We start from the raw sequence: 51034 nt of genomic DNA on the forward strand, positions 1-51034 counted from the left end.
TCCCCCGCAACTTGCCAGGTAACGGTACCGGGGTACCTCCCGGGTACTAGAGCTTTGGGGTTGCAGGTGGGGCCGACGGAACAGTGGAGACAAGACTAGACAGCGGACGCAGTGCATTTAATGCACTGACAGGAGTCACATCGGCAGGGCTAGTCTTGCCCAACAAGTCTAGAGCGGCTACCCTATGAAAGATTTTATTTACAATCACAGTGGCCTGGGCGCTGCATGAAGCCCAGCGTGGATCTAAAGTAGAAGAAATCATGTGGCAATGACACGCGCGCCATCACCGTGTCACGCTGCATGTCTTGGCACCTGTGGCATCCCCTTGTCTATAAAAGGAGGACCAATGCCATCGGTCAAAGGGTTCGAACCCAAGTTAGTAACAAGTAGTATTGCATCCATTCGTAGCAGAATCCCTTAAAAGAACAAGTAGCCCACCCGGGAACCCCCCGGGGCAATCTGTAAGAGCACACAAACTATTCGTGAAAACAACTAAAAGTAGGACGTAGGGTGTTACACCTCCGGGTGGCCCGAACCTAGGTAAATCCGATTGTCTACACTTTGTGTCTTACGTCATGCCGGCGATCGCTGGAGCGCTCGCCTCACCTCTCGCCGAACAACAAGGGGGTGCCCAGCATCCCCGGTGCCAAAGAACCGTGCTCCGACATCTGGCGCGCCAAGTAGGGTGGCGTGCAGAGAACTTCGGGACACCGCCGGCGTCATCGGCTTCTTCACCAACGACATCGACTACGTCAACTCGCCATGCCACCCAAGAAGGCAGACGAGCCCCAGGTCGACATGCGCGACACGCTGGCCATGCGCACTCGATCCCACGATGCCGCGCACGTGTCGGGACCAGGGGTCATGACCATAGCGCGTCGCATTCGACGCCAGTGGGATCTCGGCCCTCTAACCCGAGGGCACCGGGCGACCGGGCATACGACAGCAGGTCCGACAACCGGCAGCCTCCCGCCCCGACCCCGGCGGAAGCTATCATTGCCGCGCGTGTCATGGTGCGCTACGAGCCACCGCAGGGCATGCCGACGCACGACTTGTAGAGTGCAGAGTTGGATGCGCTCCTCGTGCTCGCTGCTCAACAGCCGCAAGGTGAGAGCGGCCCGACCGGTACGGGCCGGGGACAGAACCCAGGGCGCGGAGATGCACCCCGCGCCTCGGGACATGGAGAGCGTCCTCCACCCTCAGGAGTACAAGACGACGTGGATGCCGAGGACTACTCAGACTCGTCAATGACCGTCACGCCAGGTGACGCGCGGGGCGTCCTGAACGCCCATTAGTAAGAGGATCTCGGCCAGCGCTTGCAGCACCGGAGCCGGCCCGAGATGGAGCGCCAGCGTCCAGAGGAGTAGGAAGACGCTCCCATGGGCGCCGATGACGGCTGCACCATGTGACGTGGCCCCGCAAGTTCCGAACGCCCGCGCTCGGGACATACGACGGGACCGTGATATGGACATGCTAACCTTGGATACGACCTTTGGTGCCCTCAATTCTATAATATTTGACAAGATTTATAATCAGGTGAATTCAAGTAGTAATTGTTTTCATTGTCATATGTATGAAGAGGCAGAGGTACTACTATCTTGTCTCGTTTTATTACATAGGCATCTTGTCGAGCTTTTCAAATCCAAGATCAAGATGAGATACGATGGAGGCGAACAGGAGGGCCAACAAGAATCAAGCATTCATACAGCTAGAGAAATATATCACGAATTAAAGTTGAATCCGATTCGGGTCCGAGCTGTGAGGAGACCCGAATTTGTTTTAATCACCCAGGCCGCATCCGGAGTCCAAATCAAGCAAACAAGTACTTGTTGGAAAGGTAATTACAAGACCTTTCCTCAAATTCAGTTTGTAAGGTGGACTTTCGGAACTTCCAAGTTTCTGCATTCGTTTTCCGGCGTCGCTGCAGCCCGGTGTTCTTTAGTTTTCTCCACCGTCCGACATCCGTTTTGAGTGATCTTTCCCTTGCTGGAAAGCTTGTGTCGATACGCTTCTAACCCATATTTTTCCATACTTTTCGGAATTTTTTTTACTGCAGCCTTTGCTATTCTTCGATAGACCGACATACAATTTTCCGGTCTTTCTTTTGCGTGAGTTTCTGGGTTAAAAAAAGAAGAAGAAAAGAATAAGAAGCAAAACAGAAAGCCACAAAAAAAAACTCCAAGGGATATACTTGTTGTGCCATCTTTTGATCTACCTATTCCTACCTTCTTCAGTATCTAGGCTTCGATTATTTTTGTAATTCGTTCTTATCGACTCCAGCAGCTAGGGCTAGCATTATTGAGCATATTTTCAAATTTGCATTGCTGATTTGATTATTTGCTATTCCTTGCTACTCACAAAAGCCTCGAAGCTCCACAGATTCTACACCTAGGTTGGTTTGTTACCGAGGCATCGATACATTTAATCTTCGGAGGGCTTGGTCACGCCGCTGGCCATCACCTTCCTGTTTTGCATGGTAAGAACTTGTAAGAACTTGATTTTTAGCTTGAGAGTTGAGCGACTTGTAGCCACATCCTATTAGTTGATAGGAACATATTCCTGTGTTTTGTTTCTTATCTTATACTAACCATGACAGGACTTACACAAAGGATAGAAAATAGGCCTATGCTATCAAGTGACCGACATGAGCGTTTTTCACCACATCCATCCTCCTCGTCTCTTGTTGACATTGGTAAGGCAAAGGTATATCACAATCCTTGTAATGTCAATAATTGTTTTGGACCTTTCTTTGATGGAAATAATGATGCTGAAGCTTATATTGATTGGGAAATAGCTTTAATTGAACAATTTACATGCTTCCATGTGCTAGATAGTCGTAAGGTCCAAATTGCTAGTAGTAAATTTCGTTTTGCTGCATTATCTTGGTGGAGTGAGATAGTTAGAGAAAACAAAATACCTCTCACACTTGGATTGATATGTAGAAAATCATGAGAGAAAAATATGTTCCTCCAAGTTATGCTTATGACTTGCGTTCAAAATTACGACGTTTGACACAAGATGAGAAAACTGTTGATGATTACTACCATGAGTTCTAAATTTTAACCTTGCGGGCTAGTTTAGATGAAACAGAACAAAAAAACATGGATAGGTTTTATTATGGGCTCAACTTTGATATTTCTTACATAATTGAATATGGAAAAAACGACTCTCTATTGTGTTTGCTTAATCTTGCTTGTGAAGCTGAGAGGAAGTTACAAAGAAGGTATAATACAAATGAGGCGAGCCCACAAGGTAATGTTATAGAGGTTTGTGTTGCTGAACTAAATATGACGTGCGTTGAAATAAATGAGATATCTGATGAACATGATGCCCCTTGTAAAATTGTTGATTTACTTGCTGATTTGAGCACACCGATTGATTCAAATGATAATGATTTATTTGAGGAGTTACCTGCTATGTTGGAAGAGACTTGTGACGCGATGATTAAATTTGATTTATGTTGCGTTGAATTAATTAAACATGAAGAAGTGTTTCCTATGGTTCCGCCTAATAATTCTTTGTGTTCTATTAAACTTGATGCACCCAAAATTTATATTACACTTGATAGAGCTATGTATTTATCACATGCAATAGATGAAGTTTCTAAGTTAACAATTTCAAAATCTTTTGCTAATGCTCATGGATACACTATTCAATTAATTGGAGAAAATGTAAATAATAACTTTTTGGTCCATGAGATTTACATTGTTTGTGATAACCTTCTTGATTTGAGAGAAAATAATATGTTGCATATGTTTAACCATTTTGATATGACCTCCAATATTGGTGTTGATTGTTTGTCAAATAGTTGTTTACCTGATTGTTTGAATATAAGTGCCTTCACTTGCTCTAAATTTCAGCATCTTGTAATAACTATTTCGGGTACTGTTAAATATTATTATCCACTGTTGGGATGGTATAATGGTGAGCCGTGCAAACCAAATACAACAAATTGTTTCACTTATATATGCAAACAATATTGTCAATCTATCTGCTGGAATATTATTCATGACGATTCTTTGACTAATTACTTCATGAGATTTTGTTATCAGATATTACTTGTGAAAGAAAGGAGATGTTTTAAGATGAATGACATATACATATACCATGCACACACTTTGTCTATTTTGTCAGTCTCTTTTCAGCACAAACGACGCCGAGGACGGCTTTCCTTTCAAGAAAGGGAGGATGATATGGACATGCTAACCTTGGATACGACCTTTGGTACCCTCAATTCTATAATATTTGACAAGATTTATAATCAGGTGAATTCAAGTAGTAATTGTTTTCATTGTCATATGTATGAAGAGGCGGAGCTACTACTATCTTGTCTCGTTTTATTACGTAGGCATCTTGTCGAGCTTTTCAAATCCAAGGTCAAGATCAGATACGACGGAGGCGAACGGGAGGGCCAACAAGAATCAAGAATTCATACAGCTGAGAGGGAAGGATTTCAAGTGTACTTTCCGACAAATCAAACGGCACATGATTCGGAGCTTGCTAGAGAAAGATATCACGAATTAAAGTTGAATCCGATTCGGGTCCGAGCTGTCAGGAGACCCGAATTTGTTTTAATCACCCAGGCCGCACCGGAGTCCAAATCAAGCAAACAAGTACTTGTTGGAAAGTTAATTACAAGACCTTTCCAACGGATCTGGCCCCATCAAGAGATTCGACTCGTGCTGACCGTGACGGACAAAACAAGCTGACGGATCTGTTTTTCTGTTTCCTAAAGAGTTGTAGTTTGTTAGAAAAGTTAGAGATAGAGTTGGATTTCGGCCTCCTTACTCAAGGTGGACGAAAATATCTCTCCCTCCTCCTTTATATACCCCATGAGCCCCCCCTAAGAAGCCTTGGGTTTTGATTAGATAAAGTTTAGCCATCTTTGCTACTTTCGTGTAATCGCGTGTGTCGGTTAGACCACCTGTTTTACCGTCGTCAAGACTCCAACTTATCGTCTCGTTGAGACATTTGTTTGATATAGTATATTCGCAATTTTAGATTGCATCCGCTATTTATCTTGTTCTTGCTTGTTCTTCGATTGCTTGCAGGAACAAAGACCTTCGTGGTCAGGTTGATCGTGCCCCCGCGTGATCAATAACCCTCTGGAGTTGGTGTATCGATTGCTAAGGCGCTGCCTCCTAGGCCGTAGTTGGATCGTCAACGTCACCTCCTACCCAAATCGAGAGTTACCAATCTTATCGAAAGATCGGGCCACCCCAACCCCATATCAGACCGTGAACCCAAGGACTTCCTCCTGACTTACACGTTGGGCATGCATGCTATCGGTGCCGACCACTAGGTCAGGGCCAATTGGTTCCCGATGGTCCTGAAAGGATCAGCGAGGACCTGGTTGCTCAACCTGCCCGCCGGGTCCATTGACTCCTGAGATGACCAGTTTGTGAACGCATTCCAGTGTAGCTACAAGCGCCCGGAACCATGGCGGAGCTCCCCACGGTGGTGCAGAAGCCAGGGGATACGTTGCGGGACTTCACCAACATGTTCTCCAAAATCTCCTACTCCATCCCAGAGGTGGAAGCGGCCGCCATCATACACACGTATGCCATCAACGTCCGTGACCCGAAGATGCGTGAGAAGCTAAACACGCACTGGATCCGGACTACCAGAGATCTCTACGCTCTCGCGCACAAGGGCGCGATGGCCGAGTAGGGCGCCTAGCGCCTGAAACTTGCCGCCAAGGTGGCGGTGAACCCACCCGAGGGCTCTGGGAAGAATGGCTCCCGGAAAAGCGGCGGGAAGCAAGTGCTTGCCGTGGAACCGGGGGCTCCCCAGAGGCCCACCAAGAAGGTGGTGTCGAAGGGAGCGTCGGGTAGCAAGCCTGCGGCCGCCGCGCGCTGCCCCATCCACACCCACGACGCACAGGACCGCCGCACTCTCCAGACCATCAAGGAGAAGTGCGAGCAGCGCCACGAGGAATGCCGTGCTGCTGGGGCCTGCTTCAACTGCGGGGATATCGGAAACCTTTCCCGGGACTGCCCGAACAACCCCCGCAACGGAGCAGGCCGAGGCGCGGCCAGCGGCGGCGATAAGGGAGAAGCCGTGGGCGGTCGCGGTCAAGTCCGTGGCGGCAAGGACCGGCTTCCCTAGGGACGCGACAAGCCTCGTGCCGAACAGCACGAGGACGACTGCAACGACGACGTCGACGAGCCTGGCTTCCAAGAGCTCCGCGACGTTGCCTGCATCCACGGGGGAGCATAAGCTCTCACGTCTCATGCCGCTGTGAAGCGGCTCACTCGTGAGGTCGGCGCCCTCCTCCCCGGCGTGGAGGCGCAACAGCCGTTGAGGTGGTCGCACGTGCCGATCACTTTCAATTCGGACGATCTCCCGATTCGTCCCTTGGGGTGAGGGGTACTGCCCCTCATGGTGTCACCGATCATAAACAACGTGACGGTGACTAAGGTTCTGGTGGACAACGGGACGAGCCTTAACCTTCTGTCCGCCAAGTTGGTGGAAAAGCTTCAGCTGCCTCTGGAGCAGATGAAGCCAACCGACCCATTTCGGGAGATCAACCCCGGAGTGGTGCAGCCCATGGGGTGAATTACGCTCCCGGTGACTTTCGGGTCCCGGGAAGCGTTTCGGACTGAGCACGTTGTCTTCGACGTGGCTCATACCCCGTTGCCATACAACAAGATTATTGGTTGGCTGGCGCCGATCAAGTTCATTGCGGCAACTCATAGCGCCTATGGCGTGATGAAGATGCCGTCAACATATGGTGTACTCTCCATCAAGGGCAACTTGAAGGACGCTGCTTGGTGCGTGGGCGAGGTCGTAAAGACTTCCGCAGTGGCGGATTCCGGCGCCTACGACATTGCCCCGTGGGAGCTGCTCCCTGGCAAGATGGCCGGGGCAGTACCAGCTCCAGCCCGCGCATCAGCAAGGGCGTGAAGCTGAAGGAGGAAGGTGTCAAGAAGGTGCCCCTGCATGCCAGCAACGAGGCGCGCACCGTTTCCATCGGTGCGAGCCTCGGTGACAAATAGGAAAGCGCCCTCATGGCCTTCCTCCGGGGAAATTCTGACGTGTTCGCTTGGGAGCCGTCAGACCTTCTTGGAGTCCCTAGGGAGGTGATCAAGCATCGGCTGTCGGTGCGGCCAGATGCGCGGCCCGTCAAGCAGAAGGTTCGCCGGCAAGCACAAGAACACAAGGACTTCATCCAACAAGAAGTGGAGAAGCTCAAGAATGCCGGGGCGACCAGGGAAGTGTTGTACCCTACTTGGTTAACAAATCCTATTATAGTCCCGAAGGCTGGGAATAAATTACGCATGTGTGTAGATTTTACTGATCTTAATCGTGCATGCCCTAAGGATCCCATCCCTGTACCCCGAATAGATCAAATAGTAGATTCCATGGCAGGTTGTGAGTCTTTATACTTTCTGGATGCCTTCTCCGGCTACCATCAAATTAAGATGGCAGTCGAAGATGAGGAGAAAACAACGTTTATCACCCCGGTTGGCTGCTACTATTATACATGCATGCCTTTCGGGCTGAAGAACGCGGGCTCGAAGATTAGCTTTTCGCGAGTGTCTGGGACCCCAGGTAGGCCGTAATATCGAAGCCTACATGGATGATATCGTCGTCAAGTCGCGGCGCAGGGACTCGCTTGTCGGTGACCTGCAGGAGACATTCGATAATCTCCGCAGGATCAAGCTCAAGCTTTACGCCGAGAAGTGCACGTTCGGCGTGGACTCGGGGCACTTGCTGGGCTTCTAGGTATCTCACCGGGGAATCGAGGCCAATCCACAGAAGATCGAGGCGAGCAAGAAGATGGAGGCACCCCGCAAGGTCAGAGATGTCCAGCGCCTCAACGGTTGCGTTGCGACGCTCGGGCGTTTCATCTCAAGGTTGGGCGAGCGAGCCTTGCCTTTCTTCAAGGTAATGAAGAACAAGGGCCCAATCAATTGAACCCCCGAGGCGGAAGCGGCGTTCCAAGACTTGAAGCAGTACCTGAAGTCGCCGCTGATCCTCATCGCCCCCAAGCCGAGCGAGCCATTGCTGCTTTACCTGGCAGCAACAGACTAGATGGTGAGCTCCGTGCTCATTGCCGAGAGGGAAGAACAAGTCCCGGGGGCTGAGACAGGGGGGCACGGGGCTCCCGGCGATCCGGGAGAACCCCCGGCTACCGCCTCTGCCCCGGGAGCCGAGGGGCAGTCCACTCAGGCTGCCCCCCGCAAGCGGCTAGTGCAACACCCCGTGTACTTCGTTAGCACCGTGTTGTGCAATGCCCGGGTAGGGTACCCGCAGGTTCAGAAGCTTTTGCTTGGGATCCTGCTCGCTTCACGGAAGCTGCGCCATTACTTTCAGGTGCACAGCATCATGGATGTGTCGGAGTTCTGCCTGGAGCGAGCCCTCATCAACCGTGAAGCCACCAGGAGGGTGGCCGAATGAAGGATGGAGCTGGCGGAGTTCGGGCTACGTTTCGCGAATACCAAAAGCATCAAGAGCGCCACACTCGCCGACTTTGTCGCGGAGTGGACGTCCACGGGAATAGAGGAAGAAGAGCCGGAAGCAAACCTTCCCGGCAAATTGGATGAAGGGTACTGGGTCCTGTACTTCGACAACGCCTTCAGTCTGCAGGGCGCTGGTGCCGGGGTGGTGATCGAGTCGCCCACTGGAGATCAACTCAAATTGGTGAGACAGCTCAACTTCGCCAACTCCACCAACAACACAGCAGAGTACGAGGGGCTGCTAGCCAGGTTGTTCGCGGGAATTCTCAACTCGTGATAAACCAGGTGAACAAGGACTATGACTGCCTCGAGATGGCAGCGTACGTGTAAGAAGTGCGAAAGCTAGAGTCTAAGTTCAAGAGACTTCGGTTTGAACACGTGAAGCACAACGACAACTTTGTTGCGGATGAACTGTCCAAGTGGGTAGCGGAACGCGGCAAGGTGCCTCCTAGGGTATTCATACAGAAGCAGTCAAAGCCCTCTGTCGATCCCAAGACGGTTGCCGGGGTAGCCCCTCCGGCAACCCAAGGAGACCCCGCAGCTGCGGGGCACCATGCCACCGAACTCGTGTAATGCTTAAGCCGGGGACCGTCACCCTGAGGCACGGATATTGTTCGTTACCTCAGGGACGGAACCCTCCCAGAAAAAGACGTTGCCGCGGAGCGAGTAGCTCGGCAAGCCAAGATGTACGCTTTGGTAGACGGGGATCTCTACCGGAGGCGTCCAAACGGAGTTATGCTCCTCTGCGTGCCCCAGGAGGAAGGGCGCACGCTGCTGGAGAATATCCATCGAGGCACATTCCGCACCATGTGACCTGCAGGGCACTAGCTGGAAAAGCATTCCGGCACGGCTTCTACTGGCCAACAGCCTTAGCCGATGCCGAGCAACTAGTCAAGACCTGCGAATCATGCCAGTTTCAGGCCAAAAAGAGCAACCAACCAGCGCAAGCCCTGCAAGTCATCCCGTCCTCATGGCCGTTCGCGGTCTGGGGCCTGTACATAGTTGGAAAGATGCCGAGAGTTGTTGGCTGTTACGTGTACCTCCTTGTAGCCATCGACAAGTTCTCAAAGTGGATCGAGGTGGAGCCTGTGTGAGCTGTCACAGCGCAGGCGACCACTAAGTTCTTCAAGAGCATTGTGTGCCGGTTTGGTGTGCCTAACGGCACATCACCGATAATGGCACCCAATTCACCAGTGCGGTGTTCCAAACTTACTGTGAGGACATGGGCACTAAAATTCACTTTGCCTCTGTCGTTCATCCGAGGAGCAACGGGCAAGTGGAGCGGGCCAACGCAGAGGTACTGCGGGGGACTCAAGACGAGACCTTTGACAAGCTCAAGGGCCACGGGAAACACTGGGTTGAAGAACTCCAGCCCGTGCTGTGGTCGATTCGGACCACACCAAGTCAGGCGACGGGCCAAACTCCGTTTGCCCTCGTCTACGGGGCAGAAGCTGTGCTGCCCCTCCAGCTCAAGCATGGATCACCTCGGGTACGTGCGTATAGCGACGAGAGCCAACACGCGTAGAGGATTGACGACCTTAGCTTCATCGAGGAGATTCGATGCCGGGCTGCTGTGCGAGCTGCAGGCTACCAGGAGGGGCTCCGTCGTTATCATGACAGGAGAGTCCGTCCCCGGGGGCTCGAGGTTGGAGACCTCATCCTGCGCCGGATACAAGAAACAAAGGCCGGGAACAAATTGACTCCAAACTGGGAAGGCCCTTTCCGTGTAGTGCAGGTGACCAGTCTGGTGGCTGTCCGGCTAGAAACCGAAGAAGGCATGCCAGTGCCCAATAATTGGAATATTTAGCACCTGCGCAAGTTCTACCCGTGAAACGGTGGTGCCTTACCCACGGGTGACGCTGCGACAGCGTGCCTCTTTAAGCTAGTGTAGCCGGGCAAGGCCCGATTGTAATCCGCTAGCACAAAGATGAATAAAGATAAGTGTTATTTCAGTGAATACTGTGTTTTCTTGTTAATGTGTGCTTCTGTCTCCTGCTCTAGGTGCACAGAATTGTCTCTGCATCCTTGGCGGCTGCTGGAACCCTGAAAACCAAGCTCGTTCCCGGGGTCCCGGGACACCCCGGAATGAGGCCTAGCAGTTGATGACCCGTTCACAACGTGCTACGTGCCTGCACGGCACCGTGGAATAGAAAAGATGCTCACAGCCAAGTCTGAGGTCGACTCTTTTGTGCCCGAGGGCTGGGAGGCAGGAGGTTATCCAGTTAATGTTGTCTTTTTTCGTGCATCTCAAAAAAAAATTCTATGCACCATGGGCACTGCAAGAATCTAACGTGCAGGGTAAAGATGGGGACGAAGGCACACTCGTGGAGCGGTCACGGGTGTCGTCATCTTGCGAGTAAGTTGTACATATATGGCAATTACTTCGAGTCTTGATGCAGGACTCTGAGACAGGGCCAGTGCCTCCACATGCCAACCAGTGGTTCCGCGTGCATGGCGGCAAGGGCAGCACTCCGACTATTTAAAGACCGGAGCAAGCGCAAACTAGCAATGGGCAAGAAGGCAAGTGGTGTCGCACAGAGGCGATGGTGGTGCATCCCTCTGCGCTTGTCGGTGAGGGTGTTCCCACCATCGCGGCCCTGCCACATCACTTAGAGGAGGACACCAGAGATGGCAACGCAAGAGACAAGAGGCGTCGTGAAGACGCGGTGGTGGTGCATGCCTCCGCACATGCCGCCGAAGGGTGCACTGCCACCGCGTCCTTGCCACGGCTATCAACATGGTGCTCTAAGTGCAGAGGGAACGGAAAGCTAAGTACTTTGTTTCGAGTCCTTAGTTCTTCCTTTAATCACACTGGTTTGCCGAGGTAAGCTCAGTCCCTGTGTAGCCGGAGGACGCGTGGCAGGCGTGGAATGCGCGGTCCCACCAGGGCAAGGAGTAAGGCGCACGGCTCATTAAATGAGCCGACCGACGGGGTGTTACCCGTCCGATCAAAGGAACAGTGGCTGTCCAATGCTACTCTAGGGGTTTTAGACCCCTAGCGGCGGAGGTGGCATCCATGTGCGCTACTAGCTCACCGGGAGGAGTTGTATGCCTCCCCGCCCGACACTTGTAGCTCATGCACCGTGGCACCTGTGGTATCCCCTTGAGTATAAAAGGAGGACCCTCGCCAGCGGTCAAAGGGTTCCGCAGCAGATTAGTTGGCTCCAGTAGACAGTTTGGCTGAGTTCGACCAGCTCATAGTTAGCTTCCAGCACTAGCAAAGAGTAGTAAGGGGTACCTAGCTAGTGAGAGAGAGCCCGGGAACTTGCCCGCCAACTTGTAAACACTCGATTCTAAACTAATACCAGCGCAGACAAGCAGGACGTAGGGTTTTACACCTCCGGGTGGCCCAAACCTGGGTAAAAACGTGCGTGTGTTTGTTCTTGAATTAGCGCGCACCCCTAGCACTTCATCGTGCCGGCCCAGTAGGGCCCCATCGGCCGTGCCGGCGATCGCCGGGGTGAACCCTGACGCCCCCACCGAACCTAAAAGGGGGCCGTGGCCGCACGCTCCCGGTGTCTGAGCACCATGCGACGACAGTGTAGGACTCTTGGTTGGACTCGGACTCGAACTCGCGGCTGAAAACTATAACTTGCCGACTCGATGTAGGACTCGAAGAGGGACTCGGTGTAGGACTCGACGTGGGACTCGGTGTAGGACTCGAAGAGGGACTCGGTGGAAGATATGGTGGCGGCGGAAGATTGTGGCGGTGGTGTGGCAGGAAGTTTGGCGGCGGAAGATTGATGGAAAGCCTGCGTCACATGAAATCAAAAGACAAAAACAAGTTCAATCTAGTAGAAAAAAAATCTGAAAAACGATCCAATCTAATCCAGCAACTCGACACGATTAATGCAGCAAAGATTCAACAATGCAAAACTAATGTGAAAATTGCAAGGCCCAGATTGGTTCTAGGACAAGGTAACTAATCTAATATTTTATTGGCTTTTTCTTGACGATAGGTAAAAAACAGATCTAAGCTAGGGATAAATTGAAAGATCTCACTGAGCAACCTTAAGCTCTGATACCAAGTGATAGCCTCGAGGGTGTCCCGATCTTTCGATGAGATACCTAATTGTCGATTTGGTAGGAGGTGACGTTGACGATCCGACTAGAACCTAGGAGGCATTGCCTTAGCGATCGATACACCAACTCCAGAAGGTTATTGATCCCGCGGGGGCACGATCAACCTGACCATGAAAGGTCTTTGTTCCTGCAAGCAATCGAAGAACAAGCAAGAACAAGATGAAAAGCAATCTGAAATTGCGAATAGGAGAAATGAAGGTTCACGAATCTGAATACTCAATATAGATGGAGCCTTGATGACCGTAAAACAGGTGGTCTAACCGACACACGCAATTACACGAAAGTAGCAAAGGCAAAACTTTATCTAATCAAAACCCAAGGCTCCATAGGGGGGGCTCATGGGCTATATAAATAGGAGGGCAACTAGGTGGTTTTCGGCCAGGCCCTTTAGGGACTCCGGAACGGCCTAGGAATCCTCCTAAAACATAACGAAAACATCTAAAAATTGGCTGGACCCTATTACATGGCCTTAGGCCCAATAAAGCAAGGTTATAACCCTCATCTTTGGCCCATAGATACCCATTGGAGGGGTAATCCTCTATTTGGCCGAAATCCCATTGATGAAGAGGATGCGGCCTTCTTCTCATCTCTCGTTATGGCGGTTTCAATGTTCTGAAATCATCAATTGAGCTAGCTCCCGCCACCTTGCTGCCACCTCCATGGTTTGCTGTCCAACGCTAATGCTTGAGGTCCAAGCTAGGTCCTTCATTCCTAAAACATATAAAAGAACCCATCTTAGGCAGCAGCATATTCTCATTAATATTAAATGAAGTACCGAGGAACGAAAGTACCTGATAATTTAATATTCATGCACGAGCTCTAGTAATTGGTCCATGTATCTCCGGTACTTGAGGTGTATGTGCTGTAGGGGCTGTGGTTGTATCATTAGTTAGGATGTCCTCATCATCCTCCCCTTCTTGAATCGAAGTCGTCCTCGACGGTAGTTCATCTTCTTCTCCCAAATAAGGCTTCAAATCTGCAATATTAAACGTGGGATTAAGCCCAAAATCTGCAGGTAGCTCAAGTTTATATGCATTATCATTAATTTTTGCTAACACCTTCAAGGGATCATCAGCTCGTGGCATTAACTTAGACTTGCGCAAATCAGGGAAACGATCTTTGCGCAAATGCAACCAAACAAGATCTCCAGGTTCAAACACAATTTGTTTTCTGCCCCTATCTCCCGCAAGTTTATACTTAGAATTCATGCGCTCAATGTTCTCTTTAGTCGTCTCATGCATTTTTATTATAAGTTCAGCACGTTCCTTAGCATCAAAGTTAACTTTTTCAGAAGTTGGCAAAGGTAACAAATCAATTGGTGCACGAGGTATAAAACCATAAACAATTTCAAAAGGGCACAATTTTGTGGTTGCATGCAGTGAACGATTATAAGCAAATTCAATATGAGGTAAACATTCTTCCCACATTTTCAAGTTCTTCTTTAAAACAGCCCTAAGCATAGTAGATAATGTTCTATTAACAACTTCAGTTTGTCCATCTGTTTGGGGATGACATGTAGTACTAAAAAGCAATTTAGTCCCCAACTTAGCCCATAAACATCTCCAGAAGTGGCTAAGAAATTTTGTGTCACGATCTGAAACTATAGTATTGGGCACACCATGCAAGCGAACAATCTCATGAAAGAATAAATCAGCAACATTTGTAGCATCATCGCTCTTATGACAAGGTATAAAATGTGCCATCTTAGAAAATCTATCAACAACAACAAATATGCTATCCCTCCCCTTCTTAGTTCGAGGCAATCCCAAAGCAAAATCCATTGATATATCTTCCCAAAGAACATTAGGAACAGGGAGAGGCATATATAAACCATGAGGATTGAGTCGTGACTTAGCTTTTTGACATGTAGTGCAACGAGCGATAAATCTCTCAACATCCCGTCTCATCTGAGGCCAAAAGAAATGATCAGCGAGCACATCTTTGGTCTTCTTCACGCCGAAGTGACCCATCAACCCTCCTCCATGTGCCTCCTGTAACAACAAAAGACGAACGGAGCTATCTGGGATGCATAGCTTGTTAGCACGGAACACAAATCCATCATTAATGACGAACTTGTTCCATGTTCTGCCCTCTTTACAATGCTGCAAAACATCATTAAAATCTGCATCATGTTCACATTGTTCTTTTATAGTCTCCAACCAAATATCCGAATATCAAGCTGAGATAACAAGGTATAACGACGTGATAACGCATCAGCAATAACATTATCTTTACCCTTCTTATTTTTAATAACATACGGAAAAGACTCAATAAATTCAACCCATTTAGCATGACGACGGTTCAGCTTTGCTTGACTACGAATATGCTTCAAAGATTCATGATCAGAATGTATAACAAATTCTTTGGGCCATAAATAATGTTGCCATGTTTCTAAAGTTCGAACGAGAGCATATAATTCCTTATCATAAGTAGAATAATTCAGACTAGGCCCACTCAATTTTTCACTAAAGTATGCAACAGGTTTTCCATCTTGTAATAACACACCTCCTAAACCGATTCCACTAGCATCACACTCCAACTCAAAAGTCTTATTAAAATCAGGAAGTTGGAGTAAAGGAGCATGTGTCAACTTATCTTTCAATATGAGAAAAGCTTCTTCTTGTGCAGCGCCCCATACATATGGAACGTCCTTCTTTGTGAGCTCATTAAGCGGTGCAGCAAGGGTGCTGAAATCCTTTACAAAGCGGCGATAAAACCCAACGAGTCCAAGAAAGCTCCTCACTTGCGTGACCGTTGTTGGAGTTGGCCAGCTTTGAATAGCGTCGATCTTGGCCTTATCAACTTCTATGCCCTGTGGAGTGACAACATAGCCAAGAAACGAAACTCGATCGGTGCAAAAGGTGCACTTCTCAAGGTTACCAAACAAACGTGCATCTCTCAAAGCATCAAAAACAGCACGTAAATGATTCAAGTGGTCTTCTAAAGAACTATTGTAAATCTATATATCATCAAAATAAACCACCACAAATCGTCCTATGAAAGCACGTAAAACTTCGTTCATTAACCGCATGAAAGTGCTAGGTGCGTTAGTAAGACCGAAAGGCATGACTAACCACTCATATAGTCCAAACTTAGTTTTAAATGCTGTTTTCCATTCATCGCCTAATTTCATTCGAATTTGGTGGTAACCACTACGTAAATCAACTTTAGAGAAAACGGTTGAGCCACTTAATTCATCTAACATATCATCAAGTCTATGAATTGGGTGACGATAGCGAATAGTAATGTTATTAATAGCTCTTCAATCTACACAAATACGCCAAGAACCATCTTTCTTTGGTACCAAAATAACAGGAACAGCACAAGGACTAAGGGATTCACGAACATAACCTTTGTTGAGCAATTCTTGAACTTGTCGTTGAATCTCCTTCGTCTCCTCTGTATTGGTACGGTAGGGCGCACGGCTGGGCAGCGAAGCACCAGGAATTAAATCAATTTGATGTTCAATCCCTCGAATAGGTGGTAATCCTGGTGGTACGTCTTGTGGAAAGACGTCGGAATACTCCTGCAAAATGTGAGTAACAGCAGGAGGCAAAGATGGAGGCATATCCTCAAATGAAAACAAAGCCTCTTTGCAAATGAATGGATAGCAAACAGAATTATTCGCATCTAACTCGAAAATATCAGATTTACTTGCAAGCAAGCATGCACCTTTCAATTTAATTTCATTAACATGTTTCGGTTCAGATTTGCTAGTAGACGCTTGGTGCTTAAATTCTTTAGCGACATTCTGGTTCTCACTCTTATCCTTCTCTTTGCTCTTTGCTCTACTAGCTCTAGCAAGATCATCTTTCACAAATTGTTCAGGAGTCATAGGTTTCAAACCAATTTTCTTACCAGCATGCATAAAAGAATAATGATTAGTTCTACCATGATGAACAGAATCTGTATCATATTGCCATGAATGACCGAGTAACATAGAACATGCTTGCATAGGTACCACATCACAATCCACAAAATCAGAATATGTACCTATAGTGAAGTGTGCACGGACTGTTCTAGTTACCACCATCTCCGTGCTGGCCAAATTATTGCAACTTACCCCATCTAGTATGATACAAACAGTGCGCTCCTTGATGACCCCTTTTGTTTGGAACAAGTTATGCCGCTGATTTTGTTCAGCGTGGCTCATTTGGACGCTCAAGGTGCGTTGTGCAATCAAACTCAAGTACTGATCAGCGGCTTCAGCTCCCATTAACTCCTCGTCATGGTGGGCAGCGGGGTCTTCTTGCTCTTCCTCGGCAATGAGAGCATAGGTAGCTTCGTCAATATCACTGGCTGAATCATATACTCCATCTTCACGTATGATCATAACGCGTTTGTTTGGACAGACCCGCTGAAAATGCCAGTATCCTTTCCACCTACGACATTGGTTATCTCCGGTCCGTCCGGTGGAAGCAACGGACGCTGTTGAACTTTGTGCCAAGGCAGCGGGTGTATTTCTTGTTGCTGCTGGTCCAACCTTTGCGGATGTAGGTGTAGAGGTACTTTGCTTGTTGGTGGAAGTAGTCAGAACAGCCGGACATGTAGGGGGTGCCCTAGGCGTGTGGAAGGGGCAGCGGGGCTGCGTGAAGCGACCGCCCCCGTACATGGGTTCGATCTCTGTGCTTTAGTGCTAGTCCCTGAATCGACTCACTAGCACACACAGTTTCAAGATGTAATATCATAGAACAAAGGTCTCAATATTACAGCGAATCATCCAGAATTTAAAAGGTACTTACAACTCACATAACCTCACGGGTTAGCTGGAAATAAAACAACTTTTTAGCAGCGGAAAACGAAAGATACAAGGGCACATCAACGCCACGGTGAGAGCGTGTTGGAATGTAGGCCCGTAACCCAAACAAGCAGAACGTACATCTTACTCATCGTCGGAGCTTCCTGCATCATTAAACGATGCAGCCACTAGGGTCAATACATTGAATGTATTGGCAAGATTCACCAGGAGTTATAACAGAACCTACCAAGTATATGCAGTATTTGGCAAGGTGGAGTTCAGGCTGTTTGCGTGGAAGCAGAACATAAATTACCCTACTACAAAGGAATGTTATAATAATTTTAACTATTGGACACGGGGTAGACACACCCATGCTCCTATTAACCTAGAGTACATTGAAGTGGATTCTTCAAGTGCTCCTACCCTGTTCAAACCATTCATTTTATTTAAGAAATTGGAATGAGTGAGACTTTCCTTACAGCTCCACATCTAGTTGCTCAAATTGTCCGTTGCCGGGGACACGGCTAAGTACTTAGTTTCGACGCTCTCGAGAGTTTGTACACATTCCCCACAAGAAACCGACGTGTTAATCCCTTGCTGTCCTTAGGGTAGAGTAGCAACGGCATCGATTATGAGATTTTCAGAGGTAATTCCCTAAACCACGAGAGAATCACGTTCCCCTTACACGGCTACCTCAGTACAATTCCTCGGGTCTAGGTTCATACAACTTACTCTTGTCTCGCCAGAGCCCATATAGCATTGTGGTTGTACTAGAAGCTTCTAAATAGGAAACTAGTCCAGTCTCTGTTACCCCAGGTGGCACTCCACATTTGCTTTTTGATGCTTTGAGAGATGCACGTTTGTTTGGTAACCTTGAGAAGTGCACCTTTTGCACCGATCGAGTTTCGTTTCTTGGCTATGTTGTCACTCCATAGGGCATAGAAGTTGATAAGGCCAAGATCGACGCTATTCAAAGCTGGCCAACTCCAACAACGGTCACCCAAGTGAGGAGCTTTCTTGGACTCGCTGGGTTTTATCGCCGCTTTGCAAAGGATTTCAGCACCTGATGAGGACATCCCAACTAATGATACAACCACAGCCCCTACAGGACATACACCTCAAGTACCGGAGATACACGGACCAATTACTAGAGCTCGTGCACGACAACTAAATTATCAGGTACTTTCGTTCCTCGGTACTTCATTTAATATTAATGAGAATATGCTGTTGCCTAAGATGGGTTCTTTTATGTGTTTTAGGAATGAAGGACCTAGCTTGCACCTCAAGGATCAGCGTTGGACAGCAAACCATGGAGGTGGCAGCAAGGTGGCGGGAGCTAGCTCAAGTGATGATTTCAGAACATTGAAACCGCCATAACGAGAGATGAGAAGAAGGCCGCATCCTCTTCATCAATGGGATTTCGGCCAAGTGGACGATTCTCCCTCCAATGGGTATCTATGGGCCAAAGATGAGGGTTATAACCTTGCTTTATTGGGCCTAAGGCCATATAATAGGGTCCAGCCAATTTTTAGATGTTTTCGTTGTGTTTTAGGAGGATTCCTAGGCCGTTTCGGAGTCCCTCAAGGGCCTGTCCAAAAACCACCTAGTTCCCCTCCTATTTATACCCCATGAGCCCCCCCTATGGAGCCTTGGGTTTTGATTAGATAAAGTTTAGCCTTTGCTACTTTCGTGTAATCGCGTGTGTCGGTTAGACCACCTGTTTTACCGTCATCAAGACTCCAACTATATTGAGTATTCAGATTCGTGAACCTTCATATCTCCTATTCGCAATTTCAGATTGCTTTTCATCTTGTTCTTGCTTGTTCTTCGATTGCTTGCAGGAACAAAGACCTTCGTGGTCAGGTTGATCGTGCCCCCGCGGGATCAATAACCTTCTGGAGTTGGTGTATCGATCTCTAAGGCGCTGCCTCCTAGGTTGTAGTCGGATCGTCAACGTCACCTCCTACCAAATCGATAATTAGGTATCTCATCGAAAGATCGGGACACCCTCGAGGCTATCAGCACCCTTGCTGCACCGCTTAATGAGCTCACAAAGAAGGACGTTCCATATGTATGGGGCGCTGCACAAGAAGAAGCTTTTCTCATATTGAAAGATAAGTTGACACATTCTCCTTTACTCCAACTTCCTGATTTTAATAAGACTTTTGAGTTGGAGTGTGATGCTAGTGGAATCGGTTTAGGAGGTGTGTTGTTACAAGATGGAAAACCTGTTGCATGCTTTAGTGAAAAATTGAGTGGGCCTAGTCTAAATTATTCTACTTATGATAAGGAATTATATGCTCTCGTTCGGACTTTAGAAACATGGCAACATTATTTATGGCCCAAAGAATTTGTTATACATTCTGATCATGAATCTTTGAAGCATATTCGTAGTCAAGCAAAGCTGAACCGTCGTAATGCTAAATGGGTTGAATTTATTGAGTCTTTTCCATATGTTATTAAAAATAAGAAGGGTAAAGATAATGTTATTACTGATGCGTTATCACGTCGTTATACCTTGTTATCTCAGCTTGATTTTCGGATATTTGGATTGGAGACTATAAAAGAACAATATGAACATGATGCAGATTTTAAGGATGTTTTGCAGCATTGTAAAGAGGGCAGAACATGGAACAAGTTCGTCATTAATGATGGATTTGTGTTCCGTGCTAACAAGCTATGCATCCCAGATAGCTCCGTTCGTCTTTTGTTTTTACAGGAGGCACATGGAGGAGGGTTGATGGGTCACTTCGGCGTGAAGAAGACCGAAGATGTGCTCGCTGATCATTTCTTTTGGCCTCGGATGAGACGGGATGTTGAGAGATTTATCGCTCGCTGCACTACATGTCAAAAAGCTAAGTCACGACTCAATCCTCATGGTTTATATATGCCTCTCCCTGTTCCTAATGTTCCTTGGGAAGATATATCAATGGATTTTGTTTTGGGATTGCCTCGAATTAAGAAGGGGAGGGATAGCATATTTGTTGTTGTTGATAGATTTTCTAAGATGGCACATTTTATACCTTGTCATAAGAGCGATGATGCTACAAATGTTGCTGATTTATTCTTTCGTGAAATTGTTCGCTTGCATGGTGTGCCCAATACTATAGTTTTAGATCGTGACACAAAATTTCTTAGCCACTTTTGGAGATGTTTATGGGCTAAGTTGGGGACTAAATTGCTTTTTAGTACTACATGTCATCCCCAAACAGATGGACAAACTGAAGTTGTTAATAGAACATTATTTACTATGCTTAGGGCTGTTTTAAAAAAGAACTTGAAAATGTGGGAAGAATGTTTACCTCATATTGAATTTGCTTATAATCGTTCGCTGCATTCAACCACAAAATTGTGCCATTTTGAAATTGTTTATGGTTTTATGCCTCGTGCACCAATTGATTTGTTACCTTTGCCAACTTCTGAAAAAGTTAACTTTGATGCTAAGGAACGTGCTGAACTTATAATAAAAATGCATGAGACGACTAAAGAGAACATTGAGCGCATGAATTCTAAGTATAAACTTGCGGGAGATAGGGGCAGAAAACAAATTGTGTTTGAACCTGGAGATCTTGTTTGGTTGCATTTGCGCAAAGATCGTTTCCCTGATTTGCGCAAGTCTAAGTTAATGCCACGAGCTGATGGTCCCTTTAAGGTGTTAGCAAAAATTAATGATAATGCATATAAACTTGAGCTACCTGTAGATTTTGGGGTTAGTCCCACGTTTAATATTGCAGATTTGAAGCCTTATTTGGGAGAAGAAGATGAACTACCGTCGAGGACGACTTCGATTCAAGAAGGGGAGGATGATGAGGACATCCCAACTAATGATACAACCACAGGCCCTACAGCACCTACACCTCAAGGACCGGAGATACATGGACCAATTACTAGAGCTCGTGCACGACAACTAAATTATCAGGTACTTTCGTTCCTCGGTACTTCATTTAATATTAATGAGAATATGCTGCCGCCTAAGATGGGTTCTTTTATGTGTTTTAGGAATGAAGGACCTAGCTTGCACCTCAAGGATCAGCGTTGGATAGCAAACCATGGAGGTAGCAGCAAGGTGGCGGGAGCTAACTCATGTGATGATTTCAGAACATTGAAACCGCCATAACGAGAGATGAGAAGAAGGCCGCATCCTCTTCATCAATGGGATTTCGGCATGCTATTGTTGCTCTCGGCCAGGTGATTAAAAGAAATTTGGGTTAGGGAAACTTACTGGCTAGCAGCCCGTCTATCTTGCCGAGATCCCGGGTGCACACGCTGAGCATGTGGGTGCTCTCAGTTTTCTCCTCCTCGGCAAAAGTGTTGGCGACAAGATCTTTGCATTTCTGCATCAGATTCCGGGCAGATCTTCGTCGGCTTGAGTGGTGAGGGCCGAGGTCAGTTGAACTACCTCGGCCTTGTGCGCCTCCACCTGCGCTTCGAGTTGTGCCCTCAGCCGGGCCACCTCGTCTAGGTACTGTTCCTCCAGCCGAGTTTTCTCCCCTGTTTGAAAGACATTGCTTACAAGAGTCCAAGATTAAAATGGATGAAACCCAAGATAAGGATAAGATCATACCCTGCACTTCCGCAACGCGCTTCAAGAGCTCCGACACTTGAGCGTCGTCCCCGGCTGTGGACGAGAGCACATATTAGTCTTCACAGTACATAAATAGTTGGACATAGCTTTTATGTCAGTGGAAATGTACTTACTCTTGTTCTGCTGTTCGGCTACCAAAGCTTTGTGCCGCGCCACCAGTTTCTTTTGCGCTGCAAGCAGGACCTTGAAGGTGGTGGTGCGCTTATTCATGCAGCTCTGCAAGACGGTGATCCACAGTTAATTCTATTGAAGTGGAAGGTCAACAGCTATCAGCTTCAGGCCGACTACTCTAAACCCGACCTGAATCTCGGGGAATAGTGTTTGAAGTGTTTCAGCTTCAGGCCGACTATTCTAAACCCGGCCTGAATCTCAGGGAAGAGTGTTTGAAGTTTTTCAGCTTCAGGCCGATTATTCTAAACCTGGCCTGAATCTCGGGGAAGAGGGTTTGAAGTTTTTCAGCTTCAGGCCGATTATTCTAAGCCCGGCCTGAATCTCGGGGAAGTGTTTGAAGTTTTTCAGCTTGAGGCCGATTATTCTAAACCCGACCTGAATCTCGGGGAAGAGGGTTTGAAGTTTTTCACCTTCAGGCCGATTATTCTAATCCCGGCTTGAATCTCGAGGAATAGTGTTTGAAGTTTTTAAGTGTTGCAGAGTGTTTGAAGTTTCCTAAGATGAGCTCCAGGCCAACTAATTCTTACTCGCCCCAAACCTCGGGGACTAGGAGTTTGTATACTAGAGACAGAGTAAAAAACTTCAAAGGAATTTTTCGTACCTCGGCAGCTCGGCTGGACTCAAACAGGGCGACCCTTGCCTGGAACATCCGGGCCGACACAGACTCCGGAGTCGCCGCCACAGGTGCTGGCCCCACCAGAGGGCTTTGCCGCGCTGTTTGGATGGTGCCGGAGTTCACCTCATAGCTGTCGGCACTGTTCCAGTCCATCACATACTGGCCAAGCGACCCCCAGCTGTGCCCGCTTGCGATCCTAAGGGGAACTCCCTGAGTACCCCGGACAGACGCTGAGCTGGAAGACCTCGGAGGCTCTTGTCCTGCCGGGATGGTGGAGCTCCTAGTCTTCTTGGCTTTTGCAGCCGCTAATTGAGTCGCTTGCGGCTGCGGCGGCGGTGATGGTGGCGTTCTTGTCGCTTGGGGGCCTTCGGGTCCTTGGGGCTGTGTGGCCGGCTGTTGAGGAGTATATGTGGCCAGCGGCTGTGATTGCGTGTCTGGCGCTGCCGACAAAGGAGCAGCCCCGGCCGCTGATGTCCCAGCCGCAGAAGTCCCGGCTTGTGCGACGCTCGAAGCGTCGATGCCAGGGCCGACATCCCGGACGGGGGATGTCGGATCTGCGGCGGTCTCGGTCTCTCCCATGGCCTGAGTTGAAGGCTCGGCATGCGGAGATGAGGCTGTCGGGATCTCAGATGCAATGCACGCCTGAGACTGCGTAGCCGTCGGAGCCTCCCTGCGGGAATGAAAGTTTGTTACCTTCATGACGATTAAGAAAAATACCGACATCAGGGATCGAAATGCTGTAAATTTTACCCAACGACCATGGGCTTTGGCTTCGGTTGCCGCCCAGCGGTTTTCTTCCGCTTCATGGTCCTCAGAAGATCAGTCTCGGCAATGCGCTTCTCACGGGCCGTAACCGCAGCAGCAGCCGGACCCGACGCCACAGCATCGACAGGATCATCCGAGTCAGCTGTTCCCGGATTAATGCAGGCATGAGTATTTTGGTGATAAGTATTCTATTATCCATGAGAGGATGTCGGGAGTCATTACCTCCGGCACGACGGGGGTCGGCATGAGAGATCGGCATATGATCCTCCGAGCCCAGATCTTCCTGGTCGATTGTCAAGCGCTTGATCCCAAACCGCTTATTCGGAGAATTCCCGTCCTCATTGCGCTGAAGGGTGAATCTCTACACAAAGGGATAAGGTTGCACCGAGATAAGTCATCATCAGATGGAAGCCGGCATAACCATCATGTCGGATAAAAACGGAAGACATACGCAAATAAAAACTTACCGAGGGCGGACGGTGCTTCCGACTGAACGGGATCATGCCCCAGACCCAGTTCTCGGACAAGTTCGTCTTTGCGATCGCCTTAACTCGACGCCATACTTCGAGTTTATCTAGCCGGACGGTTGAAACCCAGATCGGGTCGAACTGGCTGCTATAAAAACACATCTTGTCCGTGAAACTCTTTCTTTTTCAGACTGAGCACCCCCACAGAAATGTGGGCGGTGCGGAAAGCTTCTTAGAACATATCCCAGGTGACATGTTCAATGGGGGTGGTGATCTGGAAATTCTCCCACCAAGATGCTGCGGATCCTTCAAGTAAGTGAGCTGCAAACCTCACTTTTTCCTCGTCGTTGCAGTTGATGGTTACCAAATTCTTGTTGACTGAATGAAGCCGGTCGTCGGCCATGATGGGCTCAGTGGAGCTGGAAAAGGTAGGTGGTCGCAATCGCAGAAATCTGGTCAGCATATGCACTTGGGGTGGGTGGTGTTGCTGGTTGTTGTTGTTCTGTTGGTTGTTGTTGGCCATCTGTTGGGTAATCAGTTGCAGAAATTGGGTCTAGGCAGCCAACAGTCGCTGCATGGTGGTAGCATTTCTGTCCGCCTCGGCATTGTCGGCCTCAGCGTTATTGGCGGGGTTCTGGCGTCTGGGAGGCATCTGTTTAGGGTAGCACAGATGAGAAAACAGATGGAATAGAACTAAGGATATCTAGGCCCCCCACAAAAACATTAACTCACACATATTTCAATCACACAATCGAACATTCATAAAAGATTTTTGGAAACACAAATCACAACCAGTTCACGATGGGGCACTGCCCATAAATGAAGAGTACGGGAAAAAATGTAACCGATCTACATTGCCATACACATAGCTTGTATGGTCAATGACTAACTCGCAATACTGATAACAAAAGAAATGATAAAGTCTGGCATGCATCAACAAGTCTAACCTCCGGGATCCGCCGGGTGCGGCGGAGCCAGTCGATATCCGCCGGCGATACATCGAAGCCTACCCATGCAGCGCGCTCCAAGCCCGTCTCCTTGACGTGCTGAACGGCGGGGTCGATGGCGGCGGCATCGCGAGAAGAAGACGCCATTGTTCGGAAACAGATCTAGGCTTGGGGGTCCGGCGAGGAGATGGCGGCGCAAGGTGCGAGAGGGCAAGAAAACGGCGGCGGAGAACTAAGCAACCGCGCGCAAGGGTGCGACGGCGAGCTTGGCTACTGGGAGCTAGGAGGCGCGGTGGCAGAGAAACTCGGAGCTCACAGCAATGGCGAGGCGCACGAGAGCAGAGGAGAGCAAAGGCGTCGGGGGAAAGTGAAGGGTTTTCACCCCGCCCCTTCCCCTTATTTATAACCGCGGCACACTAATGGGGTGCAGATCTTCCGCGCCCACGATCTTCGTGGCCAACGGTAAGGCCACGCACGATCATGGGGGCAATCAAGCCCACTAATGCGGTTACTGCGCGACATGGTGCAGTAAATCCCGCCGAATCCGGGGAGATAAGGATCCGCATGAGAACCGAAATTCCCCCTCTTAATGGCATGCCGGTTTTCCTGTCTGATGGGACGACACACTCGCCTGAAACGGCGCGCCTGCAATACTTCGGGTCTTATCTTCCCTTATTTAAGAAGAGCGCAGAGTGTGAGCGACAGGTGGCACTAATGTCGGCAGAGACGTGTTTTATACTACCGGCCACGAGGAAGAAAGGAATCTCGGCTCAGGGCTGAATAAGCACGCCGGCTAGATATGTCGGAGTTACTTGATATCGGCTAAGAAAGCTCGGGATTATCTCAGCATCTTCCTTGGCTCAGCTCTACTAGGTTTTGCTGGCTTGAGTTGTGGGAAACTATTGTGGCCCGACATCTTTTCCTGCTGGACCGCAACAGCTTCGGGGACTAGTGTCGGGGGGATGACCCCAGGTAGGGTCATGACGACATACGTTAGCCGAGATGACAAGGGCAAAGCCGGCACAGGCAAGTACGCCGGCATCCTTAAGCCGAATTAATACCAAGCCGGCATACCAAGGTATGCCGTCATGTCTATCTTGTCTTATATGATTGTAGGATAAGCACGAGCAGTTCGATCTCGGCCAGTGCCAAGATGCATCAACGGTCTTATCCTTATCACATGGCGCAAAGTAAAGCAACGCTCTCTTTATCACGGGAAAGCAGTCGTTGCTCACGTCGCGGTGCCAGGCGACTGCGCAAAGAAGCACCGAAGAGGGACCGATGACGGAAGCAGGCGCGTGGCTACAGTGCGCGCCGCCTGACGCCTAGAAAAGTAAAGCTATTTTGACACCTCGAAGATAAGGTTAGCCTTTGGTCCACATGTCAGTGTGACATTGGCAGCCCATAAATAGGAGCACTACCCTCCCAAGAGAGGGGTCCTTCACTTAGTCATCTAGGGTTTTGCCCTTCTTCTTCTTCCTCCTCAAGAAACAGCTCAAGGAGCTTCTCTGTAACCGCCGATATCTAGGGAAATACCACAAAGCAGGAGTAGGAGTTTTACCTCACCAAGAGGGCTCCGAACCTGGGTAAATATGTGTGTGTTCTTGTGTTGTGCGTGATTCTAATCACGTCCTCCCTTCTCCGGTTCCTGCTTCGTCCATCGGCTCCAAGATAAGCCATCCTATGGCATCTGCCGTGACACCACCATGACAAGAAGGCCTTCCAAGAGTTGAAAGATAAGTTAAAATCCGCACCATTGCTTGCACTACCCAACTTTGGTAAGACTTTTGAAATTGAATCTGATGCAAGTGGTGTAGGTATTGGAGGAGTACTAATGCAAGAAGGTAGGCCTATTGCATATTTTAGTGAGGAACTAAGTGGTCCAACTTTGAATTATTCAGTTTATGACAAAGAATTGTATGCACTTGTGAGATCTTTGGAAACATGGCAACATTATTTGTGGCCTAAAGAATTTGTGATACACTCTGACCATGAATCTTTGAAGCATCTTAGGGGTCAACTAAAATTGAGTGAATTTATAGAATTTTTTCCTTTTATTGTCAAGTACAAGAAAGGGAAGGATAATGATGCTTTGTCTAGACGTCATATTTTACTTTCCCAACTTGATAAAAAATTCTTGGATTGCAAAGCATAAAGGAATTATATGCTAATGATACTTGCTTTGCTGAACCATATTCCAAATGCAATGAGGGAAAGGGATGGGAAAAGTTCCATGTGCAACATGGTTTCTTGTTTCGGGCTAATAAATTGTGCATTCCAGATTGCTCTGTTCGTTTACTGCTTTTGCACGAAGCCAACGCCGGAGGACTCATGGGACATTTTGGTGCCAAGAAAACTGAAAGTGTGCTACTTGATCATTTCTTTTGGCCAAGGTTGAAGCGTGATGTTGAGCGCTACGTGCAACGTTGTGAAATCTGCTGCAAAGCTAAGTCATGTTTGAACATCCTTTTTCGATTGGGTATGGCGGCAACCATTCCTGGGGCCCACCAATTAGTCAACCATAGACATATTTTGGTTAATGGTCGTATAGTTAATATACCAAGTTTTCGTTGCAAACCTCGAGATATTATTACTACGAAAGATAACCAAAGATCACAAAGTCTGGTTCAAAATTCTATTGCTTCATCCGACCCGGGAAAATTGCCAAAGCATTTGACGATTGACACATTGGAATATAAAGGACTAGTAAATAAAATCCTAGATAGGAAGTGGGTAGGTCTCAAAATAAATGAGTTGTTAGTTGTAGAATATTACTCTCGTCAGACTTGAACTTAACGAAAAAAGGAAAGGTTCATAGAATTTTCTTCGTCATGGAGTTTATACTCCTTTATCTATTCCTAGTGCACCTTGGGAAGATATTTCTATGTACTTCGTTCTAGGATTACCAGGCACTAAGAGGGGTAGTGATTCAGTTTTTGTGGTCAGTGATCGGTTTAGCAAGATGGCACATTTTATTGCATGACATGAGACCGACGATGCTTCACATATCGTTGATTTATTTTTCAGAGAAGTCGTGCATCTACATGGAGTGCCACACAACATCGTTTCATACCGTGACACCAAGTTCTAGAGCTACTTTTGGAAGACATTGTGGGCAAAGCTTGGAACGAAGCTTCTCTTTTCAACAACATGCCACCCGCAAACGTCTGGACAAACTGAAGTCGTGAACCGTACGTTGTCCATGATGCTCAGAGCTGTTCTACACAAGAATTTGAAGATGTGGGAAGAGTGTCTACCTCACGTGGAATTTGCATACAACAGGGCGGTACATTCGACCACTAACCTTTTGAGATTGTATATGGTTTCAAACCTGCTGCTCCCATAGACCTTTTGCCTTTGTCTTTGCCGGAAAGAACCAATCTTGATGCTAGTAAGCGTGCTAAATTTGTGAAGAAAATTCACGAGAAGGCTAAGGAACACGATAAGAAGATGACTGAGTAGTACGCAAGACGAGCAAACAAAGGAAGAAAGAAGATCTTGTTTGAAAAGGGTGATTTGGTGTGGGTACACCTGCGGAAGGACCGTTTTCCACATCAGCAGCAAATTGCAACCCCATGGAGATGGCCCATTCCAAGTGCTTGAGAAGATTAATGACAATGCCTCCAAGATTGATCTTCAAATGGAGTATGATGTTAGTCCAAGTTTCAAAGTCTCCGACCTCTCTACTTACTTCGGACCATCAGAGTCGAGGACAACTCCTTTTCAAGAGGGGGAGGATGATGAGGACATCCCAGTCATCGACGCTACACCAACAACCAATGGACCTATCACACGAAGTCACACCAAACTGATAAGCGATCGGGTGAACGCTAACTTAAGTTTATCTCACAACTTTAGTGATATGGCTATTCTTTCATCTCCATTGTTATTGGTTGGACTCAGGTAAAGTACTGAGGAAATCCATATCCCTATGAGCTCTTGAAGAAACCAAGTAGAGAAACAAGTTAGAGGTGTTTCCAATGCACTCAATATTTTCCTTTGTCTTTCGGCTGCACTACCGCCCACCTGGAGAAGAGACGTCGCAATAGGGGCATATTAACAGAAGCTAAATCAAATTTACTTTCCAACTCAACAAACCTCACATTATTTGGAGTTGTGTATCAAAAGTTATGCCCAGTTTGGTGAGTAGTGTCCAGGCTGTCAAATGCTGCGGGAGATTTCGAGAAGCTCATCAATAACTCTCTAAGTTGACTTCGTTTCCCCAAGAAAGCCAGCCATATTTGTAGTCATGTTCACACTAAGCAGGGGGGGGGGGGGGTTTCGTATAAAACCCCATCTCCCCTATCCTTAGAGGGGTCTTTTGTCAAACCATTTAGCTACAAGCTTATGCAGCAAGATTGGTGAGAGATCCTTACTTCCTTTGCTCTTGTGAGTTCATTCGGATTCGCGAGAAGGAGCCTCTGGTTCCCCCTAATTCATGTTCTACGGTTCCGGCCGTTTTGTGCAGTGGCGGATCTAGGTTTTTGAAACAGGGTCGTCCAATGTATAAACTTTTTTCCCAATATAAATTATAACCAGCAATTTTTTACCTCAAACATACTAGTAGTATTGAATTTGGGAAGAGAAAAAAAGGACATTGGAAATTTTTTGCATCATGGAAGCTGATGCATCGTCGCATGCTCGCTCTGATGAAGCGTATGTTTGTTGTCCGCTGGCAGCCAGCGACGATGATGACGAGAAATAAGATGCGATGTTAGCTTCTCATGCTCGTATGCTCGGCAAAAATACGATACGATGCCAACTGCTCGTGATCGATCGCTAGGCTGCTTCAAGGCCAGATCTGATGTGGTGATGCGTACACTACACAACAGAAAGAAAACAAGAACTGGCCGGAAAGATGGGTTATTTGCTCGGGATGATTTTTCTTTTTTGATGGGTTTAAGATACACTAGTGTATATGTATACGGTCTGTATTTTCAGGGTGGTCCATGGACCACCCTGGCCACCCTATGGATCCGCCGGTGGATTTGTGTGGGTTAGTCCCGGTTTGTGGTTCTGCGATTGTTCGGACAGCGGGTCGGAGTTCTTGCAGCTTCGGATCGCCTTCCCCAACGTACGGGTCGCATCCAACCTTGGCGGGTTAAAGCTAGTTACCCCAGCTGCTTGCAGCAAGTTATCCCCTCCCGATTTGATCCTACGACGTGAAGATCGGGCCACCCTCGGGCATCAACTCCTTCAAACGGGTTTGTGCCTATCACTAACCCTAATCATGGGCGTCCCTCAACTTATATAGGAGGGTGGACGTCCAGCAACCTAAACGGACTCAGACTCGAACTTGGTTCAACCCAAACTTGATACAAACTGACCCATAATGTTGGGTTCAGCCAAAACTAGGAGCACGCAGGCCCAACTCTCCCTCAACGTGCGCTGATGCCTTAGACATGATTGACGTGTCATAGGACTTGTCCTAGCATCAGCCATATCAACTTCTATTGATGTTGGATTTCCTTCTCTTCATGTGGTGCGTCGGCCTCCCTCTCCTCCCTCGTGCTCTTCTTCATATTGGAAATAAATAGCAAATGGATCTTGCCGCAACTCTCCTTCTCATTAGTAGAAAGCAAAACACCTTTGCACAGAAAGATGGCTAGCATTACTAAGGATTTCTCTCCCTCACCATTATGTTTACCACTCAAATTTGGCTTGTGGCTCTCGCTCACCGAAAGTGGAGTCGCTCGCCTATCTAATCTCTCACGCTCAGTCTCACAATTTACTTCCACTTTCTGTCGTGATTCATTTACAATTTGCTGCGGTGTCATGGGTCTCAAAGTAACATCCTTGCCAGGCCAATTCAAATGATAAGTGTTGGCTCTCCCATCATGACGAACGTCCCTGTCATATTGCCATGGCCGACCCAACAACAAGTGACACACGGTCATGGGAACCACATCATACTCAACGGTGTCTTTGTATGGTCCAATCTGAAATTCCCCACGCACCATCTGGCTGATCTTCATCTCCCCACTATCACTCAACCACTGAATATAATATGGATTGGGGTGCGGTAAATATTTCAGTTTCAGCTTTGCACATAGCTCCTTACTAGCCAAGTTCTGACAACTACCACCATCAATGATCACCTTGCATGCCTTGTTAGGACCAACAATAGCCTTTGTTTGGAACAAGTTGCATCGCTGATTCTCAGGACTAGGCGTGACATTCAGCCCCCTTTGTGAGCAAACAATGGTAGGAAAGTGTGTCGCGTAAGCATCAACAGTAGCATCATCATATGCATCCTCATCCTCCAAAGTTTCAGAGTCAGGATCAGCATCATCACCGGTCTCATACTCCAGATCCTCATTCACCAACATAACCTTCTTAGTGGGACAATCTCGCTTGAAATGCCCCTTGCCACCACATGTATGACAACTCATATTCCTATTTCTTGCTGTAGACATAGAAGAACTGGCAGCACTAGCAGCAGGTTGTGCCGGTTTCTTGGTGTTGATAACATCAGATTCGGGCTTGCTCAGTGAATGATATGGACATGCTAACCATGGATACGACCATTAGAACCCTAATTGTTGGTGTATCTAATAACAATTATAATCAGGTGAATTCAATTACAAAATGTTTTCAATTTGTTACTTGCAAGAGGCGGAGCTACTATCTTGTGTAATCTTATTATGTAGGCATCTTTTTGAACTTTACAAGTCCAACTTACCGTCGTCAAGACTCCAACTTATCGTCTCGTTGAGACATTGGTTTGATATAGTATACTCGCAATTTTAGATTGCATCCGCTATTTATCTTGTTCTTTCTTGTTCTTCAATTACTTGCAGGAACAAAGACCTTCGTGGTCAGGTTGATCGTGCCCCGCGTGATCAATAACCCTCTGGAGTTGGTGTATCGATTGCTAAGCCGGTGCCTCCTAGGCCGTAGTCGGATCGTCAACGTCACCTCCTACACAAATCAAGAGTTATCAATCTCATCAAAAGATCGGGCCACCCGCACCCGCATCAGTGAAGGACCACGAATACCCGAAGAAGGACTTTGTGGAGGCGCTCCACCTGCTGGTCGTGGCATGAAACGACCACGAGTTGAAGTGGAACGAGCAGCAAACTTAGCATCTTCATTTAACTGAAGTTCAGCCTCCCGTGCATGATGTAAAAACTCAGTAATGTCATAACATTGTTGATGCCGAACGATGCGCTTGATATTATATGTCAAACCAGAAAGGAATCACTGCATGGTCTGTTCGGGTTGCTCACGGACTCTAGCACGCTTCATAATCAACTCCATCTCCTGAAAATAATCATCCACGGACATAGTGCCTTGCTTCAAATTCTGCAACTTATGATAGAGAGAACACATATAGTTATGGGGAATAAAACGTCCACGCATCACTTCCTTCATAGTTCTCCACGTGATGATTAGTGGATCACCTTCTTCCTGCCTAGTACGCACAATGTTATCCCACCAACGCAAAGCATATCCATCGAACTCTGAAGAAGCTATAACTTGATTTTTCTGTCCTCGGTGTACTCATGCAAATGCCATAATTTCTCTATCTTCAGCTCCCAAATAAGATATTCTTCAACATCAGTAGAGCCCTCAAACTTGGGAATAGAAAACTTCGGTTTGCCCAGCCCGTCATCATCATGATGAGCGTGTTGTCCATCACCCTGAGCAAAGTCACGGCGTGCATGACCCATAGTGATGGCACCAGCACGGCCATTCCCACGACCTCCATCACCACGGCCACCTCCATGGCCAAAACCCATCGGCGCAATATGACGCCGATCCTGATTATGCTACTGGCCACGCACAGTATGGGCTGCACCACCATTATTAACGCTAGCATCATCATCATCATCATGGTGCTGATCTTGTTGCAGTTGGTGCTCAACGATCATGCGCAAATCAGACACCGCTTGCGTCAAATCAGCGAGAGAGCGCTGCATGGTGGTCATGTGACCCTGTGTCGCTTGAGCCGTGTCAATGGCCTCGTCAACCTTCATCTCCACCTTCTGCAAATCTGAAGATATGGGTTCAACCGCCTGATTTATCTTGAACTTCAAGTGATCATGTAGGGCTTCATATTCATGCCAATGCACCACCACAGTAGAAGCCTTCTTCTCCACAACATCACTTGGACCATCCTTGGTCGACATCATTAGAGCACACAAAAAGGAAAAATATATGTGGAAAACTCTCAACTCACTCAAAACTGAAAGAAACAATGTATCTTACCATTCCAAAGTGAATTAGTATAGCTTACCAACATGGATGGGCAGAACGTGCACGGATGTGATGAAACGAATACCAAGGGAGAGATTATCACACGACAAACCATGGTATATGGTGGAGCTTGGTGGGGATACCTAACAACACCAATTCGCAAATCCTAGTGCTGATCGTATGACACACAACTCACCGGAAACACACACACAAAGATAAGTGGGGCAAAAGCAACGAAAGGAACGAGCTGGAAATTATGAGATATATGTCGGAGCAATGCTTGTGTTGCAAATGCACTAGAAGAGACGCTAGCAAAGCTCAAAATATTCAGGCACAAGATTGCTCAAACTACTAGATAGAACAACTCAAAATAGCAAATTTGTAGCACAGCTTTCGGCCACGTTTCTGCTCAAAAAAATTCTGCTACAATGGTGGATAGCTAAAAACAATCCCGGAAGTGTAAAAATAGAATACGCTCAACAAATAAAAAATTGTTGTCCCCCTCCTCTTTCCTTGCGGCCGAAACTTTCCGGACTCATATCAACTTACAGATCGGATTTGTATGGGAAGCACAACTGTAGAAAGGTAAAACAAGAGCAACCCGTAGAGCACAAATATGCTAGTCTCGTGGGAAGGTTCCTACACTTATATGATAGAAAGGCTGTGTCTAGGGTTAACAAACGGAAACGAAAAGGAATTCTTGAGTGATTTGGATTGCAACAAAAATGCGGAAAGGAAAACGATCTCTATACTGATTCGGATTGGAACAAAACTTGGAAAGGAAAACGATCTCTATGGTGATTCGGATTGGATAGACACACGAACGAAAACTTAACACGGACAAAAACAATATTGATCTCGCCGCTGACTAGAACAAGAACTCCACGGAAACAAAAACTAACCAATCTATGATAGGAAGATAAAGTTACACAAAGGAAGGACTACGACCAGCACAAGAACTAGATGAACCGATGCAACTAATGAAGCGACCGCCCCCGGGTAAGGTTCGATCCCTGTACAGTGCTAGTCCCTGGATCGACTCACTAGCACACACAGTTTCATGATGTAATACCAGATACAAAGGTCAAGTAAATTTATTACATCGTCATATCCAGAACTCATAGTACTTACAACTTGCATAACCCCTCGGGTTAGCTTAAATCAAATAACTTTAAAGTCTGGCAGCGGAAATCAAATGGAAGAACGAGAGCCACATCAACACCACAGCGAGAGCATGTTGGAATGTAAGCTGGTAACCCTAAAACAACGACGAACCTCACTCATCGTCTGATCCACCTGCATTATTTAATTGCAGCCACTACGTGGTCAATACATTGAATGTACTCGCAAGTTCACCTGGTAATTATAAAAGACCTAACAATGTACATGCAGTATATAGCAAGGTGGAGTTCAGGCCTTTTTTTGGCGTGGTAGCAGAACATAATTTACCCTACTACAATTGAATGTTACAGTAATGTTAACTAATGGACACCGGGTAGAAACACTGATGCTCCTATTAATCTAAGGACATCGAGTAGACACATCAATGCTCCTATGCCAAGTTCAAATCATTCATTTTATTAAAAAATTAGAATGAGTGAGACCTTCCTTACAGCTCTCAAATCTAGTTGCTCAAAATTGTCCGTAACCGGGGACACGGCTAAGTACTTAGTTTGACACTCTCGAGAGGTTGTACACATTCCCCACAAGAAACCGACGTGTTAATCCCTTGCTGTCCTCAGGATAGAGTTGCAACGGCATCGATTACAAGACTTTTAGAACATAATCCCCCAGACCACCTGAGGGACCCGCGCTCCCACCTACACATTCTAAATCATCACAATCCCTTGGATCCGGGTTCATACGACTTACTCAATCTTGGCAGAGCCCATATTACCATGTGGTTGTACTGGAAGCTACTAAATAGGAAACTAGTCCGGTCTCTGATACCCCGGGTGGCATTCCACTTTTGGGACGCAAGCGCTCCCCGAATCCACGGAGAGACGACTCAGAGGGACCCATAAAAATGGACCTGACGCCGCAGGACATCTCAAAAGCTCAAAGCAGCCCACCCAGGATGATTCATTAAAGTTGTTTTTGCCAGGTTTCCAAAATACTCCAAAGTATCAGTTTCATGGTAATTTGAGATTTCCTCCACGTATACTAACATAGCATAGCATTCAACTACTTACGATGGCAATTGGTGGAAAGGTAATGGCACAGGTATCCTACTCTACTAGGACAAAAATATAGCTAGCATAGATACGAATAAATATCCCTATCAAAGCAAACTACACAACACTAGTGCATAAGTATTTAAAATAAGGAATGTAATGGGAATTTATGATCAAAATGAACTTGCCTTGGTTAAGATTGTTGAAGCCTTCTTCTTAAACGACACACAATCACTACAATCGCACTCCGAGTGATCTATCGTGAAGAAACGAATAACAATAATAAACAATATGTTTGATAACTCCAAATGAATTCCAAATGAGACAACAATATGCAAAAGCATGGAAGACATAATAATATTATCAAAACATAGTAAAAATACTTTACTACAAAACCTAGGTCCAGAACTAAGGGCTAGGAAGTGGTTTGGGTTCAAAAGGAGATGGAACGTTGGAATAGATGGCTGAAACAGAATACCAACTTCTATTGATCATGGGCTGATGTAAATGAACTCAAAAAGGTGTACAAGGTGATCCAGAATTTAGAGTTGGGTGTAATCTTGTCGGGACAGAAGAAATCAAGTGATTTGGAACCACGGATCAACATGCATGGGCTTACGAATGTTGCTAATCAATATGACAGTGTTAACAGATACAAGTGTTGATTGAAGATTCACTAGTCTAGATGAACTACAAATTGTGAACCAAGTGATCTAATATGTAGGCAAGGATCTGTTTCATTATCTACAGAAAGGTTCATTCCAATCGGAGCTACTGGTCAAAAGATATTGGGTTCGAAAGATAGCTAATTGGAAACAGTGTTTAACAGATACAAGGTTTGATTGAAGATGCACTTAAGTAGATGAAACCTAAATGTGCAACAAGCACGCTATTTTGGAGAACATGATCTAATCAATGATCGACAGAAGGTTTGGAACCAAACGGATCAATGGAATAACCAATATGAATTTCGAAAGGTGGCTAACCCAGAAGCAACATGCGGTGAATAGCAATTTCCAACAAAGATGCACTACAAAAGATCATTGATACGGGGTCTACCTGTGAACTAAACAGTAGATAACGATGTTCTCTAACCACAGAAGAAGGATTCGGTTGAAAATGGTCTATGGTTCAACGGTCACAAGCTATAGAAATAGGCTAGTCAAAACTGCTGATGCTGAGTGTTTCTCACCGGAGGTGTTTGCCGGAGTTGAGGGAATGGCAAAAGAGTCGCCGGCAGAGTCGATGTGGTCGTGGACGGGGTTGTGAACGTCAAGGTTAAGTCAACGGCGTCGTCGGTTGTCCTCGGGACGGCTTCCAATGGTGGCAGCAAGCGGACGGGGCGACGGAGGCGGCGGTCGTCGGTGGCAACGATGCTCCGGGTGGCTTCGTCTTGTAGGGGATGGATGCAAGTGTTGGCAGTGGATATTGGTAGCCATAGGTGGCAGTGGAGACGGCGATTACGCGGCTAATCTCCGGCAATTTCTCGCCGGAGTTGGAGATGGAGGCGGCGGCGTTTGGCTTGGGATGGAGGCAGAGCTTGGGCTAGGAGAGACGAAGAGGCGTAGGGAGCAGAGAGGGCTCGGGTCTCCCTTTTATAGGCCGGGAAGGGGCGGTTCTCTGGCCGGAATCAATGGCTCTGGCCATCATTGGCGATTGGAGGCGGTCCGGCGTGATTGGGGGAGTGATTGGAGAAATTGAGGAGGGGAAAAGGAAGGGGAGATCTGTGGGGTGCGGTTCAGAGCACCTGGACGGGGTACGGAGCAGGGAGGCGCGGTCGGCGGCGGAGATTGCGGCAGCCATGGAGCTGTGTCTGCATGGTTCTGCACCTGGACGCGAGGAGGAAGACGGCACGTGCTGTCGTGTGGGTGGGCTGGGCTAGGGAAGAGAGGTCAAGGCCCAGGAGTAAAAAGAAAGGGAAAAAAAATAAAAGGAGGTGGGCTGGGCTGGCCGGAGGGAGATGGGCTGAGGTAGATGAGCTTCAGCCCGGATAGGTTTGGCTATTTCTAATCTTTTGTTTAAATACAAAGTCACGGGAATTCAATGTGGCATTTGAAAAAACCATATGATCTCCGAAAAATTCAAGATAATTTCGTTAAATCAAAATATCCAATATAGCTTCGTCAAAATAGTTTCCACCCAAATAACGTTCATAAATAATTTTGGAATTCAAATAAGGCTCAATTCAAATCCAAATAAAACCATATAAATATTTTTTAGTCCAATAAATTGTCCGAATTGATTTTAACACCAAAGCAAGAACATGTGAAGTCTTGGAAATGTTTCATCAACTATATGGTTTGGAAAGTCACGTTATTCCCACTCTTAACGATGGAATAAATGTTGGAATAACATTTGCACCTGATGATGTCATGTTATCCTGTTCTCTGTTACATGTTCAACGAATATGAGAAAACAAGAATCAAGTAAACGTAGGAATCATTTGCCGCCGACCATGAAGCGGTTCTGCAATCTACCAAGTGCTAATGGAACAATAAATAACACTTGAGCCTTCAGTAGCAAAAACACCAGATCGAAACAAAGTGGTGAAGGTAAAATTCCTGATCGAATCAAAGAGGAATATAATTTCAGATGAATGCTTGCAGGAGTTCAACGAAAGGTTCTAAATAATCTAAACGTGGTCTAACCCTAATCGTGGGCGCCCCTCAACTTATATAGGAGGGTGGACGTCCAGCAACCTAGATGGACTCGGACTCGAACTTGGTTCAACCCAAACTTGATACAAACTGACCCATAACGTTGGGTTCAACCCAAACTAGGAGCACGCAGGCCCAACTCTCCCTCAACATGCGCTGATGCCTTAGACATGTTTGACGTGTCATCAGACTTGTCCTAGCATCAGCCATATCAACTTCTATTGCTGTTGGATTTCCTTCTCTTCATGTGGTGCGCCGGCCACCCTCTCCTCCCTCGCGCTCATTTTGATATTGGAAATTGTCGTCGCACGGGGCTCCGACACCAGGGGCGTGCTGGCACACCCCCTTTTAGGTTCGGCAGGGGCGTCGAGGATCGCTCCGGCGATCACCGGCATGGCCGATGGCGTACGCAAACTGCAAAGTGATCCACCCAGAATGCATGCAAGCTAGGAACACATGCACACACATTTTTACCTAGGTTCGAGCCACCCGGAGGTGTAAAACCCTACGTCCTGCTTGTCTGAGCTCATATTATTGCAAAACCGAGTGTTTACAGGTGGCTGGGTGAGTTCCCGGGCACTCTTTCCTTTTTGGCCAAGTGTTCCTTACCCTACTCTGCTAAAGCTAGAAGCTAACTGTGAGCTGATCGAGCTGAACCCAAAGGACAGCCTACTGGAACCAACTGGGATTCGAACCCTTTGACCGTCGGCGGGGGTCCTCCTTTTATAGCCAAGGGGATACCACAGGTGCCACGGTGCATGCATTACAAGTGGCGAGCAGGGAGACATGGCAACTCCCCCTCGGTGCGCTAGTGAGCGTGCATGAGCGCCAACTCCGCTGCTAGGGGTCTAAAACCCTAAAAGTAGGATTGGACAGCCACTGTTCACTTGACTTAGACGGGTAACGCCCCTCCTGTCGGCTCGTTTAATGCGCCGTGCGCCTCACTCCTCGCCCTGGCGAGACTGCGCACTCGACGCCTGGCACGCGCCCGCGTGGCGCCGTTACTCTGCCCGCTGGGCCCCACCCTTGTGGTGGGAACCTGTGCCCGGGAACCCCTCCTCCTGGCAAGTGGCTTACCGGGAGGCGCCCAGGCCTGACCACACCCGAGAACCCCCTCCCGGCAAGTGGCTTCCCGGGAGGTGTCCAGGCGGGAATATTCCCCGAAGCCCCGCTAGTCCTTCCAGGCTGGTAGCTTGCCGGGCTGCTTGTGGCTGCTGCCCGGGATGAGACCCTCCCGGGAACTCGGAGACGAAGCCCACGCGTCGCGCAACGGTGGTACCCCGGGTGCCACTGGTGCGACAGAAATCAATAACAAAGGATCTTGCTGCAACTCTCCTTCTCCACGTGCAATGCTTGAGTTATCTTCAAATCTGATCATACATAAATGCATAGACTTAGGCAGTATACAGCTCTCATCAATTAAAACATCATATTCAATTAAAAGTGAGTGCACCTGTTGTTCAAGTAGCTTTGCACGTGCTCTTGTTATTGGCCCAAGTCTAACTTCATTGGGCCAGTCTTGTGCAGCAACATCATCAATTGCAGTTGATGATAAAGGAACAAGGGATGTCCTCATCATCCTCCCCCCATTGAAAAGGCGTCGACCCCGACACAGCAAGGTCTTCTCCAGCATATGGCGTCAAATCAGCAACATTGAATGTATTACTGACGCCAAACTCATCGGTTGGAAGATCAATCTTGTATGCATTGTCATTAATCTTGGCAAGCACTTTATATGGCCCAGCACCCCGTGGCTGCAACTTGGACTTGCGACGTTCCGGAAATCTGTCCTTGCGAAAATGTACCCACACCATGTCGACGGGCTGAAACAACACCTCCTTGCGCTTCTTGTTCACACGTTCAGCGGTGTACTTGCCTTTCTTCTCAATTTCTTCTTTTGTCGTCTCTTCTATGTTCCTCACAAAATCTTCCCTCTTGGATGCCTCCATGTTGACGCGCTCTTGCATGGGTAGAGGCAGCAAATCAAGGGGTGCAATGGGTTTGAAACCATAGACCAACTCGAATGGACAGAGCTGCGTTGTTGAGTGTACCGCCCTGTTATATGCAAACTCCACATCCGGCAAACAATCTTCCCACTCACGCAGGTTCTTCTTGATCATGGATCGCAGCAACATTGATAGCATGCGATTCACCACCTCCGTTTGACCATCTGTTTGGGCATGACAATTAATGCTGAATAATAACTTTGTCCTGAGCTTTCCCCAAAGTGTCTTCCATAATTAGCTCATAAACTTCACGTCATGATCAGAAACAATTGTCTTCGGTACTCCATGTAACTGCACAATGTCCCTAAAAAACAGATTAGCAATATGTGACGCATCGTCGCTCTTGTGTCAAGCAATAAAATGTGCCATCTTGGAAAAACGATCTACTACCACAAAAATTGAATCATGTCCTCTTCTGGTCCTAGGCAATCCTAACACAAAATCCATGCTTATATCATCCCAAGGAGTTGTAGAACCAGGAAGAGGAGTATATAAACCATGAGGTTTCAGCTTGGACTTCGACTTATTGCAAGTGATACATCGTTTCACAAACCTGTCCATATCACGCCTCATCTTAGGCCAATAAAAATGATAAGTGAGCATAGCCAAGGTCCGGACATGAGACTTTTTCTTGCCACTCACAGAGACTATGTCCGGATGAGGCTGGATACTGCTTGCCGTTCCCGAGGAGAACCCGAATAGGCCTTGTTGACCACTGCAGTTGAGATGAACGCAACCTCACTGCCCCTTTCGGGTTACTTACTATTCTCCTTAGGCAGCTTCGTCTGACGAGGAGGAGAGGACCAAGTGCCTGCGGTCGAGGATGCGGGTGGTGGAGCTGTCGTGTGGGCCGACGCTGGGGTCGTACATCACCATGTCCGCGATGTGTAGAGGTGAAGGCTCGTTTGCTCGCACTTGTGTTTGGTCGCTGATTTTTTTTTGCTTGTGTTCTGTCGTTGAAGCTGGTGTCGCGATGCGAAGATAGTAGAGGCTAGTGCCTGTTCGAGGGGGTTTTGATTTGTGCTCCTCGGCGGTGACGGCTATTAGAGGGTCATCCGGTGAGTTTGGTCGTTCCGTTCCATTTTTTGTGGTGGATTTCTCCCCTTTTCTTCGGGTGGATGTGAGATGCAAAGGTAGTAGAGGAAAGGGCAGGTTCGAGTTCGTGCTCGGCGGTGGCAACGTCTGCTCGGGGCCGTCAGGTTAGCCTCTATCCAGGCGAAATGGTTGTTCCGACAGTTTACTTCCTGAAGTTTTGTGGCGGATTTGGGTGCACATGATAGTGTCTATTTTCGGGGGAGATTTACGGCTGGCGGCGCATGTTTGATTCGGTGGGTTTGTGCTGCGGGTTGCACTACCGTTTGTGATGTAGGGTTACCCTTTCTTAATCTAAAACTCCAGCTAGTTCAACTAGCGATTCAGACTAATGGTTAGTTCAGTTTGTGCATTGTGGCTTTATGATGTGTTTGTTGTTTCGTTTTCTGGATATTCTTTGGCTACGCCAACTGATCATTGTAGTAGTAACATTTCCATCCATATTTCATGGCCAAAGAAGTGTTTAGTTGATCTTGAAGCAAGAAGGATAAGGCTGAAGTCAAACAGCTATACAACCATCACCATTCTGGACACTGTGACAGCTGCAACTTTGCAGGTCAGCATTTGCATAAATGATACGTTTTGTTCTTCCTTCAGTTGTTGTTTGTGAGAATGGTTGATAATTAGATTCTTTGAACTACAGTTTAAGGAAATGGGTGGAAGAAGCATGTCAAAAAGTAAATCAAATGCTGATGCTACCACTCCTTTGGAGCAGCAAGATAAAAGGAAAATTTTCCTTGATTGTAGGAACTTGTGGAAGCCCATAAATGAGGAAAAAGACAATTGGGTAAGTTCTTTCTCTGCCTCCATTTGAAATGAGCCATGCTTGCAAGTTGTATTTGATTTATAACCTGCTTATTTGCAATGTTAAACACACTTGAGGCAACAGCATGTTTTCTGATTCAAATATTGCCTGTTCGTCAGTTGTCAAGGGAGACTCATGAAAAACAAATATGTTTATCTAGTTTGTACTCAACCATGCATGAAGCTCTTACCATGGTTTTGCATTTTAATTGCTTGATATTCATTTAGCCACATTATGAAATCTGTCCTAAATGGAGTGCTTGTTTCTGCAACCTTTAGCTCCGTTGAAATTCTAGTCTTCTCTGTCATTCTTTATAAAATGCTTTATCTATTTTTAAATTGCATTCTCCTGTACAAGTTTTGCACTATGCTATCACTACAATCATAATGTTGCCAAGTTGCAATTGCACTGCCTCCTTTACTTTTTTTCATTGAAATTGCACTTTGTGTATGTTCTAAATGCACTGACAATTGCACTGATGAAATACAGCCTTCTGTGTAATTTCCTTTTATTTCATTTATTCAAGAAACTTTTTCCCGCTGTTCATTTTCCTAGCATCTGATCACAAATATCTAGGTGATTTTTAATGAATCATGTACGCACAATTTTGCTCCATTTTTGTGACTGGCCACGTATATGTCTTTTGCAGCCCCTGGCAAATATTTTGCACATGTTTCAAAGGCAATTCTAGTATAAAATAAGTGCAATATAAATACTTTCGTTGTAGTTCTAGATTGTAGTAAGTAAACTTTAGCTTTAGTTATTTAGGCCGCGGAAAGTAACTACGTGGATCTTTTACTTTGCTAAAAGCAACACCTCCGTAATACCACTTACGTTTCTGTTCAACTACCGGGATCTCAACAATAGTGGTATGCTCAATGGCATCACCTGTAATTCCACTTCTCGACAATAGTGGTTATGTTTCATTTTCTCGCAGCGAGGATGTGGCGGGTTTTGGTTTTGGGAGCACATGCCAGTTATTTTCGGATGAGATTTGGGCTTATTTTTAGAGTAGATTTGGGCAAGCAAGATGCTTAAATTTGCTGGGTACGGTTGTACTACCCTTGTGCGTGGGTTGTCCTGTCGTTTTGTGATGCAGGGTTCAACCCTTTTGTGATTTGTTCTGAATGTCCGGCTAGCTTTTAGTAGCGATTCAGACTAGGACACTAGATTCAGACTAAGCCGTCAGACGTTTAGGTCAGCTCGTGTATTTATGGTGCTGTGTTGTCTAGTTATGGTTCATGCATGGATAGGTCAACCCATGGATATGCCCGCTGAAAGTAATTTTAGAATTTGCAAAATTTCTTCCATACTTCAGGTTCTATGGTTCTGGCTAGTATAAGTGTCATCTCTTTCGGCCACTCTATTTACATACACAATCACAAGTATTTTGCCTTCCGTCTTTACTATTTGAATTTTTGGCATGCATTTTTTTGTCGTTCCATTCTGCGGTGCTCCTCTCAAGCAGGAGCAATGTAGCATGAATATTTTGCAGCCCACTTTTTGTCATGCCTTTATAATTCAAATATCATAATTGCGATCAAGTCTTGCATGTTCGATTTTGTATGCAAACCCATATTCACTTGATTTCTTTGTATGAAACATGATTCCAGCTGCTTCTGCTTTCTTCAAATAATGCACTCCAATCTAAAGAGTAGAAATTCTGCCTCAGATCTAAACCAAGAAAGCATGTATTTTCTGAAATTTATTATTCAAAAGAAATTGTACATGTATGCCTCTTGCACCTGTATGTTAAGTTATTTGCAGTGGAATTCTAGATTTGTTCGTTGTTCTCTCCGTAGTTTCGAGGCGAAGAAAGCAGAGGTACGAGGGTTTCAATCTGCGTCGCCGGCGGTGAGGTCTGGGGTGCGACCGTCCAATGAGTTGTTGTGAAATCATAAGTGATCTGTAACATTGGCAAGCGTTAAAGATGAAACATTGATGTGGATACTTTGGATAATATGGATATTTATGTGATGACATGTATCTTGTTTGCACTTAGTGCTTTGCTAGTGGTGTGTTGATCCATTAGTTTCTTATGTGAAAACATGGTTTGAGTTGTGTGAAACTTACCCTGAGTCAAGTCGTGGACTTGTGCTCGTACTGGTTATTTGTGTGTTCGCTTTCAGGTGTTGCCGGAGCTAGAGGACCTGGTCGATGACAGGATCGAGGGATGAAGCTTGGGAAAAGCTGAGGTCGAGGATCGAGATCATGCGGGACATTCGTGCGAAGAAACAATGGAAGTGAATGCTTTGATGATATGAGAAGGCACCGGTTTGTCGAACGTTATTTATACCGGAGATGTACAGTATTGGAGATTTTGACACGTGATGGTCGAGTTTTTGAAGACATCACAAAAAGAGTTGATAGCATGGAGTGACATCGACATGAAGACATGTAGGTCCAGCCGTGGATGGATGAGAGCTGTTTAAAGATTAAATAGTAATTTGATGGAAAAGTGGTCCACATGAAAGTTGTGCGCGTCGTCGGGACGAACAACTTTGCTTTTGGACTCATCTCAATTCGAGGTCGTATGCGGGGCCCACGGGCCGAATAGCGACCGGGACAGAGGAGTTGGTGTTGGATTCGGAATCAGTTTAGGGTCACGAATTTTCTCTTATAAATAGAGGGCGTCTAGGCTAGGGTTTTAGCAATGAATTACTTAAAAGTGCTAATAAATTGAGTTCCTTGCTTGATCATGCTACTAAAAGAATTAATAAATATGACTTGAAAATTGCATCCTTGAATTCTGAAATTAGTAAACTCAAGTTTATGATTTCTGATGATGATTCCTGCAAGTCTTGAGACTATATATTCCGAGATTACGGTTTTGCGTTCTATTCATGATGATACACTTGATAAGCTTAGAGTTGCATTAGAAAACAATGAGAAACCTATTGTGCATAAACGTAAACAAATTAATGATTCTAGCATGGATACTTCTGATTTGACGGATTCAACTTCTTGTGATAATTGTCATTTTCTTGCATTGACGTTGAAAAATGCAAATGATAGGGTTTCCCATGTTGAAAATCCTTTACACATATCCATGAGGTTTCTTTGTGGGCTAATTGTAGAAGTGGAAAACAAATCATGGATGGTGCTTGTGATAATTATATTGCCTTGTCTCATCAAGTTAATTATTTACAAGCATCTTTGAAGAAATTTTCTAGGGCACAAAAATCTGAATATGATTTTAGATAAGTCTAAAGTGAGTAAAAATAAGACCGGAATTGGTTTTAATATGCATGCTCATTTTAAGGGTAATCCACCCACTATTGTTAAGTCACTTGGCAATGGAATTTTTGAAACATTTAACAAGCCAACCAATGTGATTTTTAAATCTGCTAGCATCATGTCTAATGATACTTCAGCAAGTGCAAATGTAGGTCATACATCACATGCTAAACCTAGAAGTAGGTACACTTGCACTTATTGTAATAAACTTGGACATGGTGTAAGTTCTTGTTTTAGACTAGCTAGAGTAATTAAAAAAGAGAGAAAACAAGCTAGATCTAATTCTTTCAAGGCACATTATGCTCATGATAAAACTACTACTCCCCGTTATGTGCCTAGGGTGAATGTTTCACCTTCCGTTTCAACTTGTACGAGACACGTACAATCTGTCCCAATGTATAAGGAAACTCGTGCTTTGCCTAGTCGTCATGTATCTCAGTACTGGATAACTAAAAGTTTTTTATCTAACGCCAGTACGGAGATTTCAGCATGTGTTTGTTGTTTATAGGCACTTCGCTTGAGGAAGGGGAACATATGGCTAGTGAACTCCAGTTGTTTTCGTCACATGATCGGTGATAAAAATTGGTTCTCCTCCCTCACACGTGCATCTCGGGCTAAATGAAACTGTAACTTATGGGGATGCTTGTGCCTCTACTTTTGTTGCGAAAGTTCTCTTATTTGTAACGCGGGAACATATGTTCAGGGGGAGGAAATATTTTTAAAGGTCATACCCGTATTGGTGCACGTTGCGTTTTTAAAAACAAACGAAATGAGGATGGTGTTATTTTTCATTACAAACCTAGGTTTCAAGCTTTCCCATGTGCATCACATCTACGAGGTTGTCAAAATGATTTTCAAGTATCTACATGACACCCAATCTTTTGGCATTAGGCTTTTGCTTCGTCTAGTATTACTTTGCGTGCATTTTCGGATGCTGATTTTGGAGATTGTAGAATTGATTGAAAGAGTACATCTAGTACATGCTTATTTTGGGGTGGAGTAAAATGCACCGGAGGTCTCAATTCTTTCACAAATGTCCCAAGCTAGTTCTAATTCTTTAAAATTGCACATCTTAGTCCTAAAAGTTTCATAAGTGATTCATCCCAGGTCCCTTACTCGCTCTGGCGCGTGCCGCGTGCCTACATGGCTCTCCGGGCCCACCGGTCAGGTGCCAACGCGGACTGCATTTTTGCAAATAACCCACTCCATCCTTAGGTCTTCTTCCCCGTCACCCCCGCCTGTCTCTGCTCTCCTCCTCCCACCCGCGAGTGAACCCTAAGTGCCGGCGGCTGGACTGCACACGGCGCGGCTTCGACGGCGATGAAGAGAGGGAGTAAGGGAGCAGCCCCGGCGCCACGAGCAGCACCAACACCATCGACACATTAACTCGCGGGTGGGAGTGGTGGTGCCGGTGCTGCTCGTGCCCCGAGGCTGCTCCCTTACTCCCTCTCTTCATCGCTGTAAGACCTCGCGACCGGAACTACACAATTTAACACCAAATTGCTAACCTTTGCATAATTCAAGCCTCAGGTTCTCAACCTACGATAAACACTTCAATACATACATGCATTAAGGTGCTCATCGCAGGGATTTGCAACATGAATATCATTACCAAAACTCTACAGAAGAGAGTAATTACAAAGCTCATACAAGGAGCAGAAAAACAAACTTACAAAGAGAGGACACATGTCCCAACATTACATCATTACATCAACCAACCCGCGAATACCAAGCGTGCTCACACTCAAATGTGCGCTGGCTGGATTGAGTGACACGACGTTTCCAAGTGTCGTCGCGTGGGGCTCCGACACTGGGGGTGCGTGGGCACCCCTTTTTAGGTTCGGCAGTGGGCTACGGGGATCGCTCCGGCGATCGCCAGCGGGGCCAATGCGAAGCGTAAGAACGCAACAAGAACGCTATCAAAGACGCATGCACCAACTTTTTACGCAGGTTCGGGCCACCTTACGGTGTAAAACCCTGCGTCCTGCTTCTCTGAGCCTTTATTACTGTGAAACAGAAGGTTTACAAGTTGCCGGGAGAAGGATCCCCGGGTGCTCTTTTTGGCTAAGTGCTGCTTACTACTCTGGACTAGCGCTAGTGCCGAGCTATGAGTTGGCAGAACCAACAAGCGAACAAACTGCCCGAAAACCAACCAAAAAGGAACCCTTTGACCGTTGGCAGGGGTCCTCCTTTTATAACCAAGGGATACCATAAGTGCCACGGTGCATGGTTTACAAGTGGCGAGCAGGGAGCTTAGGCAACTCCCCCTCGGTGCGCTGGCATGCATGCCTGAGCGCCAACCCCGCGGCTAGGGGTCTAAGGCCTAAGAAATAGGACTGGACAGCCACTGTTCGCCTGACTAGACGGATAACGCCCCTTCTGTCGGCTCATTAAATGAGCCGTGCGCTTCACTCCTGGCCTTGGCGAAACTGCGCACTGAGCGCCTGCCGCGCGCCCACGTGGCGTCGCTGCTCTGCTCGCTCGGCCCCGCCTTCACGGCGAGAACCTGCGCCCGCGAACACCTCCCCCCGGCAAGTGCCTTCCCGGGAGGTGCCTCGACGGGAACCTGCGCGCGGGAACACCTTCTCCCGTTAAGTGCCTTCTCGAAAGGTGTCCAGGCGGGAATATTCCCCGAAGCCCTTCCGAGCTGGTAGCTTGCCGGGTAGCCTATACGTTGCCGCCCGAGGTGAGATCCTCCTGGGAACTCAGCAGTGCGACCCACGCGTCATGCAACGGTGGTACCCCAGGTGCCACTGGTGCGACACCAAGTTCCACAACTAATTCAAGGGGACCACCCAACTGAGTCTATCCGAAAAAAGAGCCCGGCCAAAGTGTCGTACGGACTCAAGAGTTGTGAGGACAGCTGGCAGTGGTTCAAAGCCCGCAGGATGACCACTCCAGACTAGTGCCACAATCCTATATGAATGCAAAGTCACCAACAAGTCTCCACAAATCTCTGTGTGCATGCAATGCAAATGCCAAATGAAACGCCCAAACTATGTGGCCCCTGGAAGAGCTGAGGATCGAGTACTAAGTCGAGGGGGAAGCCATATCTTCTCCCACGAGCGGTTAGCGCGATGTTTCTTGGATCAGCGAAAACGAGATCTCGATCCTTAGTCGGCTCGAATGAAACAAATCACCAATGCGTTAGAGCACGGCCTCCTATCGTTGCCTTGTTGCAGGTAATAACATGTCACAGTTTAACAATTGCAATTTAAATACAGGAAGTAGCATGTGGATGTACCAATTGTGGAACGCCAAGTAAGGACACGAGACTCGCAACCTAAGCATGAAATCTAATGACCAAGAACTAGAGCAACAAGCAAACATGTGTGACATGGCATTAGGACAAGTAACAAGACATAGGGCAATAAGTAGAACTGACAAATAAGCTATGCAACCTAGAGGTATCGTGACAAGACTGAGATCGTAACTTAATGCAAGATAGAGGGAGAAACAATAGGTAGAATCAACATGGTCGAGGAAGAGCTGCTTGCCTGGAGTACTCAATTGCCCGAAATTGAGTCGTCGTTGTAGGAATCGAAGACTAGCGAGAAAAAAGCAAATACACCACATAAAAGGAAAGTATAAGCATACAAGATACACAAGAAAATTGATATGCGCAATCAAAGAATGATGCGTGGCATATAGGGATGATGCATGTCATCTTAAGGATTCCGAAAGTAAATCTGATATATAATTTACCAAGTTAAATGGAGTCCAAAAACACTACACATAGCATCTATACAACTCCATATGCAAAGAGATAATTAATTATCTACAACAACAAGGTTATAGCTATTTTAGCATGTATGATCGTGACATGAATAGGTGCGATGCATGCTTTAAAATAAGAACGACACACCAAACAAATAACTCGGTCAGGGATGCATACGCCGATGGCAACGACGTATCTGCAACTAGTACTATCGATACATACACGGCATCTCATACGACACATGCATTTCAACTATCGCAACCTACGAGTCTACAACAAAGAACGGTCGGCTTCACCGGACGGTCGCACGTTATACCTCGTGACCTCGGACACGTACAGCGTCGCGATGTAGAGGAAGTAGCCGAGGCAGACGAAGTAGTCGTACACATAGGGAAAGTAGGCGTACATGACTCCATCTTCGGGGTTCGTCGGTCGTCGATCTTCGAGGCGCACAACAAGGTCTTGGGCAGCGGCACGAAGCGCACGCGGAGCGGCGGCAACAACAATACAGCAGCGGCAAGGCTAAGCAACAGCAGCTGACAAGAAGGGCCCATGCATCTGGGTTTAATTAATAACAACAAAAAAAAGGAAAAACCAGAGAGGGGGAAAAGGGCCACGGGCCTGGCTTGACTTGGGCTGCCTGCTGGCTTGACGAAGAGCGGCAGCGGCAGTGGCCCATGGGCGAGCGGCGGTGCTGCAAGGTGGGGGCGCTGTCGGCGGCGAGGTTGTCGACGAGGAGAGCAGCAGCGAGGAGGCGACGGCGAGGTGCTCGACGGCGCGGGGCGGAGGACGAGCGCCGGCGGCGAGCAGCAGGCGTGGGAGGTCGTCGGGGTGAGGACAGCGAGGGGAGGCGCCGAAGGTGCTTGGTGGCGCTGCTGGAGAAGATGGACGGGCCGAGAGCTTGGCGGCCAGGAGATGGGGAGCAGCAGCAAGAAGAGAGAGCAGAGAGGAGGAAGGCGCTGCTTGCTGGTGGTGCAGGCCGACGGCGAGGTGGGGCGAAGCTGCAGGCGCGGGAGCTCTGGCCAACGAGCTTGAGGAGGCGCGCGTGAGAGAGGGAGCCAGGGAGAGAGAGGGCCAGAGGGGAGGGAGGAGTAGCTCGTGAGAGGGAGGGAGCCAGGAGGAAGACCACGGGAGAGAGGGAGCCAGCTAGTTGCTTCGGCCAGGAAGAAAGAGAGGAGGGGATTGGCCTGGCAAGGAGATGGCGGCGGCCAGGAGGAAAGGGAGAGGAAGAAAAGCAAGCTAGGTTTGGGGTTACCTTTTATAGGCAAGGAAAAGGTTAGGTTTTGCTACATGGGTTTTTGGGCTAACAAAAGTCTCAACAAAAATACATGTTTTGCACGTTTAGGTTTTCGCAATAAATAAGACAAGAGACGAGTGGTCTAATTAAATCCGGAATTAATTTGTCAAACTCAAATTAGGATTTTCTATAAAATAATTTTAGGCTTTTACAAACACACGAAAAGACACGGACATGGAAAGACAAAATAAAAATGACATTTTAATGCAAGTAATTAATATTTCATGTGACATGATGCTAATGACATGACAAAATGTTAATGATGACAATAATTAAATTACAAAACAGTCCAAAAGGGCTTAAAAGGAAAATGGTTGGTCTCGGGCTGTTACAATCGCCGACGAAGCCACGCTGCGCGCAATCCAGCCGCCAGCACTTAGTGTTCACTCGCGGGAGGGAGGAGGAGAGCAGAGACAGGTGGGGGTGAACGGGGGGGGGGGGGGGGTAGACCTAAGGATGAAGGGGGTTATATGCAAAAACACAGTCCGCGTTGGCACCTAACCGGTGGGCCCGAAGAACCACGTAGGCAGGCGGGACACGCCAGAGCGAGTAAGGGACCCGGGATGAATCACTTATGAAACTTTTAGGACTAAAATGTTCAGTTTTAAAGAATTAGGACTAACTTGGGACATTTGCGAAAGAATTGGGACCTCCGGTGCATTTTACTCTTTTGGGTGTTTTTCTTACTTTGGTCTTCTAAGAAACAAAGTTGCGTTGCACAATCTACTACTGAAAAGAATATGTAGCTGTTGCTTGCTGTTGCTCACAGATATTATGGATAATAGCTACAATGAAAGATTATGGGGTTAATTTAGAAAGTGTATCACTTTATTGTGATAACACTAGTGCTATATGTATTGCTAAAAACCCGGTGCAACATTCTAGAACTAAGCACATAGATATAAGATATCACTTTCTTAGAGATCACGTTGAAAAAGGACATGTTGTGCTAAATTTTATAGATACTGAACGTCAATTGGCAGACATTTTTACTAAACCATTGAATTCTTCTTGG

At 46.9% G+C, this 51034-nt stretch overlaps 1 long non-coding RNA gene across 1 annotated transcript; it reads right to left on the reverse strand.

Annotated features, from left to right (window-relative positions):
• Positions 1 to 43326: 43326 nt before the first annotated feature.
• Positions 43327 to 47290, reverse strand: LOC112271849. Its single transcript, XR_002965348.1, has 2 exons — positions 43841 to 47290; positions 43327 to 43673 (listed from the first exon to the last, which is right to left on the reverse strand). It is a non-coding gene; the product is annotated as an uncharacterized LOC112271849 (long non-coding RNA).
• Positions 47291 to 51034: the final 3744 nt, after the last annotated feature.

Source organism: Brachypodium distachyon, chromosome 3, assembly GCF_000005505.3.
Source record: "Brachypodium distachyon strain Bd21 chromosome 3, Brachypodium_distachyon_v3.0, whole genome shotgun sequence".
Classification (NCBI taxonomy): Eukaryota; Viridiplantae; Streptophyta; class Magnoliopsida; order Poales; family Poaceae; genus Brachypodium; species Brachypodium distachyon.